The 72,089-nt window shown below is 39.4% G+C and overlaps 1 protein-coding gene across 1 annotated transcript; it reads right to left on the bottom strand.

The window, feature by feature from the left end:
- Positions 1 to 38,252: 38,252 nt before the first annotated feature.
- Positions 38,253 to 57,349, bottom strand: MED30 (mediator complex subunit 30). The gene is made up of 4 exons (XM_061171814.1): positions 57,011 to 57,349; positions 50,029 to 50,187; positions 47,976 to 48,080; positions 38,253 to 38,649 (listed from the first exon to the last, which is right to left on the bottom strand). Exons 1-4 carry the CDS (start codon positions 57,185 to 57,187, stop codon positions 38,554 to 38,556), a joined length of 537 nt encoding a protein of 178 aa, XP_061027797.1. The 5' UTR covers positions 57,188 to 57,349; the 3' UTR covers positions 38,253 to 38,553.
- Between the last annotated feature and the right edge of the window lie 14,740 nt (positions 57,350 to 72,089).

Below are 72,089 nucleotides of genomic sequence, written 5' to 3'. Positions count from 1 at the left end.
GGAGACTCACCCTTTCTGGTGGCTCCCTTTGTAACCTTGGACTATTGACTCACTGAGTAAGCTTTGTGATCTCAGTGACCAAATGAGGACACTAACATTCACACCCAAATGGGACAGGCATCTTTTAGACATAAAAGATATTTTAAAATAAAATAAATTATATATGTATATATATATATGTATGTATGTATATAACATTTATGAAAAGACCTTAAGTTTTTAGCATCAAAAATACCGTAAGGAGCCAAATGTAGTTCTTCCCCCTGTGAGGTATTACTTGGCATCATTAATTAATTAATTAACTGATTAATTGTTTAATTTAATTTCCTGTCACTTTAATCCCATCTACCTACTCCTGCATTGTTCTCACTTCTCCTTCAGTGCCTTCCTTTTCTTGCCCTCCCATCTTTTGCCTGTTGCCTCCTTGCTTCTCCCTCAAAACCCAAACCACCGACTGGTGACTATGGAGGATAAGGATGGGGATGCTGGCTGAGCTGGAAGGTGGGGAGCACAGTTAGACTTCGGCTTCCCAAGAAGTCCACCACAGATCCTGCCTAGAGGAACTATGAAATCAATGATAAGAACTTTTATGAACTGCATTATTATTTGTATTGCCAGCACTATTTTCTAAAACTGTATTTTCTAGTAAATCAAAATACACATTTACAAATGTCTTGGCCAAGGTCTTATACTTTAGGCCAGGAAACCACGAAGGCCAGTCATTTGCAATCCTGACACACCTCTGAATCAAGTTGAAGGTCTTAATTAAACCAAAGTAGTCTTGCCTGAAGCACAAATGCTGACATACCATTAATACACTTTTAAATTGTTTTTCCTCAGCTCTGGGCATAAAGGAAGCTTTAGCATCTGTCTCTGAAACTAGATCCAACCAAACCTGGGTCTCCAGACCGTGATCTTTGTGGACTCTTAATAAAGGTCCATGAAGGAAAGTATCTATTGACAAAGTTGATTTTTGAAATACTGGGTGAGACCCAGTTAAACAGGGTTGTTTTTTTTTTCTGCTAAACTTCTCTGAGTCATTAGCATGCTATGCCAGGCATGGAGGGGAGAATGTAGCATGTAATGTTTCTCAAAGTTACTTGACCATGGAATCCCCACTCTTTTTTTTCAGGGCATCTGTAAGACTAGTTTCTATGGAATACATTTTGGAGAATACTGGTGAGAAGTATAAATTAATGTGAATGATTTCTGCATGAGAAATATGAACATTAAACACGACTCTTGTATAGGGGAAGGGGACATCCATGAAAGAAAACTCCAGGCACCCAAGATCCTTAGGAGGCAGATTTGAAATGTGAGCCAAGAGAAAGCCAAGTGAAGAGATCCTGACTTTCCTAACAATGCAAGAGAGAAGACAGGACATCGAGTTCAGTTTATTAATTGAATCATAATTAATATGGATTTAATTATAATAAGCATAAGGTCAGAAAGATTTTCTCATGAAGAATAGAAGACTGTAATCTGTTTTTACATTAGCAGGGTGGAACCAAACCTTTTAATTCTCATCTTTCTTGCAGAAATTAACTACCACTCACTTTCCATTGAAATTCCATGTGATGACAGCTCTAGGATCTTCAGCTTCAGCGTCTACTTAGATACATTGCTATTGAGACAGATGCCTTATGGGCATCTTTTTGTGTCTCTAGTTGCGACTGATCAGGGTGACTGTTCTGAGAGGCTGCTGGAGCTGTGACAGCTCAGTACGAATGCCAGATGAGCTCTGGTCTGCAGCTCCTCCATTCCTAAACTAGTGATTTCACACCTTTCAATTCCCTATGAGTAACTGAACTAACTACTTAAATGGTCCTTTTGAAAATAGGTTCATTTATTGGCTTAATGGCTTAGGGTGCATTCTTTGTAAATTCAGCCCTAAGGGCCCAATCAGAAGATGAAATATGTCTGGCTTGGCCACTGCAGGAATTGATTAAAGGAGGTTCTTGCTTGCTTCCTGGTACTCTGCCAAACAGGAATTAAAATGCAAGCAAGGTGTTGTCCTTAGCTTTAGCAATTCCACTGAGAGGTTTTCCTCCCACTAAAGTGGAAGGGACTGAGGCCAGTTCTAAAGCAGCACCTCGGCTTAAGAAACAAACAAAAAATAATAAAGGTTTTCAACAAGGTGTTATTTTGAAACAGACCTATGTGTTTCCAAATATGGCCACCTTGCAGGGATTAGAATAAAAATTGTGCGGTGCAAAGACTGTCTGGCCAGGTAAAGTTGGGCAAGGTTACTTGGGGTCCTTCTTTCTCTGTAAAAATTAGGAGTAGGATTTGACTGTCTAGAAGGTATCCCGGCCACAAGGACTCTGTGACGGAAGCTGTAGGGAGTGAGCTTCCCTCTCTTTGTGGCTCCTGTTGAGACCAGAGGAAGTAGACATTCGCGACTCTAGCTGAAGCAGGGCTCTAAAGACCTCACCCGCCTCTTCTACCACCTATCCCATCTCCACTGTGATTATGAACTCTGCTTAGCTTCTCAGTTCAATCTAATCCACAGTGTTTGAGTGGACCCAAGCACAGAGACAGTAAAAGTTAGGACTCTGAGTTTCAAGTTCAGAAACTCTACTCAAACTGATTTTAAAAGAACAATCATAACAAGAGCAATAGAGAGAAAGAGATTCATTTTATTGTCACTTGTAACTAAAAAGTACAAAGAGTAAGTTTCCTTCAGGCACAGATGTATCCAGGTGCTAATATGGCTTCAACAGCGTTTTCATATGGCTCTTTTGTCCTCTGGTTTGGATTTATTTTCAAGCAGGTTCTCCCTTCATGGCAAGAAAATGGCCACCAGTAGCTCAATACTTATATTCCAGTTTAGCAACCCCAATGGAAAGGGAGTGCTTCTTTCTTCCTCAGTCCCAAGATTCATTTAACATTCCTCAAATAAGTGGTAGGAGACACAGCAGTGGGCAAGACAGGTGAAGCCTCTGACCTTGCTGGTTGGCACCTCACTGGAGGAACTTAGATGGAGTGTGTATCCCTGAGTCTGTTGCTTTGTTCAGGGCATTGGGATATGCTATCTAGCCAGGTTAATCTTGAATGACTCCTGCTGCCATCCAGCAAAGCTGATATTTTGGAGGAGAGCTCTCCCTTGTCCCCAGTGTCTCACTATCTAAATGATACTTTCTATCTTCATCATAAGGCTAGAACTGCATGGGGCAACATCATTATCTACTCCAGTTTAGGAAGTAATGATAATGATAGTAAATGTTTATTGAATGGCTTTGCATACATTAACACAGGTAATCCTCACCACAAACCAGAATTTACATACTCTTTATGATGTCCATTTAAGGTGGAATAAATGGAGGTACAGAGAGGTAGAGAATGTAGCTGTGGTGCCCAGGCTATAGGGAACTGTGAGGCTGGTACTTACTGAGGATAACCTGGCAGTTATTACTCCTTTCCTCCCATCTGATTCCTTTCCCATAGCAAGAGGAGAAGGTGACCAAGAGAGAGTTCAAGGGAAAAAGAGGGTCATCCTTTCTAGGCAGCAACCGCATGAGGTGTATTTCACCTCATGTAATAGGTATGTTTCTAAAATGTCTTTGAAAATCTCCCTTCTACAAATCAATTCCTCTTTTCCCTTTATAGTTTTTGATAAAACACCCGATGAGTATCATAGACTCTTTCCCTTTAATGGAATTTTCTTGAATGGATGATGACTTGAAATAATTGGACACTGTTTGGAGCTTGAGAGTCTTTTTATGAGATGGTGGTTTCTGTTACAATGGGTGCTGGTTAAAAATGGGTTCTCACCTATAAGCCATCTAGCTCACCCTAACTGATAAGTTGACTCCGTCTTTTATGACTACTGTGCTTGTGTTCTTGTAGAATTGGCCACCCTCTAATTTACTCAAAAGGAATAGTATTGATTTGCACCAGTTTTGTGGATTTTTAGTATCTTTTTCCTCAGCTAGGAAACATACCAGTTTCTTCCTAGCCTATCTGTAAAGGTCACTTGTATTCCTGGGATGCTTTTACTAGAATGAACTTGAACTAAAGATCAATCAATGTAATGCTATTCCTGACTAGGTTTTGTGAACCCAGGTGACAGCATCATCTTGAAGTGGCCAATTACTGAGCCTCTCAACTAGTTAACGATAGAAAAATGGGGGGCAGTAGATTGTTAGATGCCCACTGGCTTTGACTTACTCTTTGAAATATTGATTCTAACAACTTATTTTTGTATGTTATTGATACAGCAGACCATTTGGATGTGCAGTAAGCCAGCCATCAGATGTGAGGTACTAACCCAGATGAGTAATCATTTTGTAATAGATACATTAAAATAATTTTGTCCTTCCTAAGACTTTTAGAAAAGGCAGACAGAGGTTTTCAAGAAGAACTTATGTTTGTCAGTGGATTAGGAAAATGAAAGATATATCCACTCTTCCTTTAAAAGAGTTGATGTTTCTTGGAGCTTTGGAAACAGAAGACAAAATGCCTTTGACCATCAGGTCATCAATTTCAGAGGCTGTTGTTTTCTGGGTAGAGTTCAAGATTTGTTATGTTTGACAGTCATTTGTAGCTTCCTTCTGAGTAGAATAGATTTCCAAATTACAAACCACCAGGCAAGCATCAAACTGAATGTGAAAATCAATGACCCATCACAGTTACAAGCATGTAGATGGCCATGGCATGGTGAGTAGACCATTGCAGAGAAGGACATGCTTGAGGAAGAACAGACAAGCGTGGCTTTATTTACTCACTTCTTATCTCTGCCTTGTGCTCCTGCCACCCTGACCTGCCACTGAAATGTGTCAGTGAATTTAAGTCAAGTAATAACCTGTGACTAATCTGTACGCAGCTTCTAAGCCATTTCCTCTGTTTCAGTTAGCAGAGGCGTCTGCCTTCAACAACTGCCCTCCCTTCACAGAATCCCTCCTGCCATCCTCATTTACATATGGGCTCATCCTCCCAACAGCTTCTTGTAACCCTGAAGCTCTGTTGGCAAGAAAACGGAGTGCTATTTTTTAAGATCTTCAACTGGAAGCTTGTGGCTGCACAATAGGAAAATCCAACCTTCTTTTATTATTATTTGTAACAACGGCTACTGTTTCTGTTTTGGAACCAAACTTGGGTCCGCTTGCCCATGGAGTACAGCCAATCTACTGACACAGGGACGTGGTGAAGGAAAGTGCAGGGCGCCAAGCAAGGAGTCCAGGATGGCTAGTGCTCAAAAAGCCCCAAATCTCTGATGGGTTTCAGCAAAGCATTTATAAAGGCCAGGTGAGGGAGCGGGGTCACAGGGTACGTGATCAGCTCGTGCGCAATTCTCTGGCTGGTTGATGGTGAGGTAACAGGGCCGTGTCATGGGGTTAACATTATCTATCCTTAGGCGCCAGTAGGTCTGGGGGCTATTGCTCATGATCATCAAGTAGTTAATTTCTTCCACCGGTGGTGGTTTTAGCATCCGTAAACCAACCCAGGATATGTGCATCAGATGCTGTTACCTGGGTACTTCAGACAGGAGCTACAGCAGAGGATATAGGGGAGGGGTCTGTCCCGGGAAGGCCCCATAGGGTCCTGTGACATTTTTGTGAACACTTTCTATTTGCAGGCACTGTGGTAGCATTTTTTTTTTTTAAACATCTTTATTGAAGTATAATTGCTTTACAATGGTGTGTTAGTTCTGCTTTATAACAAAGTGAATCAGTTATACATATACATGTGTTCCCATATCTCTTCCCTCTTGCATCTCCCTCCCTCCCACCCTCCCCATCCCACCCCTCTAGGTGGTCACAAAGCACCGAGCTGATCTCCCTGTGCTATGCGGCTGCTTCCCACTAGCTATCTATTGTACATCTGGTAGTGTATATATGTCCCTGACACTCTCTCACCCTGTCACATCTCACCCTTCCCCCTCCCCATATCCTCAAGTCCATTCTCTAGTAGGTCTGTGTCTTTATTCCCGTCTTGCCACTAGGTTCTTCATGGCCTTTTTTTTTTTTCCCTTAGATTCCATATATATGTGTTAGCATACTGTATTTGTTTTTCTCTTTCTGACTTACTTCACTCTGTATGACAGACTCTAACTCCATCCACCTCATTACAAATACCTCCATTTCATTTCTTTTTATGGCTGAGTAATATTCCATTGTATATATGTGCCACATCTTCTTTATCCATTCATCCGATGATGGACACTTAGGTTGCTTCCAGGTCCTGGCTATTGTAAATAGAGCTGCAATGAACATTTTGGTACATGACTCTTTTTGAACTATGGTTTTCTCAGGGTATATGCCCAGTAGTGGGATTGCTGGGTCGTATGGTAGTTCTATTTTTAGTTTTTTAAGGAACCTCCATACTGTTCTCCATAGTGGCTGTATCAATTTACATTCCCACCAACAGTGCAAGAGTGTTCCCTTTTCTCCACACCCTCTCCAGCATTTATTGTTTCTAGATTTTTTGATGATGGCCAATCTGACCGGTGTGAGATGATACCTCATTGTAGTTTTGATTTGCATTTCTCTAATGATTAATGATGTTGAGCATTCTTTCATGTGTCTGTTAGCAATCTGTATATCTTCTTTGGAGAAATGTCTATTTAGGTCTTCTGCCCATTTTTGGATTGGGTTGTTCGTTTTTTTGTTATTGAGCTGCACGAGCTGCTTGTAAATCTTGGAGATTAATCCTTTGTCAGTTGCTTCGTTTGCAAATATTTTCTCCCATTCTGAGGGTTGTCTTTTGGTCTTGTTTATGGTTTCCTTTGCTGGGCAAACGCTTTTAAGTTTCATTAGGTCCCATTTGTTTATTTGTGTTTTTATTTCCATTTCTCTAGGAGCTGGGTCAAAAAGAATCTTGCTGTGATTTATGTCAAAGAGTGTTCTGCCTATGTTTTCCTCTAAGAGTTTGATAGTATCTGGCCTTACACTTAGGTCTTTAATCCATTTTGAGTTTATTTTTGTGTATGGTGTCAGAGAGTGTTCTAATTTCATACTTTTACATGTATTGTGGTAGTATTTTTAAACCTTGTCTCATAGATTCTCTGGAGGTGTCTGTGAGGTAGACATCGTTCCTCCCATTCTACAGATAAGGAGGAAGAGCTTCAGAGCAATTAACTTCTTCAAAATGATTTAAGACCAGGTGTGTACTCTCAACAACAGCACAAAAATTAAATTAGAGAGTTACAGTTTTCACCTAGAGATGAGTGTCTCTCTCAGAAGGAATTGGGAAATCCCTCTTCATGAGATCTCTTTAAAAATTTGTTTTTAAATAAGTGTTTATTTTAGAATACTTTTAAAGAAAAGTTGCAAGGATAAGACCGAGAGTTCCTTTATACCCTGACCCCAGTTTCCCCTGCTGTTAACATCTTACATTGGTTTGATACATTTACATAGTATGATACACTTTTCACAGCTAATGAACCAATATGGCTGCATTATTATTCACTAAATCTCCATAATTTATTTGTATTTCTTGAGTTTTTGCCTGATACCCTTTTTCTTTCTCAGCATCCCATCCAGAATACCACATTTCATTTAGTTATCATGTCTCCTTAGGCTCTTCTAGACTTTGACAGCCTCTCAGACTTTGTTTTTGATGACCTTGACAGTTTTGAGGAGTAGTGAGCAGATATTTTGCAGAATATCTATTAATATGGGTTTATCTGATGATCTTCTCTGGTATCTCAAGACTGTTACACAAACACATGATAGCTTTACCAGGAGAACTTCTTGAATTAGCTTTAAATTGTCAGAGCCTAGGCACGCAGATGAGGACAGGAATTTAGGCAAAGTATACATACGTACAGCAAGGACAACTACATTCTTTTGGGTGAACGAATGGGACACATTTCATCAGAAATCCTTCACCCCAGAAATCTCTCTCTCTCTCTCTCTCTCTCTCTGTCTCTCTCACACATACACACACTGTGTGCCAGATATTTATGAGAAAGTTAGAAATTTACAGAATAATAAGGTAGGTGAAGCCATGATTTCAGCTAATGATAAAATTGTCATTGTAAATGGCATGTTTGTGGCCAAGAAAAACAGATGTCCGTATAACAATTTGGAGCCATCCAATGCATAAAGCAATTTGTAGATAATCTGCTAAGCAGATATAGTATCAAAATGTATTCATTGTCAATTGGACGTACATCCAGGCTGTATGTCTAATTGACCAGTTAATTTCCAGTCTGTCTCAGGAGCTACTAAACATGGTTTAAAATGGAGCCCTTGGTGCATCACCTAATGTCGATAAACAAAGGAGGTTCCTCAGCATGTTCAAAGCACAGAGAGTTCAAGGTGCTGTGTTCTGTATGTAAAATCCGGTACCTCATCAAGCTGTTGTTGACTCAGTCTGAATTGGTAATGCAATGGTGAAATAATGTATCATCCCATTTAAATGGCTGGCAACTAAAACTATTGTAAAAAAAAAAAAAAGACCTCTGTCACCAAGACTGGAGACAGAGAAAAACACCTCATCAGTAAAGCATTTTATGATGGTTTTCTATAAAACACACCTGATTTTGGCCATTTGAGCGGATGACAAGGTGCCTCCCTGTCTTTCTTCCCCAGCTCCTGGCTTCCAGGAGATTCTGTCTCAGCTCTTGGTGTCCAGTTGAAAGTTCTTCTCAATTTCTACACTGGACCATGTCCATCCATTGTCTCCCACTCTGATAACTGCAAATAAAAAGAATGATTCCAATTTCTTTCTGAAAGACGAAAGAATATGCATTAGAATAAATAGACAAGATTCATTGCAAGAGGAATGTGATCCTCTGAAGCAGCAGTCAAGGTGATTTTTCTAAGCACCCCACTGACAGCCATAGGCTCCTGTTTGCAGTTCTCTGCCACCGCTCCCCAGCTGCCCTTGGCTCCAGGTGTATCCATGGTCCTGGAATGCAGCCAGAGAAAGAGCTGGAAGAGGTGGGAGTGCTCTGATGGTTGAGCAGTGTGAGGGCTTTATCCTCCCCTAAGGGCTCTAAATATTCTTCGTGGCACTTGGTTTTTGAAGCGCCCCATCGTCTGGAAGCCTGCACCACATCAGAAGTTGGAAGCAGCCTGTTATTGATTGCAGCTGCATCCTGATTTGGCCGAGGAAGAAGGGTGTAGAAAGCAAATGTGGTCCCATTTGGCAAGGACCCCTTCCAGGTGAACAACAATCAGGAAAGACGTCTAGAGTCAAGGTTATGAGCCACAGAGACAGAACTGACAGGCCCAGGGTAGATAATAAGTGCCTTGCCTTTTTTTTTTATACATTATTTAATTTTTATTTATTTATTTATTTATTTATGGCTGTGTTGGGTCTTCGTTTCTGTGCTAGGGCTTTCTCTAGTTGCGGCAAGCGGGGGCCACTCTTCATCGCGGTGCGCGGGCCTCTCACTATCTTGGCCTCTCTTGTTGCGGAGCACAGGCTCCAGACGCGCAGGCTCAGTAATTGTGGCTCACAGGCCCAGCTGCTCCGCGGCATGTGGGATCTTCCCAGACCAGGGCTCGAACCCGTGTCCCCTGCATTGGCAGGCAGACTCTCAACCACTGTGCCACCAGGGAAGCCCAAGTGCCTTGTCTTTTAAAGGGAACCTCCCTCTCAGAAGTTTTGGGAACCAAAACCAGATTTCTGTGTACCTTTTACTTATTAGGTCCTAGGACAAATGTGTGTGTGTGTGTGTGTGTGTATGTATGTATTATAAGCCCTTAACAAGCTTGCCTCGCCTCCACACACACTGGTGTGTCAGAGGCTCAATGTATTTCACACATGTCATCAAATGCTGTCTCGCTTGTTAGAGAAAACAAGTATTATAGTGTTTGTGCTCCTCCACATCTGAATTGGGCCTATAGACTCGTATCTGGGGCTTCACCATGGAGGTGTTCACCACTCACAAAACCGCGAAAGATTCCTGAGATGATGATCTGCCCTTTTGCTGAAGCACACATTTAAATTTTTTCCTGCAAAGTTTGAATTACCTGCTGAGTGAACTTAACTGCCAGAGCAGCAAGCACATCACGGTGAAGGTTTGTTGTAGAAGAACAGCAGCTCTTAAGATAGAATCATGACTTGATTTCTTTGTTGGAAACAAAGAAATGTATCCATTTGCTGGATTGAAAATGGCAACGTAGAGAAAGTCAAGAGGACTTCAAGTTAAATGTGGAAGATTACATATAAGTGTGTATCTTCTTTCCTGTTTTAAATGTCACTGAAATGGAGAAAGGGAATTTATAAAGTGGAAACTAATAAGAACCAAGAGAACAAAAGAAGAGACAATAGGAGGCAAAAGATGGTAACAGATTTTTGAAAAATGGGAGTGGATTAAGGAGTAGTGACTGACTGAGCAAAGCAGAGGAAGTTATGTGGTGTGCGCCCGCAGATGTCTAACTGCATGAGTTAGACACCCAGTATCTTGGGAAGCAGGAGAGAGGCATAGGACTGAAAGCAGGTGGGTTGATAGAAAATGTTTTACTATGCATCTGGATTCCCAGGTTTTTTTCCCGGTCCTTACAACCAGGTGTTTTCTCCTCCACCTGCCCCAGCATACGCGTGCGTGCACACACACACACACACACACATCCCACAAGCAGAAGTTTATTCCTTGGAAAAACTTAACCATAGGAACAGAACAAAGCAAAACAGAACTGAACCACAAAGTGGAACCAAGCATAGCAGAAAAAGTGGATGTAGGTGAGGCTGAAATTGGGGCAGGGGAGCTAAGTGAAAGCCTGCAGAACTGAGAGACCCAGTCCTAGATCTCCACAGACAAGCATACAGCCAAGTAAGAGATGCAAGGATTTGCCAGTAAAACTGAACAGCTACAGAGAAAAGACTTACAGATATTGGTACACAAAGACCCTGAAATGTTTTCACTCAATTCACTGCTCAATCACCCTATGGTAAAGACTGCCAGTCAACAAGCCCCACCTACTTACACAAAATTGAAATTTTAGTGCCTCCTCCAAATATTGCCTAACATTTGAGGAAAATCTTCAACATGCAAGACTGAGGCCAAAATAACAAACAGAAGAAAGGAACTGGGATGAGAGTGGTGTGAATGGAAAAAGAAATGCTGAAGAAAATACACACATATACACACACACATTTACCTCAGGAAGATACAAGGATATATTGCCTCCCTGCCCTGGGAACAGGAACAATCAATTAAAAAAAAAATGATTGCTAAAATTAAAAATTCAATTCAAAGTTTTGAAAATAAAGTTGAGAAAATAGTCTAGAAGACAGAATAAAAGGACAATGAGAAGAAAATTCAAGAAAAAATATAAGAAAATTAGAAATCCAATATTACGTTTAAAAAATTCAACACATAAGGGCTTCCCTGGTGGCGCAGTGGTTGAGAGTCTGCCTGCCAATGCAGGGGACACGGGTTCGGGCCCTGGTTTGGGAGGATCCCACATGCCGCGGAGCGGCTGGGCCCGTGAGCCACAATTACTGAGCCTGCGTGTCTGGAGCCTGTGCTCCACAACAAGAGAGGCCGCGATAGCGAGAGGCCCGCGCACCGCGATGAAGAGTGGCCCCTACTTGCCGCAACTAGAGAAAACCCTCGCACAGAAACGAAGACTCAATGCAACCAAAAATAAATAAATAAATAAATAAAACTATTAAAAAAATAAAAAAAATAAAATTCAACACATAGAAATTCCAGAAGAAAAGCGAGTAAATGAAGAAGTAATACAAAAAAATTGCCCAGAACTGAGTAACATCAGTTTCCAGATTGAAATGGCTCATGGGCAATGCCCAACGCAGTGAATAAAAGAAAACCCACACCAAATACAGTATGATAAAATTTCAGATACCAGATATACAGAGAAGATCCTAAAATCAGAATGAAGTTGGCTCAGAAGACAACAAAGGGACATTATAAACATTCCGAGGAAGCATGTCTTCACCTTCGAATTCCAAATCCTCCCAGGTCATTTTTTTTGAAAGATGTCTTTTTTTTTTTTGATGTGGACCATTTTTAAAGTCTTTATTGAATTTGTTACAGTATTGCTTCTGTTTTATGTTTTGGTTTTTTGGCCGTGAGGCATATGGGATCTTAGCTCCCCAACCAGGGATTAAACCCGCACCCCCTGCATTGGAAGGTGAAGTCTTAACCCCTGGACCGCCAGGGAAGTCCATCCTCCCAGGTCTTGATCAAGTGAGAGAGTAGCATTAAAAATATTTTCAGATATGCAAGGACTCAAAAATCTTACTTCCTAGGCCCTATTACTTAGAAAAGTACTGGAAGATGTGCTCTTGCTAAACAAGGTAGTAAACCAAGAAAGCTCAAGACATGAAACCAAGAAACAGGCCATTGAGTATAAAATGAGATGAAGAGAAGTCCCAGAACAGTGAGAGACCTGGCCTAGAAGGCAACTGCTCAGATTTGGGCAGGAAGATGAGGACTCCAGGAAAGAGTTGGAGCTGACAGATTATCAGATGCATTTGACAACGTGGAGAATTGTGTATGTGTGTGTGTGTGTGTGTGTGCGCGTGTGTTGGGGAAGGGGTGGTAGAGTAATCTGCCAGAGCTGTAGGGAAGAGGTACTGATTGGCACATAAGAAAATTAATCAAGTGAAAAAAAAAAAAGACAACATAAACTCCAGGAAAAATAAAAAGAAAGGAAAATTTGCTGAGCAGAGAACAATATTCACATAGTCATAAAATATAAACACACAGTCTGACTTAACCAAAAAATGTGGATAGAAATATTTTTAAAGGACAGGCCTATGAGTGAGACTTTGTGTGTTAGTGTCTGTGAGGAGGGGTGCTAACCTTTATCTGCTGGAATATACGTAGTCAGTGCCTCAAATTGATAACATGAAAAAATAAAATCAGTGCATTATGAAATTAAGGAGGTATATTCTAGAAAAAACAGCTAAGCGAGTCAAAAGTAGTTGCTATTGGGAAACAGAATAGATACTTTCTCTTATAAGCCCTTTTCTACTATTTGGCTTTTAACGATGTTTATGTATTGCTTTGATAAAAATCAAAGTTCATTAAAAATAAAGAGCATGGATAAAATTTTTTTAAAAGGTATTGAATAGATCTATGCAACTGATGACTAGTTCTTATCCACAGCATAGAAGTCCAGGATAAATTAAAAAGTGGAATATGCTGTATTTTTAAAAAACAAGCATCTGAAGATGTCAAACTATTCAGTCATACTTTGCTGAATTTTATTGGGGCAGGAAGCAAAGAATATGTTATAATGACCTTTTTGCATTTGGAAATTCTTGAAGATCTCTGATTATATCCCTATGAATGTCAAAGATTCATTGAACTAAATCCAAACTAACAAAGCAAATCAATTATGAAGAGATTTTTTGGCATTAGGGAGAATTCCTTTGTTTTTTGAAGTGTTTGTGAGAATTCCTTTAAATAGCAGCCTCCTCTGGTACACTGAAGTTTTAGTAGATATCAACCTCTAGCAAGAATCTAGGGAAGATCAAAAGAAGAGGTACTTAAATCTAAAGAGCTAGGAGTTGCTGCTGTTCCTTGATTTCTCAGGAGATACGATAAAGCAGCTCTGGCAACGCAGTGTGAGTTAGCAGGAAAAGACTTTCTTCGCCAAAGTTTGACATCTGTGCCGCTTGTGAGGAGCAGACCCACGGCTTTATTAAGCAGGGTGCGTATTTACAATCGTTGAGTGCAGTGACCAAACATGTGAACTCTTCTGAGCTTGACTTGGAAACTGCTGAGATTAAGAAACTTCCAAACCACTGAAAACATTTTTTAAAGAAAGAATAATAAATCCCCTTGAACAGAGCTAAAGGTGAAATTTACATCAGTTTCGAAAAATTTCTGGCCCTTCTTGTTGCAAAAATAATGTAACTGTGAGAGTTGCCTTCACTGGCAGGAAAGTAGCAACCTGTACTGTCCTGAGGAAGTAAGCATAAGGGGTAGGTCATCTTGAAGCCTCATTAGGCAAAGCTCGCTTAAGACTAGGTCCCCAGGGCTCTGTGAATGGATGGCGACAGCCAGCCCCTTTTCTGTCACCTGAGCCTGAAAATTCATCTGCAAGTGATAAGATGACAGAGCTGGTTAAAGAGCAAGGCTGAGAACAGCTCCCTCTCGGTGCATCTTCTCACCTTTGTTGACTTCTAGAAAGCTACCGCCTCTGCCATCAGTACTTCCAGCACATCCTAATGTCTACTCGAGGCATCCCCGTCCCCACCCCCAGGTGGGCCGATGCATCCAGTTCCCCCAGAGTGTTTGGGGAAAAGGAGAACAAGAAAATCGAAGCAGCAGCCTCTTTTGTTGCCATTCCAGAACAGAAGGACATTTCAGAGTCTTTAAGGCATCTCACCAGGGAGAGAAGATTCCAGTGTAGCAGGAAGGAGGCCGGCAGTGTTCTGTGGCAGATTTATATTTACACAGGGCCGGGGAGAAACAGCCGCTGGCTCTGTCAGTGCCGAAAGGACGTATGAGCCCTGAGCAGCAGCTGGGCAGCCTCTTTTTGCAGGGAACCTAGAAAGAGGCCTTTCCGCATATTTTCCCTGTGAACCTGGGCAGCCCCTCCTACCCCCACCCCTTCCCTGGCTAATTTCAAAGGCCCTCACAGGTGCCTAGGCCAGCAACCAAAGCTTGCTGAGAAACTTCAGCAAGAGAAGAGCTCGAATGATTCGGGATGACGATTCCTTGTCCTTCGTCTGCTGGGTATTAATAATAGTCACTGCTTCATGGGGTTGTTGTGAGGATTAAAGGAGTTATTAATTAAGTGGAAGATGATTAGAAGGATGTGTGACCCAAAGAGTGTCAGCCGTCTTTAGTCATAGTAGTTGTGGTAGTATTCAAAAGATCAGCAAGAACGTGAGAGATGAAATTACACTTTATCTAAGGAGGCAGTTGGGTGACCAGATGACTGGATATTATCTGATTGAAGTGAAGTGTCACAGCTTTGAATGAGGACTTCTGTGCTGGAGGAAATGGGTCAACAGAGCCCTGCAAATGAAGCCTAGAGAGGTTACAGAAACTGAACCCATGGGAAGTTGGCTATTGATTACAGAACCATTGAATGTAGGAGAATAAGTGTTACTAATTTATTCATTTATGAATATTTTGGAGACTTTGGTCCAAAGCCTTCTTGAACAGTTGAGAACATTGAGGGGTCAGGTTAGATCAACTTTTCCTAAGGACATGCCCCCCAAGAAAGTAGGAGACCCTCAGAAAGCCTTTGTCCTTCATTCCACAGTGTCCTCCTATGAAAAAAAGGTTGCAGGATGGAAGGCCCCCTCTTCCTCAGTTTGTAGCCAGTTTTGAGCCTTGACAGTGATAAAAGTGGGACATGGTCTGACTCCTTTAAACAAAGGTAGAGCAGGTGATTTCATTACACATGTAAAACTTGGTCAAGTATGCTACCTACCTCTTAGAATTGTGAGGATTCAAAGGTGCTTGACCCAGAACCAGGTAACTGATCAATAAATGTTGATTTATCCCCCTCCTGAGAGGGGTTCATAGTAGTTTCTGTGGAATGCAAATAGTATTGTCAGAATTGAAATTTGCACACAGTACTCTCAGACTCCAAAGCCTGCTCCCAAACTCGACTATAATGTAGGCAACTGTGGTGCAAAGCAGAATCGAAGCAGAGAGAGAGATGTGAAAAAGTTGTAGCTCTGTGTCCCAAGTACTGCTCAAATGCTCACATTAGATTCCAAACTTAAGAGAGTAAATTAAATTCTTAAGTTGGCACTGTGGTTGCAATGAGACGCTAAATATATTGCTTCTGTATCCATTCTGGACTGGTCTGAATTGCCAGTATCCTGTTCAGTGCACAGGGAGCCCAAGGGAGAAGCCCCAAGTGAGGGAGATTGGCCCAGGCATGTTGGGAGGTAGAAAGTAGGAACTGGCTCCTGACCTTCAGCTGCAATGCCCTAGGCAGTCACTTAGCTTGTGAGAACCACAGTGCATTCAGCAAAAGTCTTCTTTTGTCAAGGATGAATGGGAACAATTCCTCTGGAAAAAGATGGCAGCTGAAGAATAGAAGGGGAAATCAGGGCTCTTAATATCAGGAGCTGCAGAACTGGTGTGCTGAAGAGGTGAAAAAAAACCTCTTATATGCAATTAAACAGTTTGCATCCTTGGAACAGGGCTGGATCCAGAAACTTCTAATATATGTTTTTGGAGATTTGGTGTCTTTCCCACAAATGCATGTGCCCTTCCCCACTATAGCTCAGCATTCATTCATGCAACAAATACTACTACATGCCAAGTGGAATTCTAGGTGCTAAGGAAGTGATACTGTTTCGTTGTTGTTTTCTTTTGTTTTAATGTGGACAAAGCTCATGGGTCTTATATTCTAGAGAAGACAGACAACAAACAAGTAAAGAAATACATAATAAAATACCAGGCTATGGTGCGGAGAAAAAGTAAGCAGGGTAAGACATAGGAAATGTTTGGAGATAGCTGTTATAAACTGGGCTGGCAGGGAAGGGCTTTCTGATGGATGATCTTTGATCAGAGAATGATGGGAATGAGCAAGCAGGTATCTGGGGAAAGAGAATTCCAGGAGATGGGAAGGCGAGTGCAAAAGCCCTGAGGCAGACACGTGAGGGATGTGGGCAGGGTCTGGGGTAGTCAGAGCAGAGAGAGCAAGAAGGACAATGCAGGAGATAAGATCAGACAGATGCAGGAAGCAGAGCAGGCAGGACTTTGATGGCGGGGAAGCTTGACTTGTCTTCTGAGAGAAAAACTCTCACTTCTCATTTATGTCTTAATAGTATCATTTCGTCCAAGGTGAAGGCCAGAATGTTTGGTTCCTAAACATTCCAAAAGGAACAGTTCATTTGTGCAGAAAAGGAGACAATAAAGAGGAGGGTACCTTGTAGGAGAGGTGTGTTTACATTCCTTCAAATTTTAAGTGAACATAATTCCTACACAATAGAGGTCTGCTTTCAAGCATGATAGGATAGCTGTCCATCAACCCCTCTCTGCTGTGGGGATACAAAAGGAGGAGAAATTGTACATAGAAAATTCAAAATAAGCAGGGGTTTGTTTGACTAATGTCTGAAAAAGTCATGTAAAAATTAACTAGTGTCGATGGCAGGGCAATAGATAAAGGAGGCAGGAGCCCAAGTGGTTGGCCTGGGAAGGTCACACCAGTATTAAAAACTTCCCAGAAATGGCCCACAAAGTGGATAATCCACAGGTGAGTAACAAGTGACTGAAATACAACAGTTAAGACAGCAGTTTTGATGAAACAACCTCCAAAGCTTATTAAGTGATTTTTCAAAAGAAAACAAATTGGCTTAAGCCGCCTCCTAAAATAGGCAGGTATCTAGCAAACTATTGATATAATGATCTTGGGAGGTTAACACAAGCCTTGCTCTGGCCTTTTCCTTCTTGTTGCTCTACTTGTAAAACCGTGGTCTCTGGATTGTTGATTAGGAATAACTTTGCTTTTAGTGGTTCAGAATCCTCCCAATACTGTGGCCTTGATGTGGAGAAACGCTTCGTATTATGACACCTTTGGACCTTTGAATCTCCGAGCCACCAACGTGTACAGTCCTGATACCTGGACTCTTCTACTATCACCATTCTCAGTCCTGAAACACAGGCACTGGGTCTACAGAGCCCAGACTCTGGAATCGAACTGCCCATATTTAGACCTTGGCACTGAACCCTGGCTCTGTATTTACTGGTTGGGCTTGGATGTACCTAGATTTCCTCATGCATAAAATAAGGGAAAATAATAGAGTACTTGTAAGAGCTCAGTGTAAATACACACACACACACACACACACACACACACACACACAGAGTAGTGTGTGATAAAAAGAGTTCCTTAATGCTAGTTATTCATATTATTAGTGATATCAGCTTATAGTTTGGTTATTTTTCTTTCTTTTATTCCTTCCTTCCCTTTTTTCTATTCTTCTTTCTTTTAAGATTTCTCTCTTGTTGTTTGTTTCTTCTTTTCCCTTATTACCATCATTAATCTTCATCCTGTCATTATTGTTATTGTATCCCAAGAATAGGCTGTAGACCCACTTGATTTTGGCAAATAATATGGCGGCATGATGGTGAGTGGAACGTAGGCGGAGTCAATGCTAGTACTTTACAGATGATACAAAGGCTAATAAACACACCTTCTTACAACCCCTGGCCCAGAAGGAAAGTGGGTGGAGGAAGGGGCAAGGGAGGGGAGGCGTGAAAGGGGAGGAAGGAGGGGGAAGATGGAAAGAGAATAGAGTGAAGAAGAGCCACAGAAAATCCTGAGGGGGACAATACCTACAATGTACAGAACATAAACATGAATTATTTCCTGAAGTGCTTTACCATCTTATCATGGGGATAATTTATCCTTGATTATAAGCACTACTGCAGTTAACACTTCAATATAAATACATGCATCAGGAAAACCTGCTTTTGTACGAATGAGGCCCTTATGGGCCACCATAAAGGTTGGGAAGATGTAAAGATGGAGTGGGAGGTGGAGACCAAGAGAACAATGGAAGCTTTAGGGAAATGGATGAACAGGTTGATACAATATCAGCTAATGGGGTGCATCTGAGGCAGATAAAAAGAGCACTAACTCACAGGAAGAAAGTCAGAAAACGCTCCATCTTTGGGGAGCAGCCGTGTCATCTTGGCCATGACAAGCTGCAGTATGTCTTGCTGGCAGTACATTTTACAGTGCTGGATGGCATCGGTGGGAGTGAAGAATCCTTATTTTGGTTTTCAGGTGACACCAGGGACTGCAGAGAGAGACGTTTTCTTCTGGAACTGGGGAGATGGACCTGAAACCCAGAAAAAACTGAGCCATTACCTAGAGATAAAGCGATGAACTCCCTGGCTGGGAGAGGGGTAGGGAGATGGAAAACCAGGCCGGGACTCAGACTCACATCATCCCACTGAGCGCCAGTGCGCTTCACCCATCTCCCGATCGGAGTGTGCACCTTCTCGCTTGCTTACGTCTGGTCCTGGAACCTGACCTGCGGCCGAAGGAGAGGTAAGGTTCTGCCCCATCTCACCCTGTGAACTTGGGCAAATTGCTTACCCCTTCAACAACTCAGCCTCCTAATCTGCAAAACAGGCGATGGAAGAGTGCCTTCAGATCAGGTTAGTGTTATTAAACGGTGTCCTTTGGAAGCCTTTCAAGGACAAAGATCTCAGGGGACAGGGAGAATGGGAGAAGGTTGTGTTTCAGTTTTCCTTACATCCACATTCGTCTCCTGCCCCGCCGCCACCGTGGAGAACAGCTTTTTCTTGCATGAACTATGTGTTTGCACTGCAGGGCAATATTAGGTCTGCAAAGGGCTTTTCAAGGCTAAGATTGAAAACCCACTGGCGTCGGCCATCTCTAGGATTGCTTCTGCCTCTTATTTTCTGTTTCTGTTTTTCATGAGGTGACATGAGAGTACCTTGTGCTGAACACACGGTGGGAAAAAGGCCCAGAGAGAAGTAAATTGGAAAAATGAGTGTGTGGAGGGTACCAGGGCTTTGGCTGAGGGAACCCTCAGGGCTTGCTTAGGAAGAGGCAGAGGAAGGGTCTGCGTCTCGCTGGAAGGGGTCGTTCTCCCCTACCCCCATCACAGTGGTCTCTCTCAAATGCAGAATTAATTCCTCATACTTTAGATTACAGGAGGAATCCAGTTTGGAGCACCTGTTTCTTACTAAGAGTGTGCTATGTAGTCTGTAATTTAAGATATATTACCAAAGACAGTATGATAAAAATAGGTGCTGCTAATTGCCCTAATTGGGATACACATTGCAGGGCTGGTTCCCTGCAGTGATGGTTGCTGTAAATGCTCAGCTTTTTTTTATCTCCAGTTGGCGGCAGAGCTTCAGATATTAGCATATTGTTATAATAGGTTAACGTTGAGATTACTGGTGTTCAAAATATGTGGATTCTAGAAATCTCATATTATAAAAACCCCTCTTGTATTTGCATAGAGCACTGCAATCCAGGGAACTCAGCAGTCTGTACTCTTCACAGCGGTGCCTGAAGCTTGATTCTGAAACTGCCCTTTATCTGGCAGTTGATTCTGCGATTGCCTGATTCGTCCTCTAAAATTAACAGAATCTCTGCTTCCAGAACACTGTCACTTTGGTTTATGCAAGGGCATGGTCAGAACAATTAAGAGGGCAAAGTTTTGGGAGTTCATCCAGTTTATAGAGCAGGTTGTACGCCTCTTTTATTCCTTTGCAGACTTCTGTTTGAGGCCTGTTTCTGATAGAACCTGGGAGCAAAGTTTTGGGGGCAGAAACTTACATGTTTGCCACTCAAAATGGTGGATGCAATCAGCAGTATAGTTATCACCTAGGAGTTTGTTAGAAATACAGAATCGGGCCCACCCCAGACCTACTGAATCAAAATCAGTATTTTAATGGGATCCCAGGCGATTCATGCACATTCTGTTACAGACTTCACCTACCTCTGACTTTAGTTGTTGATACCAAAAAGAATCCAATAATTGTGAAGCATGAGATTGGTTTAGGCCAGTTTGCAACAGAAAGAAGGAGAATTTCCAAGGATTTTATGCTGAGAGGAGCTGGGAAGGAAGAGGGAAAGAGAAGCAGGGACAGAAGTAAAGCTTAGTAGAGGTTGCAAACTCACATCCTTCCATGGATAAGGCCAGTATGGGAAACAAGGAAAGTGGGCGTGATAGGAACTACTGCTACCTGGAGAATTTGTGCCGCTTTCAAACACAGCCATCACTGCTCCGCTCTGGACGGTGGCCGCACAGAAATGTGGGCCCAGCATTGTCAGACCTGACTTTTTCAAGAGCCTGGAATATTCATTTTAATGGGAAATTCTCTGATTTTTATTCAGTGAGGCCCAGTAGACTAAATCTAATTCTATCAGCTAATAACAGCTGAGCTTACACAGTCACTAACTGCTTAAAAGGGCCGTGGCAAGTCACTTCTCTCTATATCTATTTGTGCATTCCTTTCATGGGTTATTATTAGAGAACATGTAATTTCCCAAATCCATTAGGATAATAATGACGTGCTTGGGAGACCTGAGCCAAAGGCTCTGAGAATACATCGCTGGTTTCAGTTGGAGATGATATCCCTTGGAAAGCCGGAAACCTGCAGTTTTCTTATGGGGTCTCAATTTTCTGATGGTGAATCCAAGGGTTTGGAAAACACGCTACTTAACCATCCGTTGCTATGTGAACAGGTGGCTACTATAAGCTTTGCAATTTGGTGTTATGTAACTGAGTTCAGAGTTGAGGTGTTTGATTGATAGAGTTTTCTTTCTCTAGGGAGACACCAGGCATTGGGAGTGAGCAGTGGTAGAGGGTGGGAGAGCTCAGAACCCCCAGGTGAATGCAGTGAGCTGCTTCCCTGGGGATGTGCCTCAGAATTGATCATTTTCAAGGCTTTGTCTAAAGATCACCTCCATTAAAATCGCTTGGAGTGTATTTTGAAATGCAGAATCCCAGGTGTGATTACAAATCTGCTAAATAAAAATCCAGGGAATGAAGCCATGAAAAAATTTTAACAGATACTCCAGATCATTTTTATAAAAATTAAAATTGTAGGGCAATAGCATTTCAATGAGAGAATGCTAGGTGGTAACTGATTATCCTCCATTTCTACTGAGGATAGAGTAAAAAGAAATGCACTTAATCTGCTGCAAAAAGAATGAGACCGTGTTGGAAAGGACAATAGGATTGAGATGCTTGAATGACAGTATCATGCCAGTGAGAGAGCATCCCTGATTTAGACCAGGTCCATATGTTGTCCTGTAAGCCAGTTCTCTGGGAGGAAAAATACTATGACTTGTAGTGTCTCCCTATTTCTGTGGTGCAAATACTCCCATCATGGCCAATTTCTTGCTACCAACATGTCATCACTGAATGGGAAGTTGGGAAGGGACATGAAGAATTGGCTCTCATTAGCCTGTGCCAGCTGGCTCTAGCTGACCACAGGCAGCCCTTCACAAAGCAGTCCCAGAGGAAAATGTAAGTGCACGGAACAGTTAATGCTATCAATACATACAGGAATTAGATATAAATGTAACTATATATCTAAATATATAATTATATATATAAGTGTAAAAAAAAAAATATATATGTATAATTAATATAGTTTAACCACATAGAAATTTATACGAAATCCCACTGTAGTGTTCCAGATAGCTAGGTTGGACTAGGTGCAAGGTTTCTTTACCTTAATGAAGCCAGTTTACACACCTGGGGCTGTGCTTCCCAAAATGTCCATGTGAATCACCTTTGGATCTTGTTATAATGCAGATTCTGGTTCCATAGGCTGTGGGGCGTGGCCGGAGAGTCTGTGTTTCTAACAAGCTGCCAGGTGAGGCAGTCATGCTGGTCCATGGACCACTTTGAGGATGTCAGCCGAGAGTCAGAGCAAGTTGACTCATTTTGCCCTTTTCCCTTGAACACAAATCAAAGCCTCAAAACTTATATTCCAAGGGGTTGAAAAGTCGTACCCTACTTAGCACCAGTGCAAATGGAGATGGAGAGCTCCAAACATGAGAAAAATTGTCCTGGTGTTTGGTTAACCAGTTCCACAATGTTCTTCCTCAGGAAGGGAGTAATTGGAATGGGTAGAAAGATTTCTTTTGCCTGGGGACCAAACCCAAAGGGCAGTTCCCTGCCTGTCTGTGTGACTGAAAATAGGGATTATAAACAAAAGCTGACTCTGAAATCTGCTTTACTAAAGATGACTGCAGACATGATAAATCGATTAGAGGCCACATTGGACTTGGGAGGACCAGGGACATCCACTGTAATGAGGGGTTCTGCCTGATGTCCCTCTTGTATATGTACCACTTTAGGGTTCCTAAACAATCTTTTAAGGATTAGGACTGGCTCTTGGGGCCAAGAAAACCAAGCTTGATAGTGAGACAATAAATCTCTCTTCCGATTGAACAAGAATAGAGTGTTTTGAGTGTTTATGGGTGTTAAGCATTGTGCTAGTGTTTCACCTGCTTTTTTTTTTTTTTCCCCCAAATCCCCCACCAATTATACAGGGAAGGTATTACTGTCCTAATTCTCAAGTGAGAAATTGAGGCACAGTGAGATGATTCAATGTGCCTGATGTCAAAGGACAAGTAAGTGGTAGAGCCAGAATTTAAACCCAAATCTGTTTCTGCATTTGCTGTGTATGTTGGTCCTTTTTGCCTCTTATCTGTAAACGTTTGTGAATAAGGATTATGCCTTCTCTCTTTATTTCATCATTGAATACCCAGGTAGGATTGTGTCTCTGTGTGTCTGTTGTTTATATACACAAAAAGTCTATACACAATGCTTTGTTTCTTGGAGCTCTTGGGGACTGATAACTGTGCAAATGAAAATGAAAATGTTAAATCCACATTATTTATATGCTTATATGTTCACACAGTCAATGTGTTACAAATAATTCCAAACTATTCAATAATTATTGTATATAATTTTCAATATGCAACTGATAGAATTCGCTAATAATGTATAACAAAATGTGTATGTGGTATGGTATGAGCACACATATGGACCACTCAAGGAGAAGTTAACAAACCCAATAGCAGAATGGAGCTGGAGAAGCTCTGTACATCGCAGTGGGCACACGAGAGAAAGACATTTAAAAGCCTGGCAAGGTCAGATCAAGATGATGGAGTAGGAAAATCCTGAGCTCACCTCCTCCTGCAGACACACCAAAACTACAACTACATATAGAACAACTGTCTCTGAAAACAACCTGAGGACTAGCAGAACAGATTTTCTATACCTAAGGATATAAAGAAAAGGCCCCATTGAGATGGGTAGGAGGGGCAGAGATGTGGTCTAATCAGAACCCACACCCCCGGTTTGGCAACCCATAAGCAGGAGAGATATCACAACCACAGAGGTCCCCACTGAGGGGCAAGGGGTCTGAGCTCCACGTCAGGCTCCCCACCTTGGGAAACCTGCACTGGGAATATGAACACTCATAATATCTGGCTTTGAAAACCAGTGGAGCTTATGTCTGGGAGAGCTGGAGGGGTGTGGGAAACTGAGACTCTGTTTTTAAGGGGGTTGCACACAAACTTACTCTCCGTGAGTCCCAGTGCAGAGGCAGCAGCTTGAAAAGCACTTGGCCCATACAAGAAGGAGAGTCATTGACTAATTTTAGGGCATGTGCTAGAGGGACCAGGATCTATTGGAACTTTCTCTGGGTATGGAGACACTGGCAGGTCACATTTCTTTTTGCTCTCATTCTACCTAGCTGGCCCAGTGCTGGTGGATATCATTTCTGACTCTCCCCATCTACCTTGCTAGCACCTGTCCTGTCACTCACCTGGGGACTTGCCCCAGCTGGCACTCCTCCAAAGTGTCCCCCTGCCACATCACACCTGGTGGGCAGCCTTAGACAGCACTGGTACCCCTCCAAAGCAGCTCCCACTCTAGGGGGATCAGCGGTGCTCACCAGTGCTGCCCATGGCAGCCATAGCCAGACCTTGTAGACAGCTGGGCCAGGGACCAGCCCCACCCACCAGAGTGTCTGCAGCAGTTGTGGCCCAACCACAATGAAAGCATTCATGCAGCCCACACAGGAGATACCCCTAGAGCCCCTGGCTCTGTTGACCAGGGGAGATTGCACTACTGGGCCCCACAGGACACCTTCTACATGAGGCCATTCTTTCAAGACTGGGAGACTTAGCTGAAATAACTAATGCATAGAAACAAACACAGAGAGTTAGGCAAAATGAGGAGACAGGAATACCCTCTAAAGAAAAAGCAAGTCAAAACCTCAGAAAAAGAACTAAACTAAATGGAGATAAGCAATACCAGATAAAGAGTTCAAAGTAATAATCATAAACATGTTCACCAAACTTGGGAGAAGAATGAATGAGCTCAGTGAAAACTTCAGCAGAGAGATAGAAAATATTAAAAAAAAAAATTGAAAAATACAATAACAAATGAAAAATGCACTAGAGGGAATCAGCAGCAGATTAGGGGATGCAGAAGAATGGATCAGTGATCTGGAAGACAGAGTAGTAGAAATTACCCAATTGGGATAGCAAAAAAAAAAATTTAAACAGAATAAGGAACCTCTAAGACAACATCAAGCATACTAACACTCACATTATAGGGGTTCCAGAACGAGGAGAAAGAGAGAAAAGGACAGAAAGCCTATTTGAAGAAATAATGGCTGAAAACTTCCCTAACCTGGCAAAGAAAACATATCCAAGTCCAGGAAGCATAGATTCCCAAACAAGATGAACCCAAAGAGACCCAAACCAAGGCATATTATAATTAAAATGGAAAAAATTAAAGATAAAGAGAGAATCTTAAAAGCACCAAGAGGAAAACAAATAGGTACATGAAAGGAAACTCCCATAAGACTATCAGCTAATTTTTCTGCAAAGTTTGCAGGCTAGAAGGTAGTGGTATGATATATTGAAGGTAATGAATGGAAAAAACTTACAGCCAAGAATATTCTACCCAGCAAGGATATCATTCAGAATTGAAGGAGATATAAAGTATTTCCCAGAGAAGGAAAAGCTAAATGAGTTCATCAACACTAAGTTGGCCTCACAGGAAATCTTAAAGGGCCTTTTTTAAACAGAAAAGGCCATTACTGGAAACAAGATAATTATGAATGAAAAAAATCTCACTGGTAGAGGCAAACATATAGTAAAGGTAGTGGATCAACCAGCTATAAAGCTAGTATGAAATTTAAAAGACAAAAGTAATAAAATGATCTATATCTAAAATAATTGGTACAAAAAATAAAAATACGTAAAATACGACACCAAAACCACAACACATTGGAGAGGGATTAAAATGTAATGCTTTTAGAATGTGCTTGAGTTGAAGTGACCATCAACTTAAAATAGACTGCTATATATAGGTTGTTATGTACGAATCATGGTAACACAAACCAATACCTGTAACAGATGCACAAAAAATAAGAGAGAAAGGAATACAAACATAACACTTAAGAAAGTCATCAAATCACAAGGGAAGAGAACAAGAGAAGAAGAAAAGAACAGAGAAGAACCACAAAAACAACCAGAAAACAGTTAACATAATGGCAATAAGTACATACCTATCAATTACTTTAAATGTAAATGGATTAAATGTTTCAATGAAGAGATACAGGGTGACCGAGTGGGTGCAAGACCCATCTATATACTGTCCACAGGTTACTTCAGATCTAAAGACGCACACAGACTGAAAGTGAAGGAATGGAGAAAGATAATCCATGCAAATGGAATCAGAAAGAAAGTTGGGGTAACAATAACATATCAAATAAATAAATAAAAATTTAAAAATAATAGTAAAAATAAAAGCCTGGCAACTGCCTTGACCTAGTGAAAAGTCTGAATCAAGCCAGATATGAGATGCCCTTCTCAGATCCCCACCCGTTCTCAGACCCCAGGAGTGTGGGTTCAACTCTGGCAAGGCCTTCTCAAGTGGAGGTCTGCTTGGCTCCCTACAGACTTCAAACTCAAGTGACACTCGGGAAAGGGAGTCGGATCACCCATGCTCTGGAGAAGGAATCTCAGTTCCACAGCACCATCAGACTTCTTGGTAGCCTTTCATTTTTTTCCTTTAAGAATAGAGCACTGGTATTAAAAGTTATGGGCTGCTCCCATCTGAGGAAGGGTTTTCCTTCCTTATGCTTCTGCATACTCTGGGGTAAACGGTACATGCTTCTTGAAGTGAGAGTCAGCTCTATCAACCTCTAATCTTTGTAAATGTGCAGACACTGTGTATGTTGGCCCAGTTATTCTTCTTTGCTTCCTTCCTGGCAAAGCCAGCGTCCAATGCCAATGACTAAAATGCTATATACCCACTTGCCCAGTATCCCTTATGGCTACAGGTGGTCATGCCATTCATTCCGGCCAAATTAGATTTAAGGAGAAGTGTGTTAGGGAGTTCAGGGTAAAAGTTTCTTCCCTGATGAAAAAGGGTGCTGTAGCCAAAGAAGTCCCAGCTCCCCTCTATCTTGCTTGTGGTCTGGTGGTGTAAACATGTGGTGTCTGGAACTACAACAGCCATCACAGGCCTAAAGACTGTAAGCCAACATGTCAAAGATGGAGGAGAGGAAGGATGGATAGAGCCAGGGTCCTTGATGTCATTGTTAATTTAATGACCCAACCCTGGGACCCAGACTTCCAGACTCCTTGTTCTCGGGGATAACTTGAAGTGTTTTTGTTTAAGCCGTTGTTAGGTATTCTGTTGCTTGCGGTTCAAAGCATCCTAAGTGATACACAAGTTATGTGATCTCTCTAAACCTAAGCTTTCTCATCTAAAAAGTGAGGTCAGCACCACCTAGGAGAATTGGGGGTAACTAAATAATTTGATCTACATAAGTCACCTGACAAAATGCCATCTCAGAATAGATACTCAGCACATTTTAGTTAAACGTAAAGAAAAATTGGAAGTGTGATGCACTGCTTTTGGCTGAATATGAATATTGCTACAGCTATTTTATGAACCTTCTAAGGTATAGAGTGAACAGTACAATGATTTTTTTTGCTTTACATTCCTTTATATTATTACTTTGTAAATATCATGTATGTGTAAATATGCATACCCACACTTACATGTTTTTTTTTCTCCTAACATCTTTTTTACTGCTTAGTTGGGAAGCGGACTATTTCTCCCTTCTCTGGGAAGGAAGGGAGATTATCACAGTAGAGTTCAAAGGCTCAGAAAACAGTCTGGGTACTTAATAATAGCTCTCCATTTAAGAACTCTTTCTACAGCTGGCTAGACTGGTTTAAGCCTCATCATATCATATTTTCCTGGTAACATTTTCCAAGTTTGTACAAGCTTCAGCAGTCTACAGACTTTACCAGAACCTTGGACAGGATGCTCATTGATCTACTATGAAAACACTGTGAAACCCATCTTCCTCCCAGATGGAGGAAACGCGTTCGCTGGTAAAGCTTCCTCTCTTTTGTTTCTCGTCTCTTTGTCATTTCAGAAGTGGCTGCTCTCACAGACTCTTTGGTGGTTGCTGAAATTGGCTTTATTTGTCTGCTTCTTAGAAAGCAATCAGCTTGTCTATGAAAATCATCTTTCATTGTCAGGCCAACAATGGCTCTTGCAGCCTCCTCTGTGTCTTCAAGTGGAATTCAAAAGGCATTGGTCTCTTCCAATTACAAAGGGCCAGAAAGCGCCCAAGGCTCGGCTCTTGAACTGCCTGACTAAAGTACCCCTGTGTCTTCCTTCCTTCTCAAGGAAGTGTGCAAAATGGCCCTTCCTCCCTGGAAATTTTCAAGAGTGCTGGAGTGGACAACTTCTTTTATGCTCCTCTTACCTACTTTTTTGCAGTACATTGTACTGCAAGATGCAGAGACCCATGTCTTTGGTAAAAGTGTTTGCAGGCTGATCTGGCATAGGCTGGTGCTGAATTGGACCAGCTGCCAAGGAAGGCAGCCCTGGTCCCCATACCCACATTTGCCTTGCAGACTGAGGTCATATGGTTGTGACATCTCACCAGATTCAGAACCAAAACATTGCTCAAGATGCAGCTTTCATGAGTAGTGTGAACTGGAGGCAGATGCTCAGCACAGACGGTCCCTGACTTACGACTTTATGATGGAACGTGATAGGCATTCAGGAGAAACTGTACTTTGAATTTTGATCTCTTCCCCAGGCCAGGGATATGTGGTACGATACTCTCTTGTGATGCTGGGCAGTGGCAGCGAGCCCCAGCTCCTAGTCAACCACGCAGTCACGAGGTAAACAACCGATACACTTACAACCATTCTGTCACTTTCGGTACAGTATTCAGTAAATCACATGAGATATTCAACACTTTGCTATAAAATAGGCTTTGTATTAGACGGTTTTGTCTAACTTTAGGCTAATGGAACGGTTCTGAGCAAGTTTAAAGTAGGCTGAGCTAAGCTATGATGTTCGGAAGGTTAGGTGTATTAAGTGCCTTTTTAACTTACAATATTTTCAACTTGTGATGGGCTTATCTGGGACATAACCCCAACAGAAGTTGAGAAAGTTCTGTATTTACATTCCAGAACATTCTGGAACATAGTCAAGCAAAGCTGCTCCTTCAAGAGTGGCAATGAAGCATGATTCTTAGGAGCATATGTTGTTTTTTTAAAAAATTAATTTATTTTATTTATTTATTTTTGGCTGCGTTGGGTCTTCATTGCTGCACGCAGGCTTTCTCTAGTTGCGGCGAGCGGGGGCTACTCTTCGTTGCAGTGCACAGGCTTCTCATTGTGGTGGCTTCTCTTGTTGCGGAGCATGGGCTCTAGGCACGCAGGCTTCAGTAGTTGTGGCACGCAGGCTTAGTAGTTGTGGTGCACAGGCTTAGTTGCTCCGCAGCATGTGGGAATCTTCCCAGACCAGGGCTCGAACCCATGTCCCCTGCATTGGCAGGTGGATTCTTAACCACTGCGCCACCAGGGAAGTCCCAGGAGCATATGTTTCAATCTAAGATTATCTGAATGTCTCCCGGGCAAGCTATTTCACCTTAGTTTCCTCATTTGTAAAATGAGGGTTTTAATAAAACCTACCTCATAGTAGTGTCTATAAGGATTAGGTGAGGCAGTGGTTATAAACCACAGGGCACAGAAGTTAACAACTGTTGTGTATTATTTTCATAAATTCTTTATAACCTTATGAGTCATTTATTCAAGAAATACTTATTGGGTGCCTATTATGTGCCAGGAAGATTCCCTTCTTGTTGATGTTCAAAATGACGCATTCACCTTGAATGACGTGTGGCCGACAAGCCCCATCACAGGTCAGTTGTTCATGTCCTCTGAGATGCTGCTATTTCTTCAGGAGTTTCCTCCAGAAAGCACTGCCCTGGCTGAAGAAGTCAATCCACCCCGCCTCCCCCCTCCCCGGAAGTAAAACCCCCTCTCACCCAGCTTTTGTGCTCTGTAACCAACTGTGGCTTGTAAGAGCATTTCAGACTCTGCCAAGAGCCCTTGGAGCACAGGTCTTACTGCATTTTAGCTAACAGGCCTCACAGAGTGGAGTGCTGTGCTCAGCCAAAGTATTGCTCTGATTTGCTGGATGCATTTGGATTCTCCTTATGGTGAAATGCCTGGTGGCTTCTGAACAAGTATGTAACTAGAGACAAGGAAAATAGATGAAAGAAAGTGCAAAAGATATCTAGGGGCAGGAAATAAAAAAAGGAAGACGATGTTAGCTCTGTTTTTACAAATATTACTTTCTTTTTCCTTTCCATGACCTGCCTGTTCAAATAGTCCTTTATAACACTGCAGAAGGAGAAAATAAGATAAAGGGTACTGCATCTCCTTCTGTGAAAGCAAGCAAGATTCCAGTCTCACGTTCTAGGGAGTCAGTTCTGAAGCGGTGCTGGTCCTTCCACTGCACCTGAAGGGAAAACAGTGGTGGCCATGGCAGGAGTGCCTGACATTTACCAAGCGCTTGTATGGACCAGGCCCACGCTAAGGGCTGTACTAATATTATCATATTGTGTGTGTGTGTGTGTGTGTCTGTGAGGGGTCACTGATTACTAAGAGGAGCTCAAGGTCTAGATCTTCCAGGGGCATTCAGATTTTCATGCCATGCACATCTGTCTATGTTCTACCCATGTTTCTGAATCTTCTAGTCCGTGTACTGGTTAAGAATGAGGACATTGGAGCCAGACTGAGATTTGAATCCAGTTCAGCTACTTTCTAGCTGTGTGGCCTGGGGCAAGTGATTTAACTTCCCTGGGCTTCCATTTCCTGATCTGTAAAGTGGGAGAATTAATAGTTCCTATTTCACGAAGTTGTGCAGGTTAAATGAGTTATTACATGTAGAACAGGGCCTGGCACACAAAATCTGTCATTTTTGTTGATTCTCTATGATTAATTCTCCAAGGGAAATATATTCTTTGCTTTCAGTCCTCACCCCCTTTCTAGCCCCTGTAAAAAGGGAATGATAATATCTTATTCATATGATTGTTTTAATGACTTAGTGACTTAATGTATAGAAAGTATTACCCTCTGTACTGTCTGTTCATAGATGGCACTCCATAAATGAGTTTGAACTTCTCTTGATATTGTAGTATAGAAGCTTATTCTAAGATTTTTGGTTTATCTTTAATTTTATGGCTGCCAATCATTAATAATAATGCATTCATTAATGTATAAATTTAATCATTAATATGTAAATATTTTGACCTCAAAAGTATTCTTTCTTGCATCAAGTATAGTGGGAAAAAGAAATAACTGCTTAAGGTAACATACAAAGTAAAAAGATCCATTTCCTAATCAGTAGAAATTTACGAACTAAAATGAATTTTGATTCAAACAAGCTTGAACACTATTAATTGAATATCTGTGATGGTTACAGCATTGTGGAGGAAGAGGGGATATTAATCTGAATCCCAGGGAGCTTTCCATCTACCTGGGCAGACAAAGCACACACATGAAGCTGGAACATAAGAGCAGAAGGTAGGGTGTGATTGACCCAGGAGTCTGCAGAGTTCAGAGATGGTGGAAATCAGTGTGGAAAGATGTGAGGGCCAGCAGTGGGTTCACAGGAGCCTTGAAGGATTGTTAAGGATTTAACCAGACAGAAGGAAGGGAGGACAGGGCATCCAGGTTGAGGAAGAGGCTAAGCCAGTGCTGGATTCACCAGCGTGTGACATGGAAAGGCTGGGAGCAGAGCCTTCTGAAGGGCAGCCATCAGCTACCTGGGTCTGTCTCAGGTAGGTTAGCGTTTAGAATAAAACATAGCCAGAAATTGGAGACTGACAGGACAGAAGTGGTAGAAGCAAGAAGATGGGATCAAAAAAAGCTCGGGGTAGGGTGAGGAGTTAGGGCTTTGCAGACAGAGAAATGGCAATGGCAGTGCATCTAGTTGAGTTTTGAGTTTCCACTGTGAGTGTGAGGAAACTTGAGTGCTGCTTATTGGAGGCTGGAGTAAGCATTGGCTGTAGAGAGGGGGTAATAAGTGGTGATGAATTTATTCTTCACGCTTGATTTTAGACTGAACTCCAAGTAGAGATAATGGCATCTGACATCTATGCATTTCTTTACCTTCTCCATCCTTGTAAACGACTAAGTTGATTGTTAGGTGAGGCAGTGGTAGATTTTAAGTATATAGCTTTTTTTTTTTAATGGTATTTGTCTTTCTCTTTCTGACTTATTTCACTTAGTATGATAATCGCTAGTTGCATACATGTTGCTGCAAATCTCAGCACCAGTTTTTTTTTTAAATTTTATTTTTATTTTTGGCTGCATTGGGTCTTTGTTGCTGCACGCAGGCTTTTCTGTAGTTGCGGCGAGCAGGGGCTACTCTTCTTTGCGGTACGAGGGCTTCTCATTGTGGTGGCTTCTCTTGTTGCGGAGCACAGGGTCTAGACGCGTGGGCTTCAGTAGTTGTGGTGCATGGGCTTCAGTAGTTGTGGCTCGTGGGCTCTAGAGTGCAGGCTCAGTAGCTGTGGTGCACGGGCTTAGTTGCTTTGTGGCATGTGGGATCTTCTCAGACCAGGGCAGGTGGATTCTTAACAACTGTGCCACCAGGGAAGTCCAGTATATAGCTTTTGTAAATATAAACTTTCCAGTTTTCAGAGCTATCTAAAAATATGATCCACATAACATACTATGTGTCCCTTTTACAGAGGGGAAAACCAAGTCATAAGCAAGCTGAAAAATTTGCCCAAGGGAACAGCTGGTAAGCAGCAGAGCTGGGACGTAGGGAGTTTGTCTTTAGGGTTCACACCCTCGCCCACTATTCAGGACTCAGTCTCATAGAGTGAGAATTCTCTAAGAGCCGAGATATTTCTCTCACCATCTAGAAGCAGAAGACCCTTTCCTATCTATGCCCATCCTCCTCCCCCACAAATACAGAGTCTTGTAAACAAGTAAATAACCCAGTACTTATACAAAAATCCTTCAAAGGCTCAGGAGAAAATACATCCTCAAAACAGAAGCTAGCAGCTCCAGGAAATGCCCCAAACTCTCTGACCTCACTAGGCCAACAAACTGTATTGCTACAACCTTGCATGGATTGGCAAGAACAAGCAACATGTAGGAATCCATCAAGACGAGCAAGGAAATAAACTCGCTACAACTCTGTTTCATGCTTTAGTTATTTCTCACCTGGACCGTTGCTGGCACCTTGGCAAGCCCTTTTCGTTCATCCGTCTTGCTTTTACTGTCTATTCAAAACACAGAAACACATTTATTTTTTCCCCACCAGCTGTAATTCTCAAACCACCCTTTACTCAGGCAATTATACCAGTTTTCTGTTTCATCAGAGAATTCAATTTAAAATTTTAGTGTCAGTGGTTAAAATACTTCATACATAACTTCAAGTTTGTATGGTTTTAATTCACATTTATGTTTCCATTCACACCCTGCATTCTTTAATTGATTTATTTGTTAGTGATGCCATCTGTAGATTTTAAGTACTGAGCTTTCACAAATGACTTTTCTTCCCCCTCCCAAAGCTGTTTTGAAAACTATTTCCCTCACCTTATTGCAATTAAAGCTGTGCTACATTCTCATTTCCGGAGTTGAACATTTTTATAGCATTGCCTTTTTGTGTCTTTAGATTGTTACAGGTCTGGGCATACGTAGCAGTAACTTTCTAACCACAGAGATAATATTTTTGTGTGGAACCCCTGGGAAGGAGACCTCTAGCTCGAGCTCTGTAATCTGCTCTACAGGCACCAAGATAATCTAAGTCCCCATGGAATAAAAGCAGGCCATTGGTTCTTTGGGTTGGTTGGTGAGCATCCAATTTGTAAATGTGAAGAAGTCCCCTGAGAAGCCTAGAGTTTGTGTATAGGGACAGCTGTCTTCTAGCTTATATTCCATAACCTTTGAGCAAAAGGTCCTTTCCAACTTGGTATATCCACCTCCTAGCCTGGTGCCCAGAGTCTGTAGGTGATCAACAGATGGCTGTTAGATGAGTAAATCATAAATCCAGCTTAGTTATTTTATCAGTCTAAAACAAGACGTGGCTGGAACTTCCCTGGTGGTTCAGTGGTTAAGAATCCGCCTGCCAGTGCAGGGGACACCGGTTCAAGCCCTGGTCCAGGAAGATCCCACGTGCCGCGGAGCAACTAAGCCCGTGCGCCACAACTGCTGAGCCTGTGCTCCAGAGCCTGTGAGCCACAACTACTGAAGCCCGCGTGCCTAGAGCCCGTGCTCCGCATCAAGAGAAGCTGCCACAACTAGAGAAAGCCCGTGTGCAGCAACGAAGACCCAACGCAGCCAAAAATAAAAAGATAAATAAATAAATTTATTAAAAAAATAAATAAAACAAGATGTGGCCATGTACAGCATGAAACAGGGAACAAGGAGAAATGTCATCTTCCTTTTGTCTTCACTCAACCTCTTAAACGTCTTGAAATTATTACGATCTATAAGGATGGAAGATCATGCATCAATCCCCTTTGCCTCTAAAAGTTGTTGACTGGGTGGCATTCTCTCTTCAGTTTTTTCCTGAGCGGTATAATTGTGGTTGATGACACCCACACCCCTGACACCCAAGAGTGTAGAGTCAGCCAGCTATCCTTCAAAACTACATTAGTGTATAGGTGAGTTTTAGGACTTTTTCCTCTTGAAGTTCTTTGCTCCAAATATTTAACTATTACTGGAAAAATCAGTCCTTCAGGATTCTTTCCATGCTTTTAAATCTGCATACAGCAGTGGCTCTTACCTTGGCCGAACGTTGGAATCACCTGGGGAGCTTTAAAACACATTGCTGCCTGGATCCCACCCCAGCCATTCTGATTGAATTGGCCTGGGGCATGGCTTCACAGGGGATTTTGACATTTTCCCAGTTGATTCTAATGTTCAGCCAAGGTTGAGAACTGCTCCTATAAAGTATTATTTTTAAATTCTTAAAAGGCTAGAACTTTAAATATGGCACAAAACTTTTCATTTTGTATCAATACTGCTACTTTTTATACAGTTTTTCATGTTAAAATACTCATAATGACTATCACTAAACTGCATAGAAAAATATTTTTCCAGTGTTGGTGACAGATCACCTGGAAAACTTGTTTTTAAATATGCAAACTTTTAGACCCTACTTTAGAGATTCTGATTCAGTAAACTTGTGCTAAGTCCAAAATCTGTATTTTTAAAAGTGCACCCAAGTTGATTCCCGTGCTTGCTAACCTTGAAGAGGTACTGCCTCAAAAAGACATCTGAATAAGTTAAAACAGGTTAAGGTAGTTCTAACAAGGACATGCCACTTGGTGATCTTGTAATCCTGTGTCATAGAATAAGATCTCAAAGTACAGAGAAAATACAGGTTTACATTTTCTTTGTAAGTTTTGGGAATGCAAATTACATATTGACAACAGCTAGAATTTAAAAAAAAAAATGCATGAATCATCAGTGCATTCATACATTTACTGATGTAAATGCATTAGTGTACAATTCAACCCTATGTAAAAATATAAACTTAAAGATATTAACTTAAATATATTAACTCTACTTCTTTAAGTTAAAAAAAAGATATGAGAGAATTCACGACTGCTACCATGTTAAAAATATATATACATCTGGAATATCTTTCAGTTTAGGCTTAAAAAAATCAGTCCTTGGTCCACAAATGTTTTAAAGGAATAGAAAAAATTTTAAGGCATCCAGTTATGTTGGACAAATTTGATAACAAAGTCTTTGAGCTTTAGGACAAAGCACACATTTTAGTTTAAGGCTGAAAGACTGCTCTCTCTAGCTTAAACTTCCTTGGGAATTTAAGGAAAGAAAATGAATTACTCAAACTGGAACTACATCAAAATGTCAAGTTAACACATTTTGTCTTGTAATGGTGCCAAGGGATCTAATGTCTGAATGATGAGGGCCTTCGGTTTCCAAATCATTTTAAAGATAATTTCATTACCAGGATGCTGAAGTTTTCATTTTATTTTTTTCTCAGCTCTTTCGTATCTCTGCCTTTAACCCATGAGAGGCTAACCAAGACCTGATAAGATCACATTGCAATTAATTGAAAAAGCTTCAAAGAAAAAAAACAAAGGCTGCAAAGAAAAATGTCAACATAGAAGTCCACAGATTGAGAAAAAAATTAAAATTAACAATTTTCTCATGATAGTCAATGATGCCTTTAGTTTTCTCTAAAACTTTTCTTGGGGTTTGAGAGTTGAATAACTGATGTTATCTGAGACAGTATTAGAACCAAGGAAGAACATCAGTGGACTGTGGTTGCTATTGTTGTACGTTTTTCTTGCAAATTTTTCTGATTGGTATTTTTTTTTCCCTAGTATTTGTTCCCTGCTCAGTAACTTTTCCATGACTCTCACACCCAATTCCTAGCCACAGAGATGGGCTTATAACCTGGCTGAACTAATTATAGAACCCACATGTACACACAGTTGGTTCAAAGGTTGGTTACGTGACCCAAGCTGTGCTGATCAGGGTCCGCTCCAGTTCTCAACGCAGAGTGGGAGGAGAAGGGGCCCAGCCTCTGGAGTCAGGGCGTGGAAAAGATGTAAAGGTACGCTGGTGGGAGGCCATCTTTCCCACCATTTGGAGAAAGCCTGTCTACAGTAGGAGAGAATGGAGCAGAGAGAGAGTGGAAATTAGGGGTGGGCAAAGAGAATCCTGGGGCATTGAATCTTGGTTCTAATTCTTGAAGTCTTGGTTTCTGCAGCTTTTCTCTGCTTCTGTGTGCTCTTCTCAAGCATCCTTTCTTGCGACATGAATTAATGAATTCCCTTTTTGGCTTAAGCCATTTGGAATTGGGTTTCTAACATTTGCAACTAAAATTCTAACATAGAATATAAGATCAACTAATCCCACCTATCATTTTACAGACAAGAAAACTGAGATTTACTTGCCCAAGGCCACACATCGTGATTGAATTGCCTTTCTGGCTCTTCAGTCTCCCGGCATGCTGTCACCTCAGAAAGCTGAAACTTTGTTAGTGGAGTCTATGTTTTTATAACCCCAACACATTCATAACAAGCCTCAAGTAGACTAGTGAGTGACTGGATAAACTGGCATCAGTTTTGAGGACTTCAAGAACACACAGAATTTGAGGTTCCCAGAATTTGGGGCTACTGCTCTATAGCCGAGAGTAGCTGCATTGATTATTGCTCCATTTTGAGATTCTCTATAGAACCAAGCCCCCAAAGATACAATTTCCACATTCCTTTCAAGAGTTGAGTTTGTGACACCTTGAATGATCTAAGGAGTTGAGTGTGATTAAAACAAAACCAAAAAACTCCATTTGGTTAAAACATTTTTTATAACTGCTTTACAAGTTGTCAGTACCAAAACACTAAATTCCCAGTAGTCATTAGCAATCTACCATGCAAAGAACATACAGTGGAAACCTGTAAAAAAACCCCTCCATGTCCAACTGGTGATAGGCTAAATAAAATAGATACTGCAGACTTCTGGGGTAGATTGAATTATTGGTCCTAATTCTTCTTGTCATAGCTTCATATACCATTACCTTCTGCCTTATAACTGCTGTGCTTCCCACCACGGGGTCATTTCCCCATTTGACTAACACTGGGCTCGCTCAGGGGAACTTGCTCTGATGAATGTACAGTTAGAGAGTCTAAAGATGTCCCCGTGGTTTGGCTTGTCTTGTCGTGCTTCTGCTACTTGTTAGAGGTGGGAATCTGTATAACTTAAAATGAATAGGCAGTATTTGCACATGCTGGAAAACTCCACAGGTACCAAAGGGTATACAATGAATAGTAAGCATCTTCTTTACCCTCATCCTCAACCACCCAGGTCCCCTCCCCAGAGGAAGCTGGTACCCTCCAGAGAATCCATATACTACAAAGTCAAACAGCAGTATTTACTGAGTCAGAACCAAGGCCAGTAGGTAGGGGTTTCTGGATCAGGCTGGGAGAAATCTTTCCTGAGAAGGATCCAACTCTCTTATTTGAGGATACATTATTTATAATCTGAGAAACCAGCTCCTATAGGCAGACCTGTAAAGGACTTATTACTGTAGACCAACTACCAGTCTACAGAAGCACTTGTCATATAGAGCTATCTCATTTAAACTGTTAAAAATTCACTGTTTCTAAAACAGGCTTAAGATCACTATAGGATATATCTGAAAAATCAGATAGGGGGTTGCTTCTTGGCCTAAAGCAAGTAGCAAATAAGCACATAGTTGGGATTTCAACAAATTTTTCTCTCCTTTTAGGGACAGATCATTCCAATTAAGGCCAAACACTTGAAGAACCACAGTAAAAACAATTTCAATTTTCATCTGCTTACAACAATAGAGAAGTTAACTGTTTTCTCATTCTAACTTCCTTGGGACTAAAACTAAATTTTAAAAATTGAGCTGAAATGGTAACTTATATGTTTAATTTGTACCACAGATGGACTGAACTTGATATTTTCATCTGCAAAAATGTTTAAACCTTTCATTTTCTCCTAAAAGGGTAACGAAATGAACAAAACAACCATTGATCAAATTTAGAAATTTATTTACAAAACTTAATTACTTTGCTTTTAAAAAACAATTATTCAATTCATGAAGATTAACCAAAAACAAACCCCATCAAAGTTTACTACCATAATCTTTCACAGAATCAATGGCTTAAAGAAAAACCACCAATGAATGCTTTCATGTAAAACCAGTGTAAAAAATAGAAACTTTCATTCTAGTGACTAGAATAAAAGCAGATAAATAATCTTCTTTAAAGGGAAAAAGTGCTTGAGGGGAAAAAAATGGTATAACATGTGTAATGCTGGAAATTTAAATACCAGTTTAGTTCCTCATTGCTAACATGGCATTTATATCCCAGATGAGATTTCGTAATTGATCCATAATTTGCTTCAGCTGTTGATTCTTCTGTTTGAGTTTCTGTAAAAACAAAAGAATTTATCAAAAATGTTTCATGAAATATATACCATGAAGGTATAAGACTAAAATGTCATAAGTTAGAACTCTAATGATCCAGACAGAAATTAAGCTAATTTCCTTAAGGCAGAAGGTCTCAATCCTTTTCTGGCCGCAAACATTCACTGCAAGGCATGATGAATTCTAATTCAGCCCCCAGAGGCCTACAGCTCCATCCCCCACCTCCCTTTACTCCTCCACTTCTACCACCAAAGAAAATAAGCTAAATATTTACTTGTTATAAAACCTAAGTACATAGGTTTTCCAAGAGGCAGCGTAGCATAATGGTTAAGAGCACAATCTCTAGAGCCAGACTCTCTGGGTTTATACTCAGCTCCTTCACTAACTAAATATATGACGTTGGCCAAATTACTTAAGCTCTCTGTCCCTCAGTTTCCACAACAGAAAAATGGGGATAATAACTGAACCTACCTCATAAGAGTTTTTATGAGGATCAAAAGATTTGATTCATGTCAAGTGTTAGAACTGTGCCTGGCATACAAGTAAGCATTCAACAAATGTTACTGGTAGGCACAGAACATAAACCGTCAATATAGAATATAAAGTATAATAAAAATGCAATGCCTGATGTAATTGGTCTTTCAAACATGTGGCAGAAGTCACTGTTTGCTCTCAGCATGAAGTGCGATCTAATGCTGAAAACTGAAGACAAGATGGTACAGCCCTGATATAATCTTCTTCATAACTAAGATTTGCTGGATGCCCTGAATGCACATGGCAGGTGTCTCTGTATCTCTAGATCTGGGTTTCTACTAGACCACAGTTTGTAAACTTCTTTTTAAGCATCCTTTCTTCAAATCCTGTGTAGTAAATGTCTGTGTAGATAAAACAAGATAAACATAGAGAATTTCAAAGTGTTTACTAGTTATTATAATAATCATTACTATTAAGTAACCTCTTGGAAACATTACATTTGGAAGGAATATATTTAGTTAGATAATTTTAAAGATACTATATTAAAATACCTCCAGATCAACTAGTACATGTTCATTATAAAGAGACCTAAAAATCTTAATTTTGATTTCATTAAAGAGCAAACTAAGATTAAATAAATCGCTCATATTCTATCTACAGTTAGAGAGGTAACAGGAGGTAAGAAGCTAAAAGGGAGGAAGAAATTCTTATCGGAAAACAGAAAAGCAATTTAAAGAAACTTCAATATTAATTAAATTTAATTCGTATTTGAAAAGAGAATTAACACAGTCAGATTAAAACATATGACCGTAGAGTACACAGGGTAAGCATACAGTATTCAGTACCATAAAGCTCACTTTAACATAGTTTTGGGGAAAAAGATACTATTAGTACTTTAGGTACTCAGTCTCCTTGTTCAGTTTTCACACGCCCGATCTTCTAAGTTCTGTTGTCGTAAGTATGTGGTAGCTGCCTATTAAGTCTCTGTCATCCTAGAGACCAAGAAACTTCTGCCAGCAATCAAGGGTGGCAGCAAAACAGGAATATACGAATAAAGGTGTATATTGGAAGGTCGAAAACCTCAGTCCCAGTTCTGACTTTGCCTCTAACTTGCTATTTGATCTTAGACAAATTCCTTATCCTCAGTTTTCTTCTGTAAGAAATTGGATTATATAATCTATTAGGCCCTTGCCAGTTCTAATTTCTTTATACCCATACATAAGATGAAAATCAGTTACACAGACACATGTAATGAAAACCAGTAAGCTTAGTTCAGGGAACTAATTCAAGGCTTCAAAATGATTCAGTCAGCTGCCCTTTTCCACCAAGCCATCATTCCTCTAAGCTATGAGAGACTTCAGCTACCATGATTCCCTGCTCAATTCTCATTTTTCAGGTGGAAAGTAGAGAAGAACAACTGAATAAGAATAAAAGGAAGAGAAAGAATATGAGTTGATTTTTAAAAAATTATTTGAATTGGTACCTTCTGACATATCTTGAATATGGTCACTTTAAAAAATTTCAGAACTTCTCTTTGGAATGGAATTCTTAGCCTGTAACACATTTTGTTCCATAAATATTTACTGAGGGTGTATTATGTGCCCGGCTCTGGGTTAGGCATTATAAGGGAAGAAAAATGAGTAAGAAACGGTCTGTTGCCTTGAAGAAACTCAGCATGAAGTAGGAAGAAGATATACTGCCCAAACGACTAGACCATAACCTGGTTAAGGCAGATGGCAGGGGAAAAATATCAAATGCTGTGGAACCCCAACTGGTAGGGTCAGCAAACAAGGAAAATATTTTTGTTTGGGGTCTAGAAAAGTTGGTGGTGAGCAAAAAGTGGAAGGAAGGATAAATTTGGTCTTGTTAGTAGATAATGGGGATCCATTAAAATTCTTGAAGAAGAAGAAATATGATTTAAACTGCAGTGAAAAAGGTTAACTGGGCAAATGTGTGTGATGGGTTCTCCTAAATAACTTCAATAGTGACAAATCTGTATCCATGGAAAAGGAGAAAGAGGAGGTATTTAAGTTTTTGAAACAGTTGAAGACCATTCAAAGGCCAAGTCTGGTGAAAGAAGCTTAGTGATCACATTTCAGTATAAATTAAGGAGTAACTAGAAGTAATGAAATTATATTCTTGAGTGGTTAAAAACAGACTTTCAAATCAATATCAAAACAGAGGTTACAGATGGCTCCCACAATGGTTACATCACTGGAATAAATGCTATTTTCAAGAATACTCATTTGGAAATATAAATTCTGATGTACTCATTTAAAAAATTTAGCGTCATTAACTCTTTAAGTAAGAGAACTAAAAAATGTGGGATATTTTCCAGGTAATATTCAACTCTAGGGAATAGTAAAACTTTTTTAAAGTATGATATGTCATCAGGCATTTGGACAGTTTGTCTCAAAGAGGCCACAAAGTTTTAAATTAAAAGAATTAGCATACAAGTAAAATACCTGGAGCCAAAACACATCATGAAAATATCAACAGCAAAGCTGACAGTTATGCTTATTAGTGGTTAAACTGTAAATAAATTTTCATGACATGATACAGGATTTAATATATACAATCTTGCCACTGATTGATTTTAACAGAGGTTGACAGCTGCTGTTATCAAAATCCATCATCTGTGCCTAATTTGTTACATTAACAGGTGAATGTGTAAGTAGAATAGATACTTAAAAAAATATGTTTATGCTAAGTCATACCATGTAATTTACTATTCATACAAAGGCTGTGACAATTGGTCAAAAATGCTTTAACTTCTAACTGCTTGAACTCAATTATATGTCAACTCTGTAAAAACTACCCACATATCTCTTTCAGTTTCATTTTACCATTAACAGAGTACTTCTAAGCAAAATAGAACTCATTCTGATATCCTTAAAATATAGTCTCAAACAAGTGTTCATCCTTTACTTGGGTATTAAGGCTTATGGATTCAAGGACATATGAAAAGAAAATGAAGTATTTTAAAAAGCTAAAAATTTGACTATTAAAATTAGGCCATTCTGCATCTGATAATTTATATCAAATACTGATTACAAATTTCATGCCCCAAAGTTTCATGCCACTATGGTAGACATTAGTGATATATATGTTGTTAGAAACCAGACTGACCATCAATATGTTCTGTACAATTTCAAGTACACAGTGATATTCAGCTGACCCTTAAACAATGTGGGGGACTGGTTCCAGGACCTGCCGCGGTACCAAAATCTGAGGATGCTCAAGTCCCACAGTCTGCCCTCTGTATCCATGGTTCTGCTTCCGCAGATTCAGTCAACTGCATATTGTGTAGTACTGGAGTATTTTATTGAAAAAAACCCGCATATGAGTGGATCTGCACAATTCAAACCTGTGTTGTTCAGGGGTCAACTGTAGTTGAAAAATTAACTCAATTAATTTAAACTACTTTTAATAGCATCTGTGTGATTATGTAATTAGGCCAACATTTTACCATCTGAAGGTGGCTATTTAAAATACACATTTTTCACAGAAACATTCAGGTATGTGTGCCATTAAGGCAGAAAAATATATATCAATTGATCATGAGTTTACTCAGTGTTTTAAAATTTTTCAATTATATTTTAATCTTATATTCTAGAAGGGAGGTACAAAGTTGGAAGAAGTGGGGGAAAAGAAAAAATAAAATACATTAGTACCACTAATTATATATAAGATAACTTGGTTAACAGTCAGAATATGTATTATAGTCAATTCACATTTATAATGTTTTATTTAAGGAATGAGTCAAAAACCTCTTTGGGTCAAAAAATCCACTTTGGTTTTCAGCTGTTAACTTTATTCTCTTCTGCCTTTTTTAGGGGAATTTCAATTTGAGTTAACCAAATCTTAGTCCTCTCCCTCCTTTTTTTTTTTTTTTTTTTTTTGGTTTCTGTTTACTGCTTAATTCTCGACTACTGTCTCAAATTATAGTAACAATTCCCAGGAAGTAAGAGCCATGAGGCCAATCAAATGAATACTTCCTCTGCCATTCAAGAGAAGATATTTTCTCTCTAAATTCTCTTAAAAAAAAATTCCCATGGAAATACAGGGCTAAGCTTTAAATCTGTTTAATTTAAAACATGTAATGGATTCTTTCCTCTTTGTAATAATCTTCAGTTCAATACCATGTTAACTAAAACAAGTTTTATCCCAAAGTTAGAAGTATGTACAACAGCAAATTCAACAGATTCAAATGGTTTATTCAAAATCAAAACGAGTTCTCAAATGCCTGAAGTATAAATGGGAACACAGAATTTAAAATATGGGCTTTTATTCCATAAATAGATGAACGTTCAGAAATACTACTTTGTGCATTGAAATAACCCTGTTGCAGATAAACACTGCGGACTAAACACATGTGTTTATCTTTTCTTTTTTCTCAAACCCTAATAAAATGGCAGGAGAGGAATGAAAAAGCTATAAATCCATGTGGAGAAAAATGATCAGAAAGGAGACAACAGTAGATGTCAGGTGGCACATTTTAAGAATGAAAAGTAGAAGGGGAGCAATAAATGACATGGGAGGAAACTACTGTACAACCCAGATGGATGCAGGAAGGATGCCAATGAGAACGGGCTGATCCTCCACGGAGAACTGGAGACAGGTGCCATCGCAAAGTCAGCACGTGAGGCCCAGGGGACAGAAATGGGAGGGAAACAGCTACAGGGACTAGCGAGAGCCCCAGGTGCTCACTCCCACTCCTCACCAACAGGGGACTGAGTACCCTCTCCCGTGTCCTGTCCCACGTTTCAGGGAACGAGAGGTTTGTTTCCTATGAAATTGAACCAGAACAGCTGGGGATTCAGTGCCACCAGCACAGCAGACGGCAAGAAGACGAGACTATACTCTATGTAGGGCACTGGAAGATTCTTCTCTGAAGAAATGGAATAGCCCTAAAGAAAAAAAGCCTCAGTAAATGATAGTTGGGGGTCCCCCCAAAGAGAAGAGCCTACTTGCTTCCAAATCTCGCTATGATGAAGCCAACTCACAAAGCCTATGATTGGCTTTCTAGTGCTTCTCTCCCAAATATAGATGGCTCATGTTTAAGCATCAGATGCTCACCAGATCTTTTAGAGCCTCCATCTGCAAAGACAACAAAGCATTAACAGGGGTTGGCAAACTATGGCACGTGACCTGTTTTTGTAAGGCCCATGAGCTAAGGATGGTTTTTACATCAGAACAAGGACCATGGGCTTCCCTGGTGGCGCAGTGGTTAAGAATCCGCCTGCCAACGCAGGAGACACGGGTTCGAGCCCTGGTCCGGGAAGATCCCACATGCCGCAGAGCAACTAAGCCTGTGCACCACAACTACTGAGCCTGTGCTCTAGAGCCCATGAGCCACAACTACTGAAGCCTGCAGGCCTAGAGCCCATGCTCCGCAACAAGAGAAGCCACCGCAATGAGAAGCCCGTGCACCGCAAGGAAGAGTAGCCCCCGCTCGCCGCAACTAGAGAAAACCCACATGCAGCGATGAAGACCCAACGCAGCCAAAAATAAATAAATAAAATAATTAAAAAAAAAAAAAAAGGAACAAGGACCACATGTCTCACAAAGCCTAAAATACTTACCATCTGGTCCTTTAAAGTTTGCCAAACCCTGTATGAGAAGATTATGGAAGAATACCTTCTAATTTCTGAGGGAAATTAATTTACAACATAGAATTTTATATCTAGCCAAACGATCAACTGGACAGATACGTGAAGGCTAAAAACTTAAGTCCCTGCATTCCTCCTAAAGAAGCCACTGATGTATGGACCTTACCAAGGGAGAAATAAACCAAGAAAAAGAAAGATAGGAGATTAAGGAAATAGTGAAACCAACAGAAGAGGTGAAGGAAAGCCCCAGGGCAATGGCTGGACAGCAGGCCTAGGGAGCATTCAACCCAGACCTGAAGAGATGGGAGGACTCTGGTGGGGGGGGGGGGTGGAAAACCTGTAAGTCGTCTGATAATTTGATTCTGGAAAGTTGGAAAACAGTACTGAGGTGCGGCCACAGATGTATAAAGAACTAACTAAAATTTTTCAAAATTACAGAATTATTAACTTTAGGAAAACAAAATAATTATTCAAGGAAATGTAATTCTAGTTTACTATGTGGCTTAGCAATAAGCAGTATTTATGTGCCATAATAATATGAACACAGAATATTTACTGAACCCCAATTATGACAATGGCATTGAAAGGACTGGGGGAAGGAAAGTTATGTAGGTGGGTCCAGGACAGAGAGAGACTGTACAGAGAGCTACATCCTCATGTGGAGAAAGAAATACTTTTATACATCATAGTCTTGGTATCAATTACATCCTTTACTTAAAATTCACAAAATTCTACGTCAATAGCTAGTAAGAGTTTTTTGATTACACACTGTCAAAGTATTACTATACTCTGATTATATGATAGGTCTTTAAAAAAAATCAAGAATAGCTTATGACTAAATCATCATATTAGGAAAAAAAGAGGAACTTAGAGAAATGGAAAGTGAAATGAAACTTACCTTTAGAAAAATTACATCTTTCTTAAGTTACACAAGTTTCCCCCCACCCTCCCCCCGATCCCCCCACAAATATCATAATATCTTCTATGGTAGAGAACAAACTATATGTATGTCCCATGTGGTACTCTGAAATCAAAGTTACCATCACAATTGTGTTTTATTTATATATACATTTCATTGTATTTTATAAATAATATCCTTACTACAGAGAAAAATAATAGAACACATCCATTGTGAATTAATACATAGATTATCAACAGAAACATGTAACACTTAATAAATGAATGTCTCATATCTCTGTACTACCAAACACCACTTATTCTTCAAGATCTAAATTAAAAGTTCCCAATCCCCTCCTAATCCCCTCCTAATTTCCTACTGTAAATTGTTTATACTTATTACTGTCAAATTTGCTGGAACTATTCTTCTTAATTTATATTTCACCTCTTAAAAATTGTTTTAAATGTTATTTTAGAAAAATCTATCCATCTTTCTTTTTTCCTGAGTTTTGATACAATTTTTCTTTTAATTTTCCAATATTTTGTTTTGCAAGTCTTATTTTCAACTCTGAAATTCATTTTGACACATGGTGTAATGTAAAAGCTAGCTTAATTTTCCCTAGAAGTGTCTCTTTTTAAAGACTAATTTTCCACACAATCCCTCTTATGTCATATTAAATTCTCATATACAATAGGAAGACTTTTTCTGGCTATTATTTTACTAATCTATTTTTGTGCTGGTATTTCACACTTTATTGTTTTTACAGTATGCTTCATATCACGTTTTAGTTTTTGAAGCAAAGAGTTCTTTATTTTTTTACTCTTATAGGAATTGTTTTATATATGTATTTTAGTATGCTCTCAAGAAAAAAATTCCCATTTGGATTTTATTTGGATTTGTTTTTTGATTGGTATTGCACTAAAATCTTACTATTTTTGTGCAGTTTCAAGAGAATTCATATTTGGATTTGGACTGTTACTGTATTAAAACTATGAAATAATCACGACTGGCATTTTTAGAATAGTTATTGCCCATATAAGAACTTCATGTGTTCTTTCAACTATTCAAAACTTCTTTTATGTATCTTAATAAGTTTAGTTACATATATCATGGAAATAATTCCTAACTAAATATTAGTTGTTGCAATTGTGAATAGTATCTTATATTCTAATTTCTTTATGGCATTATAGAAAAATGGTATCAATCTTGTATTAAGCTCTTTTTTCAAACACTTATTGACTCATTAATCAATGAGCTTCTTTGAGCTTAAGCTTGAGTTAAAATGTTATGTACAAGCTTAAGGAACTTAACAGATTTGTACATAATATTATAACCCCTGTTTCCTAAAGTTTATTTCTGTTTCACTGGCTATAACTTCTAAAATAGTATTAAACACAGTGGTGTAAGGCATCCTATTTTATGCCTATATTTCATCTCTATGAAAAAATGTTGGCTATTTATCTGAAATAAGTTTTTTTTTTAAAAAGACTATCTTGTTAATAGTTTTAAGCATTCGTTGAATCAGCAGCATTTGAAGTCTATCAAATGTCTTTTAGATCTGAGAAAAATAAATTTTTTTTTCAATTTAATCTACTGATATTACATATTATATATGTAAACTGAGTCATCCTCCTCTACCTCAGAAAACCCTCTGTGGCTGTGGTGGATTAATTAATACCCTGATGAATTCTATTAACTAGCATTAAGAATTTCAGGAGTGGGGCAGGAGGTGGGAGCGTGTATTTGTAAGTGAAGGAGCGAGATTGGTAGTTTTATTTACTGTGCTATTTGTTAGGTTTTGGTAAGCCATGTTTCCACCACAGAATGAACTGACAACATTCCTTATTTCCCTATGTTTCTAGAGAACTATCTGAACATTATCTTCTGAACTTCTAAAAGTACTCAGCAATAAATTCAAGTTAGGAACTTTTGGGGGGTGGAGGGTGGGATGGGGTAGTGCTTTGATAACTCAATTTCTTATTCAGCTGTTGAGACATTCACCTCTCCTACTTGTAAATTTTTATCATTTGCTGCTCCAAATATGCTCTAAGCTAGAGAGCTACAATTATGCCTAGAAAAGAAAAAAGTAAATGGGTTGTGACTGAGTGCCTATGAGGCTTTTCTAAGAGCTTTATTGCCTGAATTCTGTGATCTCTCTTCTGACTATTCAGATGGCATTTCTGCTTACCTTTTAGTTCTGGGTTGTACTCTAAGTAGGTTAAATTTGTCACAGAAAACAACTTCAGGTAATTCTATAATTCAAATTATGTTTTTGAGTTACACAGACTCCCTTGTAATTTGTATCAATAATTCGGAAATATAAAACATACAGACTAGCAACTCACTTTATTGACTTCAGCAATTTCTCGCCTCTCTTCACTAGCAAAACGAGGTGGGCCGGCCCGGTCATCATTCTTTGAGCCATCTTCTTCCACGTATGGAATAAGTTGCTGGGAGTGACAGACAAAAGTTAAAAAAATCAAACATATGACACACAATTTCCAATTATACTGGTATAGATAATGCATCCGATTAAGATCAATTTTTATACTTTTCTCTTAATAGTACAAAAATACATTTTAATTCAAATGATGACCTAAAATAAAAGCCTTAGAAGTCTGTCATTTCAGTGCACTCTAACATTAGCTTTTCAGGTTTCTTTTGCAAAATAGTCCTTTTAGCAAAATTAGTTGTCACATATAATTAAGTAATATCCTAATTAAGTAATATCCTACTCAGTCAATCAGCAAGTATTAATTGGCAGATAGTGGGTGAGGAGACACTGCAAAAATAATGACAAATAAGATACAAGTCCTACCCTTAAGAAATTTATAGTTCATTGAGATGGAACAGGCTTTCCTTCATCTATACTAAAAAGAAAGGAACTTCATGGATGTGTATTATATAAATGTGATTTACTTGCTATCTAGTATCTGTGCAGATTTCTAGATGTCTTTTAGTTGGGAGAAAGTTTTTTTGTAAGAGAAGAAAATGTATATAGCAGTGAAACTTCTAGCAGGATTATAATTAAATACGTATGATTTGTGATGAAGTTTATTTGATGAAGCCTCTTGTAGATGCGACAGAGACTTCAGGAATTATCTAGTCCTTCCATCTTATATTACCAATGCAGGAACAGGACAGAGGTAAATAACTGGTACAATCAGGAGTCAATCTGGCCAAACTTCTATGAATTCTTGGGACAAATATAAACTTGCCCACATTCACAGCTACTTTCTTCCTTTCCTCTCTCCTAACGCAAGCAGAGTGGTCTTTCCTCCTGAAGACACTTAGTCTCCATTCCTGTGCCCTGATTCCTCTGCCCTCCTGTCTTCATTATTTATTTCCCCCAACCTCACCCTACCATTTTCTTCCTTTTTTATCTAAACATGTTCTCCCATTTGGAGGAAAAAATCCCAAACCCTCAACTCTATCCCTCCTTCCATCTACTGCTTTCTTCTCTTGCTTTTAATAATCTAAGCTTCTTGAAAGATGGATATCCACTTTCTGGCTTCAGTTCCTTATTTCCTGTTTAATCTTCAGCTCACTGTGATATGACTTCTTGTTGCTACCTTTCACAGAAGCTCTGCTCAGATATACCAACAATTAATCTGGTGGACAGTTTTCATTCTTTATTTTCCTTGACTTCTCTGCAGCATCTGTCAATATCAACCACATTTCCCATCTTGCACATCTCTGACCACTTCTTTTCAGGCTGTATTGCAGTTTACTCTTTCACTGTTCACTCTTTACATGCTGATCACTCAAACAAGAAAGCACTGATCACAGGAAACTGTTCGTTATATGTAATGAGAGAACATCCAAACCTTCCCAGCTACCTTTGGTGGCAGAGATTTAACTTGTCAACAGGAAAAGGGCACCTATAAAAATATCATATACCTAATTAACTAAAATATATCTATGATCCGAGATTAAGTTAAAAAAATATTTAAAAACTAGAGTGATTCCACTAAGATAATTTAAATTAATAATGATAAAAATAGTTATAACCTTTTATCCATAAAGAACTTACATGAAAACCACTTTAAAAGGATTTTACAATACTATTAATATGCCTACTAAAACATCATGCACTGATTTAATTAAAATGAGACACTGGAAGCAATAATAAAAATTGCCACAGACAACCCTCTCCTCCCAACAACAAAAATTTACTATCAGCCTGGATGTTAAAGTCTACTAGAAATTATTAACATGAAAAGACAGTAATAATTCTATGCATATATATATATCTCACAATTTCATCTTCTGTAGTCAAAAGCAAAACCAGTATGTTTAATAATCTGGAATATGGTGAAAATAGAAGAGAGAAAGGAAAAAATTACAAATGTGCTGAGACTATCTTAGACTCATCCTCCCTCTACCACTAAAACTTGCCTCTACTGGAATGGGATCCATCCCTCCGCAGTTTTCATTGCATTTATCATAGACCAATCTCAGCTTCCTGAAGAGAATAGAGAGTTGGCGAAGATGATCCTGTAGCTTTGCTAACCGGTCTTGATATGTTCCAGTATGGTAAGTGACACCGTTTGGCAGCTTCTCAACAAAAAAACAAAAATATAAGGTAATGAAAATCAAGATTTTCTTTAAGTAAAGCTAGCAAAAAGAAACAATCTTTAAGCAATGCATAAAAGCAAGCTGTTCCTCACAGTTAATCAAGTGCAATTTTAAGAATTTAAGAGTAATACATGTTCATTTATTAATTAGCTCCTTGGCATACTGTAAAGCAGCTCTAGAAAAGTCTTTGTGATAAGCCTCTATGATCACTTGAAATGCTTTCCACCTCTAACTTTTGATTATATCACAGCTTTGTATTATAACTTTAAAAAGAATACACAATTTTAATATCACTTACAATTATATAAAGGCAGCAAGCTTCTGAACTCAATCAGGAAGTTAAAAACAAAATACAATTTAAAGGAAAAGAAGAAGAAAAGAAAAAAATTAAGATCAGGACTTTTCAGCAGAAGAAAAAGAAGAGTATGCTGCCACTGTTGCAAAAATAATCTCAAAATACCTTAAATATGATAAGATAATTAAGATACTCAAGGCATGCATTAAAACATAAAGCTGTCACCAGAAGTTTTACTTTAAAAGGAAATCAATAGCAGGAGATAGGTGCAAATCAATCTGTACTTGAACATCATTAATAAATTATTACAAGTAACTGCTATGATCATAACTCTGTGTTGGATGCTTATATATTTTTAATTCAGGAATTTTATCAAAAGAAGCCAAAAATATATACTGAAATGACAAAAACCACAGATAAATGGAAAAACTACTACTTATTTAGAACTAAATGCACCTTCTGTGCAGTGCTGAAACTCACAAACAAAATCTTCCTTTCTCTGTACATCTTTACAGTATTTTATTCCCACAATTTGAGCTGTGAAATCATCCTGAAATTAGAATTAACAAAATTTGTACCATGTTTTCTAGTATACGAGGTAATTTCATTATAAGCACTCATACATACACTTACCCTGGGGAATAAAGTGACTTAAAACCAAGACCCAAACTACGGTCTAATAGCTAGAAGATCAGTCCAGTCTTTCTAAACCTCAGTTCATCCTTTTTTTCTTTTCTAAACAGATGAGGTAGGAATGCAAAAAAAAAAAAAAAAAAAAAAAGCCTGATAGAGTGTTCAGAGAAGAAAGAAAACAAGACACGCTATCATTACAAGTAGGTAAAACCATAAACACTAAAAAAAAAAAAAAAAAAAGACTGTAAAGGCCTATACGTAGTTGTTAAAAGGTGTAATAGTTGATAAAAGATGTAATATATGAAGATAGGCTTAATAATTCATTTTCTTCTTTTCTCTCATTTCCAAATTTCCTGTAATGTTATGTTTATAAGTTAAGGAGATGGATCGTCTGAAATTCTTTGAAATGAGTTTTATTAGGATTTTTGGAAATTCTCAAGAATTAAAACATCCTGAGGATTATATCTCAAAGAAATGTGATAAAAGTACCAAGGACTGAATTAGTGAAAACAGTTTAAAGGAGAAAAGCATTAAGAGTTCACCCCCCAATACAACGTAGGATTTCTCATGACCTTTCAATTTATGAACTTTCACAAACATTAACAAATAAGAGAAAAGTTTCAAAGGGTCACTGCTTTCTTTTTTGGGTGATAATAAGAAGTATAATGATTACATCTTGCATACAGAAGCAGGCTCTACCTTTATTATGGTACTGACTACGTTGAGTACTTTGCCCATATTTTGTATTTAATAAAGACTAGAAGCAACTGACCTTTATATCCCTGTATTTAGTATAGTGCACACACACAGAAAGTTTTAAAGTACAGTCTGGATTATTTTACTTTCATGAATTATTTTTTCCATAAATCGACACTTAAAATTCGCTAAGAATTCTGTGTTATGCAAAAGAACTCTTGATAAATCCTTTCATAAAGGAAAACAAAATCCTTTGAAATACAAAGAACCACCCTCCTCAAATTCACCCTCTTAGCAAGTCTGGGTATTAGTTTTCACATAGAGCATCAGCTTCTCAAAGAAGGAAGCAATTAATTCTTCAAATAATTCACTGTACACTTTTCATGTGTCAGACACTGTTCTAGAATCTGAGGTAGAGCAGTGAACATGAGAGAGACAAGTTTCCTATACTATAGAGTATAAGTTATAATAGTGCCTAGGAGCTCTTGGGATATACTATATAATGTAGATGTTTAGCTAACAAGCTCATCAATAACCATCTCACTAATGAATACTGAATATCTGTAAATAAATATGTGATCATACCACTAGACACTAAAAAGGCATTCAACTAAATTCAACATCCATTCTTAAAACAAATATAAAACTCTTAATAAAAATTCCCCAACACGATAAAATACATTTATCTCAGTTAAAAAGTCAGCATCATGATTAATGTGGAAATATTACAAGCATCTGCACTAAAGTCAGGAACAGAACAGGATGTCTACTAAGACCACTAATACTACCAATGAACACTGTTCTGGAGGTACTGGCCAATGCAGTCAGAGAAGAAAAAAAAGTTGAAATATTAAAAAGCTGTGGTATAATCGTCACTATTTACAAATGATATAAAGTGCTGCTATCAATAAAGGAAGTCAAGAGAGAGATGGGTACAAAATTAATACACAGAAAACCATAGCTCTGCTTTCATATATAAAGACAAAAGAAAATGAGAAAGGAAAAAGACCCCATTTACAACAGCAACAATAAAGATAAAATATCCAGATAAAATATTTGACTTAAAAAATGTCAAGATAAATATGAAAACTTAAAATACTTCATAGAGACACAAAAAAGGATATTTTGTGTTCTTGGTTAATAAGACTCAACATCATACCAATATAAAGTCTCTCTAGGTTAAATCAACCAAATAAAAGCACTAACAGGATTTTCTCAGAACTATTAAGGTGATTCTAAAGTACATGTGGAAAGATAAGAGCCAGGGCAATTTTGAAAAATAGGTGTAAATACTTTATAGAGCCTCAATAAATATAAGAAAGTTTGCCATTACTACATAAAAGAAGGCAGCTAAGTGGAATAGAGCATCCATAAATTGATTCGTTTATATGAAGTAGCATCTGAAATCAATGGGGGAGGAAAACAAATTATTCAATCAACCTTTTGGAAAAAGTAAAGCTGGGGCCATGCCTTACACCTCATACTAGGATAAATTCCATACGGATCAAAGTTTAGGTATAAAAATTGAAACAACTGAATTTTTCCTGATTTTGGAGTGGGGAAGGACTTCCTAACTTAGACATTGAACCTAAAAAGACTGATAAATTCAGCTACCTTAAAAAAAATATATGTATGGCAAAAGGTAAACAACAGACTGGGGGAAAAAATACTTGCAAGTTATATCATACAGAGCAAGTTTTTCTAATATGTAAATAGCCAAATCTTATAAGTTGGGGGAGAGGGTAAAAAAGACCAAAAAAAAAAAAAAAAAAAAAGATAGAAAAATCGGCAAATAATATGAACAGGCAGTTAACGGAAAAGGAGACAGAAATGATTCATAAAAATATGAAGAGATGCTGGGACTCATTAAGACTAGGAGAAATGTAAAGTAGATTTTCACCTATCAAATGATCAAAGATCCAGAGATATAATTTGCTGTGTTAGTCACAGCCTGATTGTTGGTCAGGAAATGGTAGCATAAGCTGGTACAACTTCCATGGAGTGCAATTCATCATAATTTATCTAATTACAGAAGCACAAAGCCATGTCTAAGAATTATCCTGCAGGTATACTTGAGCATTTATGTAGGAAGGTATTCACTACAGTATAACAGAGATTAAAAGCAATCTAAATGCCCTTCACTAGAGGACTGGCTAAATAAAGCACAGTATGTGCATGCAGTGGATTACTATACTGTACACCTTAAAAGGAAAAGGAAGTATTTTCTGTATAGATATGAATAAACTCCAAAATGTACCAAATGAAAAAAGCAAGGTGCAAAATGTGTATAATATACTAGTATTATCTGTGCAAAAAGGGAGGAAATGAAAGAATATACATATACATTTGCTTAAATATGCACAGACGATCTGGAAGGATATACTAGGATAGTAATAAAAATCAATAATAATCATCACCTGTGGAGAGAAGTTAGCTAGCAGATAGTGATGGGAGGGGGAATGTTCACTGTAATGTCCTTTTTTATTTCTGAATTCTGAATGTATTATATATTCAAAACAATTTTTTTTTTAAGATTTAAAGCATAACAAATAGAACAAAAGCAATACGTTCTTATGCAGGGAATCTTAATCTGGGATCTTGCGATCTTTGGGGAGACATCTGTTAACCCCCTGATGTTTTATTCAAAATGTTTACATGTGCATTTTTCTCAGAAGAGAGTCCATAGTTATCATTAGATTTTCAAGAGGCTAAAGGACAACTAATAAAGAACCATTTCTCTAAAACAAATGCTCAGAAATAACCTCAGCAGTTGATATTTCTGGCACTTCATCCTTCTAGATTAATAATATAGAAGATAATTTTAAAAATTTGAATACTTAAAAAAATGCATTAATAAATAGCTTATATGTAGTCTTGTTTGTACCACTTCTCTTAGCTTTTTATAAATGAAGGAGCACATTGTTGCTTCATTTCCAGCCAATTATGATACGGCCCACAGGGTCTTAGAGGAGTTAAATCACAGAATTCACAATATAAGAAGCACAAAGAAATAACTATTGTAGTCCCTTACAAATTGGTTTTGAATATATGTCCACATGTAATCTAGTTATTAATAATACTTTTTTGAAAGAGTTCAGTTCTTTCATTGTTGGTTATGGATGTGTATTGTATCTCTGTTAATAGTACAAATTGTTTGACAGCAAGTTAGTATTATAAAGAGGTTAGTAGGACGAGCTACCAGTCATGTGTGATGTTGGGTAAAGTCTTCTCTTTTTAAGCCTCAGTTTCCTTAACTGTAAAATCGGGATAAAAATACTACTTAGAACTGTTCTTATAACAGTATACCTGACCAAGGAAAGTACTTGATATATGTAAGCTATTAGCTCTACTAGTCCAATACAGCAGGTTGAAAATAAAGAAATATTTGCTAAATTCTGAGATCATTTAACCCATACTTTAATCATCTTATATATTAATCTATTAATTTTTAAAACAATAGCCAAAGATTTCATATCTTCTCTTGGATTCCCTTTGTATTTTACTTCACACTGGCTTTATTGACATGGTCTTAAAAGATTTCCACACAACTGTATTACTTCTAGAATCAAGAGGAAAAAAAAAACTCAACCATTAAAAAAAAAAAAGCAATAAAACATTCTTTAGTGCACCAATTGAAATAAGAGTTCTAAAGTTCTAAGAGTCTGAGGGCCTGGTTTCAAATTTACCCTACACTGACTAGATTTGGACAAGTCACTTCACCTCTCAGAATCATAGAATCCTCATCCATAAAACAAGAATGATATCCACATCACATAGTAGTAAAGCTAAGCATTAAAAATGGGTTAGCAAAATGGTGCTGGAATAATTGGATATCCAAATGCAAAAAAAAAAAGCACTCAGATCCATATCTATCATTATATAAAAAAATTAACTCCATGCGGATCATAGACCTCAGTGTAAAACCTAGAACTATAAAACTTCCAGAAGAAAACATAGGAAATCTTTGCCACCTTGGGTTAGACAAAGATTTCTTAGATATGGCACCAAAAGCAATGTCTGTAAAAGAACAAATCAGTAAATTGGATTCCATCAAAATTTAAAATATCTGTTCTTCAAAAGGCAATGTGAAGAGAATGAAAACACAAGCCACAGACTGGGAGACAAAACAAAAAGACATACAATACAAAAAAAGAAAATAAAAGACATACAATAACAAGTGCTGGCAAGAATGAGGAGTAACTAGAAGGCTCAAGCACTGCTGATGAAAATGTGAAATGGTGCAGCCACTTTGGAAAAGTTTCTTAAAATGTTAAACAGACATTTCCCTTATAACCCAGCAATTCCACTCCCAGGCATCTATCTACTCAAGAGAAATGAAACACATGTTCACACAAACATTTGTAGCTGAACACTCATAGCAGTATTATTTATGATAGCTCCAAAGTGGATACAACCCAAATGTCCATCAACAGATGAACAGATACGCTAATTGTGTTATATTCATACGGTAGAACACTGTTCAGCAATGAAGAGGAAGGAACTACTGATATATGCTGAGTGAAAGGAGCCACACCACCCGCCCGCACCAAAAATCCCAGTGTATGTTATATCAAACTCTATAAAATGCAAACTAATTTACGGTGCCAGAAAGCAAAGCAGAGATTGGCTGTGGATGAAGGCCAGAAGTAAAAATTTAAAAGGGGCACGAGGAATCTTTGTGGGGTGATGGATGGTTTCACAAGTACACGGGTCAAAACTTTAAATGCATTGTACTGTACGTCAATTATACCAAAATAAAGCAGTTTAACAAAATGCTTAGCAGAATCTGAATTCAACACCTTGGACCCTCAAAAAGTATTCTGTGGTAAAAAATGAGATTAAAATAATCCCAAGAGCATGGCGGAGGGAGACTCACCTCTACCTTGAAAGATACAGGAGTTCGCCTAGAAACCTGAGAACCCGGTCGAATCTAGAAAATGTGGCTTCAATCTTCCAGAAATCCGCCATGGAAAACATCACCTCCACATCTTGGGGACAGACACATTACTGGGGAACGCTTCTGAATGTAAATGGGGGCGACCACATACTCGAGGTTTGGCCAGGGCAGCCGCGTCGACGCCCAGGGGCCCCACGTAACAAACCAGCAGCCCCTTCCCTGGCAGAAACATCCCGCTTTCTCCACGCACGGCCATGAGCGGAGCTCTCCTTCCTTCCCACCTGCATGTTTCTCAGGAGCTGGAAGATCTCCATGGTGCGGTACACGATGTCCTGGACCGTCTCCTGCCCGATCCGGCAGAGCGATGCGGTGTTGACCTCCCGGGCCGCCTGCTGGGCCTGGGGCCCGGCGAAGGGCCCGGGCGCCATCCCCGACGCCGCCAACGGAGGGGTGGACATGGCGTGGCAGTGGCGTCAGGTCAGCAGGGCTGCAGAGTAGGCGTCAGGGGGTCCGCCCGACGCTCGGCGGTCGCTGGCCTCGGCGTGAGCAGAAGCTTCTAAGACTCGGGCGGTCTGATTTCAACACAGCTGCCGCGACTTCCGCCACCGTGACGTAACACGTCATCAAACGTCACGGGGACTGCGCACTCGGCGGGGTCCCTGGGAACCTGTGTCAGCGCAAGGTCGGCCGGGATTGGACTGGACGCCCGGGCGGGGCGGGACGGACGGGTTGAGTAGCCAATCACCGGCTGTACTCTAGCCAGAGGGGGCGGTGCGCGTGGTGGAAGGCCGGTGGGCTTTCCCACCACTTCGTTACCCACTCTCAGCCAGTGGTTAGAATTCTTGATAGAACGCTTACTTCGTCTTAATTTCCTTGCTGATCATTTTTTTTTTATAACAAGCGTACTTAGTTTGTAGTAGTATTGTCCTTTCACAACTAGAAGGCAGGCCCAGAGGGGCTAGTTTGACATGATTAGTCGCATACAGCTTGCAACTGATAACCTGCGATTTGAGTTTTTGATCTTCATGCTTCACTGTGACCTGACACCAACTCCGCATTTGTTGTTGGTCCCCGCTGAAAAGTTGGTTTATTCGGGAAGCTTTCCCGATCACCGGAAGTATAAAATTAATACTTCTCTCTCACATACACCATCCCCCCACCCCCTTCCCCTTTCTGACTTCGGCACTATGTTGTATACAATTTTCAGTTTGTTTACATTCTGACTTCTCCTCGCCTTATTCACACACACTAGAATGCAAACTTTGTAAAAACAGAGACTATGTTTTATTCGCTTACTGTATTCTCAATGCTTAGTGATTGGCACATAGAAGGTGCTCGATAAATACATGTTATGACATTATAAATGTAAGAAAAATTAGAATAAAGCCGTTCTCTCTCCTACCTCTTCCTGTCCATTTCCAAAGGAGGGGGAAAGCCCAGAATGTGAAAACTGGTGATAGGCACTAAATTACTGTGTTTTAAATAGTATCTGAACACTCCATTGGTAAGGACTTAACAGGAAAATGTTATTAAAAATGACATAGGAGCTATTGTGGAGATTTTAAGCATAGTGATTTACAGCTGTTTAGTGAGCAATTGCCATTTGACAAATATTTACTGAGCACCTACTATGTGATGGGTGCTAGAAGTGGAGATAGAGTAGTAGACAAGTCAGACAAAAACTCTGCTCTCCTGGGACAGACCACTAAATATTGTGATGAGTGTCTAGAAGCAAAAGTTCAAGGTCCTAATATCTAGGTGCTAACAATTTAGGGGATCAGGGACAATCTGAAGGGAATAAGTTGGGCCCTGATGGTGAATGGCAGAGGGTGCAGAACACTGGAGACTCTTCTGTGAGGGGATAATGGGGCAAGGGGACCTCCAGATGCTTCCAGGGTCAGAAGTTTAGCATCAGGGTGTGTCAGGAAATAAGGCTGAAGAGAGGCAAACCTTGGAGGACCTTCTAAGACATGTCAAGCACTTTGGGCTTTATTCTGAGTGAAAGAGCAAGCCATTGAAGAGTTTCAGGAGACAGGAATAATTGCCAGAAATATTCAGCTTAGAAGGTTTATTGTGGCTGCTAAATGGAGAATGGTGAGTATGTACTGTCTCCTTGTTCCCTCCCAAAGGAAGATGATAATGATGGTGATGGTCTGTATTAGAGAAATAGTACAGTGGGTAACTTTGAATAAGTATTTGGTAAGTAGAATCTGGAGAACTTGATGTTGACTGGATTGGAAGTGTGAGGAGAAGAAGAAGAAGAAGATGGCACATGTTTCTGCCTTGAACAAACAGCTGATGTGTATGCCATTTACCAAGGTAGAGTACACTGAAGAAAAACATGTTTCAGTGAAATTATGACTGGTATCAGTTTCCTATTGCCGCTCTAACAAATCACCACAAACGTAGTGACTTAAAACAACACGAGTCAATGCAATTCCTATCAAATTGCCAATGACATTTTTTACAGAACTAGAACAAAAAATCTTAAAATTTGTATGGAGACACAAAAGACTCCGAATAGCCAAAGCAATCTTGAGGGAAAAAAAACGGAGCTGGAGGAATCAGGCTCCCAGACTTCAGACTGTACTACAGAGCTACAGTAATCAAGACAATATGGTACTGGCACAAAAACAGAAATATAGATCAATGGAACAGGATACAAAGCCCAGAGATAAACCCATGCACCTATGATCAACTAATCTATGACAAAGGAGGCAAGGATATACAATGGAGAAAAGACAGTCTCTTCAATAAGTGGTGCTGGGAAAACTGGACAGCTACATGTAAAAGAAAGAAATTAGAACACTCCCTAACACCATACACAAAAATAAACTCAAAATGGATTAAAGACCTAAATGTAAGACTGGACACTGTAAAACTCTTAGAGGAAAACATAGCAAGAACACTCTTTGACATAAATCACAGCAAGATCTTTTTTGACCCACCTGCTAGAGTAATGGAAAAAAAAAAAAGGGACCTAATGAAATTTAAAGCTTTTGCACAGCAAAGGAAACTATAAACAAGATGAAAAGACAACCCTCAGAATGGGAGAAAATATTTGCAAATGAATCAGCAGACAAAGGATTAAGCTCCAAAATATATAAACAGCTCATGCAGGTCAATATTAAAAAAAGAAACAACCCAATCCAAAAATGGGCAGAAGACCTAAATAGACATTTCTCCAAAGAAGACATACAGATGGCCAAGAGGCACATGAAAAACTGCTCAACATCACTAATAATTAGAGAAATGCAAATCAAAACTACAATGAGGTATCACCTCACACCAGTTAGAATGGGCATCATCAGAAAATCTACAAACAACAAATGCTGGAGAGGGTGTGGAGAAAAGGGACCCCTCTTGCATTGTTGGTGGGAATGTAAATTGATAGACACTATGGAGAACAGTGTGGAGGTTCCTTAAAAAACTAAAAATAGAATTACCATATGACCCAGCAATCCCACTACTGGGCATGTACCCAGAGAAAACCATAATGCAAAAAGACACATGCACCCCAATTGTTCATTGTAGCACTATGTACAATAGCCAGGTCATGGAAGCAACCTAAATGCCCATCGACAGACGAATGGATAAAGAAGATGTGGTACATATATACAATGGAATATTAGCCATAAAAAAAATGAAATTGAGTTATTTGTAGTGAGGTGGGTGGACCTAGAGTCTGTCATACAGAGTAAGTCAGAGAGAGAAAAACACATACTGTATGCTAATGCATATATATGGAATCTAAAAACAAACAAAAAAAATGGTACTGATGAACCTAGTGGCAAGACAGGAATAAAGATGCAGACGTAGAGAACGGACTTAAGTGTGTGGGGGGAAGCTGGGACCGAAGTGAGAGAGTAGCATTGACATACATACACTCCCAAATGTAAAATAGATAGCTAGTGGGAAGCAGCTGCATAGCACAGGGAGGTCAGCTTGGTGCTTTGTGACCACCTAGAGCGGTGGGATAGGAAGGGTGGGAGGGAGGCTCAAGAGGGAGGGGGTATGGGGGGAAAAAAAAGAAATGCATGAATTAAATCACTACTTCACACCAAAGAATGGTTCCTCCCCCAGGTTTAGAGAATTTGTATGCCCTGGTCAACTGTTTTGGGTATTTAAGCGCTTAATGTCTTTTTTCCTTAAGTGTCACAGTTATCGCCAACTAAAGTCTGCTATTCAGGCACACTTAGCCAGGATCAGGAGATGTTTGTAAACACCATCAATGAGAGCATGAGGCTTTAAAGAGACAAACATGTTTTGGGATGAAAAGGCTCAAACTGTATATGAATTTGCCTATTGTTTGTGGTTGATTGTCTCACAACCACATGTCCTGATCATGGTTGTTCCTTTTTTGGGCTAGAAGTAAATATTCTACTCCTCCTTTTCAAGTTTTATGGTCATCAAACAAACTAGTAAAAACTAACTATAAGGGCTTTGTGATCATTGATACTTCAAGGTGAGTAGTAAATGAGGCAGAATAAAGTGAATAATTCACCTGCCAGAATTTCTGTACCCTTGTCTACTATGACTTCTCTTGAAGTTTTTTTGTTTCAAACTTTTTCATAGAGTACTGGATGGAAAGCCTTCTGCATTGCTGTTAATGGTCTAAAGCATGGTCTTCAGATTTCTTAATACATTAGAAGATTGGATACTTGTTTAAAAATACCAGTATTGCCTACATTCACCCTGCCCGAAACGCATAACATCTAGTGCTTCAGTATCTAACGGGATGCCTGGAAAACTATTTAAAATTACACCTTTTTTTCCCTCTCTCTTACTCTTTCTTCCCTTGGCCTCTCACTTCCATTTGTATTTTGATATAATTTCTTTCCCCCACCTCCCACCTTACCCTATTGAGAACTTCTGATCTAAAAAACAGAGCCCTTTGTCAGTTGCTTTAGCGAGAATCATCTTACAACCAATTTTGTTTAGTTAGGATGATGATGTAAAGTGAAAAATACCTACATTTAAAAATATTTACACAAATTCTGAGGGGCAAAAAAATAAAGGTATGGTAAGTCAAGGCATTTCTCTTAGGGGGACATCATGTACAGCCTGAATTTTGAGCAGATTTTTGAGAGAGGAGTAACAGGTAATGGTGCAGCAGCAGAGGAGGGAGGCATCTGGCAGAGGATGAAACAGACAAATCAGGGGTGAGAAATCACAAATCTTCAGGATAGAAATAATGTTGGAAGAAAGTACTTGCTTGTCACTGGCCAAATTTTTGGAAAGGACCAATTACGAGAAGCAACTCCTGCTTTCATTCACTCTTTCCCAAGGTCAGAGAGGTGATTGTGTGATGAGACTGGGTCTAGGATCAATCAGTCAGTCTCCCCCCTGCCCCCCACCTTCTTTCTCTCCCTTAGGCTAACCCTCCCACAGTGCAGTGTCCTCTCCCTCAGGCCCTGCCCTTACCCTGCCCCTACCCTGCCTGGGACTGGCAGATGATACAAGAGAAAGGCAAAGCTAAGGCATATTCTATAATCTAGCTTTACCAAGAATAAGGCTGATATTTTACCTCCATCCCTTTGATTTTTCTGTACGTATTTCTCATCACATCTTATCTGCTAGGTTAAAAGAAAGGCAGTATTATGGCCTTTAAATCTCAACGTATCGTCTAATTGCAAAAGAAGTAGAGAATTAAGATAAACCCCCTGTCTTCCTGAAACTCCTCTTTCATCGTGTTAGTCTCTGTTTATGTCCTTCCTATGATTCCAATCATCTCCATAAAAAGTCTCAGTTTCTCTGACTTCTCAAGGCCTCCCATTGTTTTACTTCTATTCTACTTGAGCAACCTTATTTCTCACTGTCTTGAGCAGATCAATCATGGACCTCGCCATCCTCAGGGTCCTTTCTAAAGGAAACTGCTCTTCCTACTTAGGTGGCAGTCTTAGGTAGCCATTTCTGTACCATATGACTCCTCATCCATCCTAATACTAGGGATGGGCATGTGACCCAAGGGCAACCAATTTATAAACTGGCCAGCAATGTATCACTGGCTTTGTACAAAAAGCTCTGCCCAAACAGGATGAAGGTAATCAAGTGGGATGATCAGAAAGTGTTTCTCAGGACTTTGAAGGGGAAAGAAAGAGTGAATCAGGCAATAGTCAAAGGGAACAAGATGGTTGGGAGCTTGAAGAGAAGTGAACCCAAAGACAGGTAGAGACTGAGAGAGGCTGGTGGTGTTGGGAGGGGTGATTGGAGGAAGCTTATGCTTCAGGACCATACAACCTCATGTACCATCTTTCTACTGTAATTTATTTGACCTCAGAGGGCATGCTTTTTTTTACACAAGTTGCTCACAAATTTGTGCATGAAATCTGGACTCCTGGACATGCCTGGTGGGGTCCTGCATATTCTGTCCATGTTCTACCTTTTCTCAGCTCTTGCCTCTCTTGCACCCATGCACTGTGCATTGTCACATTGTCCTTGAAGCTTTCCAAAGGTACCAAGTACTTTCTGTCCTCTGAGTTTTCATACAAGTTCTTCTCTCTCTGTGGATTGCTTTACCCCATCCCACTCACTCCCAACCCTTTTATTTCCCTGCTGGCTTCCCTTCATTTAAATCCCAGGTGAAATGTGGCTTCCTTGGACCCTCCCAACTGAAATATGATCCCTCTTTTATTCATAGTACTTCCCATTCCATCCTTTCATAACACTAACCATATTTTGCAATTATATATATATATTTTTAACATCTTTATTGGAGTATAATTGCTTTACAGTGGTGTGTTTCTGCTTTATAACAAAGTGAATCAGCTATACATGTACATATATCCCCATATCTCCTCCCTCTTCCGTCTCCCTCCCACCGTCCCTATCCCACCCTTCTAGGTGGTCACAAAGCACTGAGCTGATCTCCCTTTGCTCTGCGGCTGCTTCCCACTAGCTGTCTATTTTACATTTGGTAGTATATATAAGTCCATGCCACTCTCTCACTTCGTCCCAGCTTACCCGTCCCCCTCCCCATGTCTTCAAGTCCATTATTTGCACATTTATTTATTTGATGACTGCTCCTTCCAGTAGTCTGTAAGCAACATATGGGGTAAGGAGTATATGCGTATTTGTTCACCACTGTGTTCTTAGCATTTAACTCAGTGCCTAGGACATTGTAGATTTTTAATAGCCAATGAATGAAGGAAGGAAGGAAGGAAGGAAGTATATTAAATGGTTCCCTTACTTCTCATTCCCATCTACCTTTCTCAAGTCCAGACATAAGATCCTTCACTCCTTTCTCTATCTCAATGCTTCTTTTTTTCTCCTGTCTTTTAATTACATTTATAGTTTAACCACTACAAGCACATTTGACATTTATTATTATATCATCTGTTATTCCTTAATTGTTTTATGCATGCTTGGTTAATTTATCCACTGATGAAAGCAGGGACAGTGTCTCATGCCATGTATCCCCTCTTTCCACAAAGTGCCTAACACAGTACCAGACACGTTATGAAATTTAATAAATAGTTGACAACCTAAAACAAGTCCCTTTCAGTGAATGCACCAAAAGATGGAGATGTGGGGTGCTGTGAAGTTCTAGAGACTTACTTTTAAGTCTCACACATTAGGAAAAAAAGCTCTTCAGGAGAAGGAACTGTACTTTCCATCATCATTGTCCTCATGACTGAGAATTAAAGGCCCACAGATGCAGAGCTCTAGAGTAAGCACAGGGGAAGTTTTAAAGTCCATTTACAAACATAGTCCTAATGTGTTTTTCAATTAAAACTTAGACAACTGAGACCTGCTTTATGCTTTGAATGTTAATAATCAGATTCATTGGTTACCTTTGCGTGAACAAAGTCATAAATGGTGAGAAAGCCCTGCTGATTCATCTAAAAATTAGACTTTAACATTTACTAGCATAAAATTATTTTTTTTATGTATAAAGGCATATAGAAAATTTAAATGAAACAGTACGGTAAAAATAGCAGAGAACCAAAAAAATCTAAAAAAGGAAGTACACCTAAAGCATGAGAATTCAACATTCATTAAGTATTGCTTTTAGTTCTACTTTTTGGACCTAGCTACCTTAATTAGTAAAAATTTTACTGTTTCATCTTTATCTCATCTCCATATCTAGCTTACTAAAGTCTTAGAGAGTAGGCACCATATTCTCTTTTTTTCAAGCAAGTAGTGTTTATTAATTTAGTTTCACTTATTATTAAAATAAAACTTATATACAATAAAGTGCACATATTTCAAGTGTACAATTTGATGAGTTTCGACATATGTTTACACCCCAAAACTACCACAATCAAGGTACTGAATATTTCTAACACCTCCAAAATTTATATGTGCCCTTGTACCTCATGCCTCACTTTATTCCTTGTGTTATGCAATCACTGATCTATTTCTATCATTATAGGTAAAATTTCATTTTATAGGCTTTTATAAAAATGTAAACATAAAGTACATGCATTTTTTGTTGCCTGGATTCTTTTATTCAATATAATAATTTTGAAAGTCATTCCATGTGGATGCAAATTTTAGTAGGTGGTGCCTTTTGGCTGTTGAATACTATTCCATTGTATGGTCATACCATATTTTGTTTATCTGTTCACGGCTGATGGATATTTGCATGATTTCCACTTTTAGAATATTACAAATGAAGCTGCTACGATCATTTGTAAACATGTTTTCATATGGAATTGGGTAATAGTGTAATCACTGGGTTATACATGGTGTATGTTTAAATTTTTAAAAATCTGCTAAAATGTTTTCCAAAGCATTTGTACAATTTTACATTCCTACCAGCAGTTTATGAGGACATATCACCCCCAACACTTGGTATTACCTGTGTTTTTAATCCTAGCTCTTTTGAAAAATGCTTAACTTAAGTATATCATTGTTTAATTTTTTTTCTCTTGATGACAAATGATGATGAACATTTTTTTCCATGTGCTTATTATGCATCTGTGTATCTTCTTTTGTGAAATGTCTGTCAAATCTTTTGCCCATTTGTAAACTGGCAAGTTGGTAGAGTTCTTTATATATTCTGGATTCAAGTCCTTTGCTCGAAGTAGTTTTCAGATTTTAGCTTCTTGTGGTGGAATTTTAGGTCATTGAGAATGTGTTGTATTTTTCTGGTTCTTTGTATTTTGAGACATTTTGGATTCTATCATGGGCATTCTGAAAGTTTTGTTGTATAGACTCTGGGTTCTATTATGTTCCTCTGAGAAATTTTGTTGATGTTTCCTTTTTCACCATCAATTAACCTGGTACGACATAAGCTATAACTCTTTTATTACTTTCTGTGGACAGTCATCTAAATTTTAGTTCAATTCTTTAAGCCATTGCTGTATTGCTTTAAATCTGTCCCACATATGCATGGTAACAAGGTCAACCTTAACCTTTTAAAAAAGTTCTCATGCATAGAATTAGGGGATTTACTCCTCTGGCTTTCTCCTTCTGGGATTCTCTTCCCACTCTGCAGTGGTGGCTGTTGTCCAGGCTCTTTCCTTGGTTCTTCCAGAAAGATGGTGGGGCTTCTCTTACAGTTTTAGCTTCCTGAGTTGCAATAAACTCTGTTACTGCAGCCCAACTTTGGGGCAAAGCCATAGGAAAACACAAAACTCACCCCCATGCTTGTTGCTGCTCCAGATTTCTGGTTCCCTCCATAATCTGCCTGCTTTTGTTTATCCTTCAAAATCTTTAGGTTTAAGTGTTTTTTCCAGAGTCTATAATTGTTATAAGTGGGAGGACTGGTCTGTAAGGGAGTTACACCGCCATACCGGAAGGGGAACTCCACCATATATTCTGTTATCTCTTTTATTCCTTGCTGCAGTCTCTTTAGAGCCAGAGCAGGAGCTTAGAAATCAGGTCACCATTTTTCTTTCTGCTTCTACGTGAATATACACAGCCAAGGCAATTGAAAAGGCATACAGGAGACAAACAGAAGTTGGGAGGTTGGGGACGTGGCTGAGGGAGAGGTCAGAAGTGTCAAAGTTTTCCTAAGCATCGCAAAATAGATATTTTGGATCATAGTTTAGAAGTAGTGGAGCACAAATCCTTTTCTTTTTTTTTTTAAACATCTTTATTGAAGTATAATTGCTTTACAATGGTGTGTTACTTTCTGCTTTATAACAAAGTGAATCAGTTATACATATACATATGTTCCCATATCTCTTCCCTCTTGCATCTCCCTCCCTCCCACCCTCCCTATCCCACCCCTCTAGGTGGTCACAAAGCACCGAGCTGATCTCCCTGTGCTATGCGGCTGCTTCCCACTAGCTATCTATTTTACACAAATCCTTTTCTTTCTGTTACCAAAGCCCTGTCCCTTTCCTCTCATCACCCTGCTTCTCAAGCTTGAATTCTGTGCTAGTGTCTCTGCCTCTCCATGTTATTTTGACATGGCATCATTTTCTTTTGTTGACTTAGGGAGCTGTTGATCCCTCCCAGAGGGGTTACCATCTATGCAACGTATGTCCAGATCTAAACAAAAATTGGGAACTGAAAGAAAATTCTGTATTTGCATTACAAAGGGAAGGCCAGTCTCATTTCTCTTTTTTTTATCAAAAAGTGCACTCCAGGTATTTGCTCACACAAGCCTTCAATAAATGCTTGTTGAAATGAATTGAGTCCTTGGAAAAGCGTTTAGGGAGATTAAGTGAATCATGGAAATAACCATGACAGTACAAAATCATATACAACTTAAGATCTATTAGCACCTTCAACTGTGCCTTAACACATACATTGTAACAACTTGAAACTCATTAACAGCTTGTTCTCTGTCTTGTATGATCAATGGTTTGCTTTTCACTTACAAGATATTTTTCTTGCTCTGCTTCACAAAAGAAGAGATGAGGACTAGTGGATAAACATATCAAAATCAGGGAAGTTTTATGCATTCTTAAGAAGTTTCTTAATATTTCTTAACATCTTTCAGAGTTAAAAACATAGGGGTTTATGTCCAGGAGTTCTTTTCTTTCCCTTTTGTTTTTGTGTCTGTGAACCCGGTTTGTGTGAACCGGGTTCACACAAACCGGGTTTGTGAACCCGGTTATTTCTGAAGAGGCTAGGGATTTTTCTTTCTATGACTCATTCATTGTTCATTTAACAACATTTATTGAGTGCCCAATATGTGCCAGACGCTGTTCCGAGCCCTGGAGCTAAAGCAGTGAAGAAAATAGAGAAACATCCTTGCCCACATGAGCTTACCCTCTAGTGGGGGAGACAGACAATAAACTAATAAATGAATCAAATAACAAACAACAGAGGGAAGTATATACTATGTCATTGGTGATAAGGGCTATGGAGAAAAACAAATCAGAGAAAGGAGATAGACAATGCTGTTTAATTAAACTAGTCAGAGAAGACATCACATAGTAGATAATCTTTGAGTCAAGACCTGAAGGAGATGAGGAATCAGGCTCTGATGTACTGAGTAAAAACATTCCAGATGGCTTGAGAGTGACAGCTTGTCATCTCTCTTACGTGACCAATAGTGTGAGGATCCTGACCAGGGAGGCACTGGGAAGGGAGCTGCCTGGTACATTCAAGACCCAGCAAGCAGGCCTGTGGGGCCCGCACATTGCAGCCGCGGGGGTTGGGGAGGTGGAGAGAGGTGGCTGGTGGAGGGGGGCGGAGCTGGTGGACAGAGGTTGCTGTATCATGTAAGGCACTTATTCTAGAAAGACACCGGGGTGGAGGGCTGGTTTGAGCAGAGGAGGGAGATGGTGTGACTTTTATTTTAGCAGGATTTCTCTGAGTAGAATAGACTGTAGAAGACCCAGATCAGAAGGGGAAAAACAAACTGTGGAGGTGATTAAAATAATTCAGAGGCAGGATCCTGAAAGGCTGGACCAGGGTAGCGACAGGGGAAGAGGTGAGGAGCGGTCATACACTGGATTTGTTTTGAAGGGAGAGCTGGAAGGAACTGCTGAGTGGAATGAGAGCAAAAGAGAAGTCAGGGATGCATCCAAAATTTTGCCCAGAGCACCAGGGCCAATGTAATCATCAGTAGCTGAGAGAGAGAGGGCCTTGAGAAGAGTATATTATGAAAAAATAATAATGTAGTTGTTACATGTAAAGTGTGAATGAAATGTCCATCAGACACCCAAATACTGGGCAGTTGAACACAAGAATGCAGAGTTTAGGGGAGAGGTTGGACTAGAGACATAATGGTGAGAGTTTTCAGAATATAGGTGATGTTTAATACCCTGAGGATGGTTAAGATTGCTGCTGATTTCTGGAGTGCAGTAGAATTAAGAGATCCAGGAGATGAGGAACGATAAGGACAGTAGGCTGAGAAGATAAGGCTAGTGAGGGAGGAGGCCAGCGAGGAGACGAGGGTGTCCTAAAACCCGAACTAAGAGGGTATTTCAGGGGAGTGAGCAATCAGCGTGTCACGTGCTGCTCACGGGTCAAGTAAGGTGAGGAACAGCAACGTGGAGGTCATTGGAGATCATTATCACATTAAAACCATTTAATTAGAGTGAAGACTGGTTGCAAAATATTTTAGAGATGATTGGAAGAGAGGAACTGTCGCTGGTGAGTATAGAGAATGCTTTCCAGGAATTTTCCTCTAAAAGAGGGGCAGAAAAATAGTGGATAGCTGGAGGCAGCTGTAGGGTCAAGAGATTTTTTTTTTTTAATTTAATAAGATGGGAGAAATTACAACATGGTTGTATGCTTCTAGAAATGATCCAATAAAGAGAGAGAAATGGTGGTGCAGGAGCGAGTCGGGAAAATTACTGCCAAAAGGAGCGAGAAGGGATGGAGTCTAGTGCACAAGTGGAGGAGTTGGCCTTGGATAAGAGGATGGGCAGTTCATCCAGAGTAAAGAGGAGGGAAGACTGAGTGCCTTGGCAGAGATCCAGGTGCATTTGGATTTTTCCTTCTAATTGCCAAAATTTTAGTTGGTAAGAGGAAGATTAAAAAATTTAAAACCATGTTGGCACATAACATAAAGGCATAGTAAATATTTTATTGTTTTTACTGGGAAAAATCAAAACTGCAAGGGGTCAGCTTCTCAGGTCTTTAATTTTTCAAGATGAGGAGACCAAGGCCAAGACGTTAACAAGCTAGTTGTCGCTAGAATTGATTTCATCTCATAATCCTGTGCTTAGCTCATTACATTGGTTACTTAAAAAGGTACCCTCCCCATTGTTAAACATAGTATATATTAAATGGAGTATCTGTCTGTGAAAAAAGTTTACATCAATAAGCAGTATATACACCAACTAAGCATATAGTAATAGGAAATCATGAACTACAGTCTTTTATTTTTTATTATTATTATTATTATTTTTAACTTATTTATTTTTATTTATTTATGGCTGTGTTGGGTCTTCGTTTCTGTGCGAGGGCTTTCTCTAGTTGTGGCAAGCGGGGGCCACTCTTCATTGCAGTGTGGGGACCACTCTTCATCGCGGTACGCGAGCCTCTCACTGTCGCGGCCTCTCTTGTTGCGGAGCACAGGCTCCAGACGCGCAGGCTCAGTAATTGTGGCTCACGGGCCCAGTTGCTCCGCGGCATGTGGGATCTTCCCAGACCAGGGCTCGAACCCGTGTCCCCTGCATTAGCAGGCAGATTCTCAACCACTGCGCCACCAGGGAAGCCCTACAGTCTTTTATATTCTTTCACCCAAGCATCACAACAACCATGAGTTATGAATTATTGTTGCCAATTTTGCAGATAAAAAAATTGGGATCTCAAAGTATTCAATAGTTAAGTAACTTGGCTAAGGTTACACAGCCATAGGTGGCAGAATCAGATCTGAAATCCAGGTTTTCTGACTCAAATCCAATATATTCTGTAATATATTTTGTTATTTCTAATAATGAAATCTCAAATCATATTCCTGAGTTATCCAAAAGTTTCTATTATTTTCAATGTCTTCTATTAAGGTAGGAAAATAAATAAGTCAAATGCAATTACAATAAATGTTTTAACACTTTAGGGAGTAGTTTCAGTTGACTGAAGATATCACTCATCCAAAACTCCCTTTTTCCCAATGATAAATGAGATGTGGAAACACAAAAGAGAACTGATGATTAGAAGGCAACAGATGAAAATAAAACTTTGGGGATGAATTCAACTTAAAACAAGGTAGTTTAAATGTCATTGATCCTTTGAGGTATGGGAACATTTTTAATATTTCTTAGGCCTTGAGATCATTGGTGGGAAGAAAAGCTGGTATTTGAGAGATGTGATTTAAAAGACGGTCCTGACTCATGTTAACTTGCAACCCAATGAGCTGAAAACTCCAAATATTTCAGAATCAAAGTTTTTACATTAGTATTGTGCCCGATACCCATGAACCAACTAATAACGTGAGCAAAAGTGATTTTGAAGCTAGTTTTCTCAGGACTGCAGAAGTAGGAAGTTGACTGGATAACAATGCCCTACTTCCTCTCAGTTAACCTTGGGACACATGGTATTACCCCTGGGCCAATTTATCCCAATCTGGGTGCTAGACTGTTCCTCTGGATCTCTTCATAGACTTTTTGTTGTCCTCTGGGTCAGTCAGTTATCTCTCTGAAACTGAGGTTTTGCCATCTCATTGGTAGGAATGCATCTCTTATCTACTTTCTCATCTTGGACTTCTAGCAGCTTTTCACTGTGCTGAAATGTTTTCATCAAGAAGTAATAACAATCATGACAATTTATGGAGTATTTACCAGATGGTAGTCATTTTACAGAACACTTTAAAAAATGTGTTTGTACTCATTTTATTCTACCAATGACTTTATATAAGTACTATTTTCATCCTACTTATTATACACATGAGTAATCTGAGGTTTAGAGAAGTTAAGTAAATTGCCCAGGGCCCTATAGCTAGTAAACATTTCTTATGTAACTCTGGGCATTCTTCACAGGTAGGAGGACTTAGGGAAAAGCTTGGAACTGTCTTGTTTTTGTGAGAGAGGCCTTGGAGAGAAAGGTGGAAAGTAAAAGGTAACAAGTTGACAATACAGTGTTTCTAGTAGTTGAGAGTCTCCTTCTAGCTCAAAATCTCCATTGTCCTCAGAAAGAGAATTGTTATGGGGCCACCAACAGGGAGATGCACCAAGAAAGTTTCGTATGGAAGTTTCGTATGGCCTCATCTATAAGCTGAGAATCATGTTCTAATTGAGTGGATACTTCAAACTCATGTTGGTATTGTAGTCAATGCTTTAATAGAAATGAAGACTAGACAGAAGTCAAAAACCAAGTGATTTGGGTTTTATTAACATGTTACATAGTTTGCTTTCCTATCTCCTGAAAGTATCTAGTTAATTCACAGTGACATGAACAGAAATATACTGTTTTTACCCCTTTTCTGTTTCAAACTGAAAACACTGGGTTGGTTTCCCTGAGTCTGCTCACTCAGAGTGGGGCCCACTGAGCCTTGCCCTTGGTTCCCAT

Source organism: Eubalaena glacialis, chromosome 17 (assembly GCF_028564815.1).
Source record: "Eubalaena glacialis isolate mEubGla1 chromosome 17, mEubGla1.1.hap2.+ XY, whole genome shotgun sequence".
Classification (NCBI taxonomy): domain Eukaryota; kingdom Metazoa; phylum Chordata; class Mammalia; order Artiodactyla; family Balaenidae; genus Eubalaena; species Eubalaena glacialis.
This window is presented reverse-complemented; position numbering and strand designations above follow the sequence as displayed.

What these genes read in the sequence shown, in the direction of transcription:
- MED30 (XM_061171814.1), bottom strand. Translation starts at nt 57,187, where the DNA reads ATGTCCACCCCTCCGTTGGCGGCGTCGGGGATGGCGCCCGGGCCCTTC. An exon ending in AGCTCCTGAGAAACATGCAG is followed by an intron (nt 50,188 to 57,010) that starts GTGGGAAGGAAG and finishes TTTGTTGAGAAG; the next exon opens with CTGCCAAACGGTGTCACTTA. An exon ending in TGGATCCCATTCCAGTAGAG is followed by an intron (nt 48,081 to 50,028) that starts GCAAGTTTTAGT and finishes TGTCACTCCCAG; the next exon opens with CAACTTATTCCATACGTGGA.